Genomic DNA, 70,722 nt, shown 5'->3' on the forward strand with positions numbered 1-70,722 from the left:
CCAAGGAGTGTGGTCTGCACCTGATCTCCAGGAATGCCTATGTCGGTGCCCTGTCTTGATAGAGTGATGGGCCAGCCGAGCAGTGAGGGCGTGGGGGCCCAAGGCAGGGACCATCAGAAGGAGCAGCACCGTCTACTCCATTCAGTGCATCTGTGAGCCTTTGCAGCACTGCTACAGAGTCGGGATGGGCTGAACCAGTCCCAGTAGCATCCTGCCTTCCTGGAAGGCACTGTCTTGTGGCTCAACCGTCTTCATCATCATCATCTCGAATACTGTTTTTTTCTTTTCCAGCTGTGGCACATGGCTTGTGGAATCTTCGTTCTCTGACCAGGGATTGAGTCCAGGTCCTCAGCAGTGAAAGCACGGAGTCCTCATTACTGGACTGCAGGATCGTCCCATCACTAACATGAGCACTGACTGATGGCCTGTTCTAAGCTTTTTCCACAGAATAACATGTCCTTTACAAACCCCCATGGAGTGGCTAGTACTGTTTCCCCATTTCACAGATGAGGAAAATTGAGGCACAGCAAGGTTACGTGAATAGTTCTGGGTCACACAGCTAGGATTAGAATTGGGCTCCAAAGTCAGAGCTCTTTACCATTATCAGTGTCTCTATCCTCCGGGCCTGACACTTTGCAACCTGTGAGACGTTCCACAGTCCTTGTCCCCTGGGTTCTCTTCAGGAAACTGACAGGGGACTACATTTCACAGATGAGGTGCAGAGGAAGGGAAGGAATCCCATTTTTTAGCCTCTATTATGTCACCGGTCACTTGATACATAGATAGTATCTCATGACCCTGGGAAGTAGGTTTATGGTTATTATTCCCACTTTTACAGATGAGGTTCAGTGACTTGTCATGATCACACAGAATAAATTGTAGAGGCCTTGGGCTCAGGACAGGCTCCGATGTCTGGGCTGGTCCTGTCATCCCACAGTTCCTTTGGTGTCCCCTTCTGAGGACACGTTTGGACACCACAGTGAGAATGGGAGGCACAGAGGCAGCACGCTCTGCGTCTAGGTTCTAACCCAGTCCAGGTCTGGCGCTTGGCACCACCTGGAATCCAGCTAAGTGTCACCTCTGCTTCCGGGGCAGCTCTGGGCTTGATGAGGAGGGCCAGAGGAAGGGGAAGAGCACAGATGGGAAACTAGGGTGTCGACTTCAAAAGGAGAAGTGGAATTTCCTGGTGGTCTGGTATTTAGGATTCTGGGCTTTCGTTACCATGGCCCAGGTTCAATCCCTGGTCAGGGAACTGAGATCCCATAAGTCATGAGGCTCCAACCAAAAAAAAAAAATACCCCAACTTTGCATTATCCCCAGTGACCTCCTTGGGGAATCTGTGCTCACAGTCTCCCAACTTTAGGTCCTGTGAGTCTACAGAGTCTAATTCCTAGATTGGGGAGGGACCTTTCTACCAGGGGACACAGCCAAATCCCATTAAATTTAGAGGTACATCTGCCACGTGGTCACTTACATCTCCTCCTGCCAATAGACCAGCAGGCAACAAAAGGACATGCCATACTGTTGCAGGAAGGGGGACTCCTTCCAGGACCCAAGAGTGGGCTCTTGTGTAACATTTGGAATGAGTTGTCCAAGGAGAGACACGAGCTGACAAAGTGATAGACTGTATTGGGAAGGGGCGCCCAGTCTTGGGTTTATGATGATGGGGTTTGTTTCCAGATTGCTGTGGCCAATCACTCTGATTCAGCATCCTTCCTGGTGGTGCACACATGGCTCAGCCAAGATGGATGCCAGTAAGAAGGATCCTAGGAGGTGGTAGAATGCATGGCATCTCCTTCTGACCTTTCCTGAACTCTTCCGGTTGGTGGTGGCTTGTTAGTTCCGTCTTCCTTTCTAGGACTTCTGTTGTAAAATAACTCACGCAAATGGTCACTATGGTGTCTGGCTAGGGTAGGCGATTTCGGTCAGTGTGCTTCCCCTAACAATATGGATGGGCAGAGGGTAACAGACTATGTTCAGAACAGGAAGTAGGACCAGGGCTATGTAATGGGGGACAGCAGGAATATGCTTAGCGTTCAGGTGATCACTTGGAATATCTCCAGCTACCCATGCTGAGGTGATTTTTTTTTAATTGTATTTATTTATTTTTATTTGTTATTTTGGCTGTGCTAAGTCTTCATTGCTGTGCGGGGGCTTTCTCTACTTTCAGAGAGCAGGGGCTATTTACCTGTTGAGGTTTGTGGGCTTCTTATCGCAGTGGCTTCCATTTTTGCAGAGCACAGGCTCTAGGCGTGCAGGCTTCAGTGGTGGCTGCACATGGACTCAGCAGCTGTGGCTCTCGAACTTAGGTGCTCAGAGGCATGTGGGATCTTCCCGGACCAGCGATCAAACTGGTGTCCCCTGCATTGCCAGGTAGATTCTTAACCACTAGACCACCAGGGAAGCCCCCATGCTAAATTTTATTTGTAAGTGAGCAAGTACCATTGTCATGGGCTCATAAAGCATGCTAACTAGGGACTCAGACCCTTCAGGAGCGAGGGCCAGGCTCAATCCCCCAGACAAAGTGCAGAGACCAGCAGAACCACTAGCTGAAGCCAGGAGCAGAAGGGAGGGGCTGGGCTAGAATGAGTGGGTGTAGAAGAGAGAGCTGAGAGAGATCAGCTGTGTCTAGAGCTAATCCTCCTTTCCTAAGTTTATCCAGAAATTATGATCAAGCAGAATCCTGAGGAAGTTGTACTGGGATGAAGAGAACTTAATAGGAGAAGCCAGTAAATCTGAACAGCGCCAAAGTGGACTGTAGAACATTGTTGGTGCCCCACCCAGATTCTTTTGCCAACAGCACACCCTTCTCCCATGTCCCCTCCTCTGGAGAACTGCCCAGCACCTCTCCTGCTGGAAGAATTTGGCCAGTGGTGAAAGTAACTTCGTGATACAGTTTTGGCCCCAGAACTTTCTCTAGATCAAATGTGGTCAGTTGAGATCACATTTTTGCTCAGCTTTTTATCACCGACATACCTTGATAACCCTATTTGTCTGAGAACATTTCCCCAGTCGCTTGGTCCAGAATTTCCATCATGGACTATATCAAACTCAAAAGCTTCTGCACAGCAGAAGGACCAATTAACAAAATGAAAAGACAGCCTGTGGAAAGGAAGGAAAAAGTTTGAAAATCATATATCAACGGGGATTAATATCTAAAAATGTAAAGAACTTAGTGTAGCAAGAAAAAATAAAATAAAGAGGAGGGCACTTCCCTGGTGGTGCAGTGGATATGAGTCCGCCTGTCAGTGCAGGGGACTTGGGTTCATCCCTTGTCCAGGAAGATTCCACATGCTGAGGAGCAACTATGCTCTCACAACCATAAATCAATACTCACCATTTAAAAAATACAGTAAGAATCATCTCATCCAGGTGAGAAAATGGAGTTTTGAAGAGCTGATGTTACACAATGCCCCAAAGATAGAGACGATGCTGAAAGCTCAACTTCTCTGTACACCAGTCCTGAATAAAGTCTCAGAGGCAGAGTTTTGGGTAAAGTAGAAAAGGAGCACTTTATTGCTTTTACAGGCAAAGGGGAACACAGTGGCTTCATGCCCTCAAAAACATCTGTCCCCCATCTGGGGAAGATAGTGAAACGTTTTATAGCAATTGTTCAGAGAGGGCATGATCAACTTGTAACATTCTTCTTCTTTTTTCTTTTATTTTTTATGATATTGAATTAGCCATACATGAAGAGCATGAACATTCTTCTGATGGGTTGGTGGGGAGGTAAGTAGGGGTCCATGGTCTCAAACTTCAGGTCCAACTAGTCAGGTGTCTACATGCTTGTGGGCAGCATACCGTTGTTAACCATCAAATTCTCCAACCTAGAAGGGATTTTGGTATCTGCAAAATAGCTCAAAGATATTGTGTGCATCCCTTGATGGGGAATCAAGCTCTTACCCCAAGGCTACTCTTACTTTTCTTGGCTTCTCCCTGGTTTTGCATCCCTGCCCTCCCCTAGTGAACAACTGCTTGAATCTGCCCATTAGAACCCAGGGAAGGCCATGGAGCCTGAATGAACGTAGTTTCCTATCATCAAAGAAATGCAGGAGGAGACTTCCCTCATGGTCCAGTGGCTGGGACCACATGGTCCCAAGCAGGGGCCCGGGTTTGATCCCTTGTCAGGGAATAGATCCCACATGCTTCAACCCAGTGCAGCAAATAAATAAATATTTTAAACAACAAAAAAGGGAGGACACAAAGACCTTGTGTCCAGGAGCCCCACAGGGCCCTGCACCGAGGTAAGGCCAGATCTCCACAGAGTCTCATTCTAGATTTCAGTGGAAAAAAGAATCCCCTGGGTTACTCTTACAAATATAGATTCTTGATTCCCACTCAGACATTCCATAGGTTCTAAGGAGCCCCTGGTGGTAATGAACCCACCTCCCAATGCATGAGACTTAAGAGATGTGGATTTGATCCCTGGGTCAGGAAGGTCCCCTGGAGGAAGGCACAGCAACCCACTCCAGTATTCTTGCCTGGAGAATCCCATGGACAGAGGAGTCCAGTAGGTTGCAGTCCATAGGGTCAAAAAGAGTTGGACAGGATTGAAGCGACTTACCAAACATGCCCCAAGCACTAATGCCAAAGAAGCTGAAGCTGACTGTTCTATAAACACCCACAAGATTTTCTAGGATTAACACCAAGAAAGAAAAAAACAAAACAAAACCAGATGTAAAGATGTCCTTTTCATCATGGGGTATTGGAATGCAAAATAGGAAGTCAAAAGATATCTGGAGTAACAGGCAAGTTTGGCCTTGGAGTACAAAATGAAGCAGGGCAAAAGCTAACACACGTTTGTTGAGACAACACACTGGTCATAGCACACACAGTCTTTCAACAACACAAGAGGCAACTCTACACATGGACATCACCAGATGGTCAATACTGAAATCAGATCGAGTGTATTCTTCTCAGCCAAAAATGGAGAAGCTTTATACAATCAGTAAAAAGAAGTCCTAGAGCTGAGTGTGGCTCAGATCATTGGCTCCTTATTGCAAAATTCAGGCTTAAAATAAAGAAGCTAGGGGAAACCACTAGGCCATTCAGCTGTGACCTGAATCAAATCCCTTATGATTATACAGTGAAAGTGAAAGTCACTCAACAGGTTCGACTCTTTGTGACCCCATAGACTATACAGTTCAAAGAATAATACTGGAATGGGTAGTGTTTCTCTTCTTCAGGGATTTCTCAACACAGGGATCAAACCCAGGTCTCCCGCATTGCAGGCAAATACGTTACCAACTGAGCTATCAGTGATTATACAGTGGAGGTGACGAATAGATTCAGGGAATTAAGATCTGGTAGACAGACTGCCTGAAGAACTATGGACAGAGGTTTGTAACATTGTACAAGAGGCCGTGACCAAAACCATCCCAAAGGAAAAGAAATGCAAGAAGGCAAAATGCTTCTCTGAGGAGGCTTTACAAATAGCTGAGGAAAGAAAAGAGGTGAAAAGCAAGGGAGAAGAGAAGGAAAGATACACCCAACTGAGTGCAGAGTTCCAGAGAACAGTAAGAAGAGATAAGGAGGCCTTCTCAAATGAACAATGCAAAGAGATCAGAAAACAATAGAATGGGAAAGACTATAGAGATCTCTTCAAGAAAACTGGAGAGATCAGGGGAACATTTCATGCAAAGATGGGCACGAGAAAGGACAGAAACAATAAGGACCTAATAGAAGCAGAAGAGATAAAGACCAGGTGGCTAGAATATACAGACGAACTACAAAAAAGGTCTTAATATCCCGGGTAACCACGACGGTGTGGTCACTAACCTAGAGCCAGACATCCTGGAGCCTGAAGTCCAGTGGGCCTTAGGAAGCATGCCTATGAACAAAGCTAGCAGAGGCGACAGAATTCTAGCTGGAGCTATTTAACATCCTAAAAGATGATGCTGTTAAAGTGCTGTACTCAATATGTCAGCAAATTTGGAAAACACAGCAGTGGCCCCAGGACTGGAAAGGGTCAGTTTTCATTCCCATCCCAAAGAAGGGCAGTGCCAAAGAATTTTCAGATTATAGCTCAATTGCAATCATTTCATGTGCTAGCAAAATTATGCTCAAAATCCCTCAAGCTAGGCTTCAGCGGTATATGAACTGAGAACTTCCAGATGTATAAGCTGGGTTTAGAAAAGGCAGAGGAACCAGAGATCCAATTGCCAACATTAGCTGGATCATAGAGAAAGTAAGGGAATTCCAGAAAAAACATCTATTTCTGCTTCATTGATTACTGGAAAGCCTTTGACTGTGTGGATCACAGCAAACCATGGAAAATTCTTAGAGATGGGAATACCAGACCAACTTACCTGTTTCCTGAGCAACCTGTATGAGGCTCAATAAGGAACAACCGACTGGTTCAAAATTGGGAAAGGAGCACAGCAAGGCTATATGCTGTTACTCTGTTTATGGAACTTTATGCAGAGTACATCATGCAAAATGCAGGCTGGATGACCCACAAGCTGGAATCAATATTGTCAGGAGAACTATCACAAACCTCAGAGAAGCAGATAATACCATCCTACTGGCAGAGAATGAAGAGGAACTAAAGAGACTCTTCGGAGAAGGCAATGGCACCCCACTCCAGTACTCTTGCCTGGAAAATCCCATGGACGGAAGAGCCTGCAAGGCTGCAGTCCATGGGGTTCCTGAGGGTCAGACATGACTCAAGTGACTTAGCAGCAGCAGCAGCAAAAAGCCTCTTGATGAGGCTGAAAGAGGAGAGCAAAAAAGCTGGCTTAAAACTCAACATTCAAAGCACTAAGATCATGGCATCCAGTCTCATCACTTGATGGCAAGTAGAAAGGGAAAAAGTGGCAGCAGTGACAGATTTTATCTTCTTGGGCTCCAAAATCACTGCAGAAGGTGACTGCAGCCATGAAATTAAAAGATGCTTGTTCCTTGGAGGAAAACTATGACAAATCTAGACAACATATTAAAAAGCAAAGACATCGCTTTGTGACTAAAATCCTTATAGTTAAAGCTATAGTTTTTCCAGTAAGTAAGCCTGTATACATGTAACAGCTGGACTGACCCTTGCTTCACCAAATCAAGTGGAATTCAGATCATTCTAATGGAAGAGAGAGCTTTAGGCAGCTGAGATCTAAGCCCTCAGGCTTCCTAATTTCCTTGTATGACCAGTTAAGAGTTTAGGGGGCTGCCCTGGGCTTCCCAGATGGTGCTAGTGGTAAAGAACCCGCCTGCCAATGCAGGAGATATAAGAGATGTGGATTCCATCCTTGGGTGGGGAAGATCCCCTGGAGGAGGGCATGGCAACCCACTCCAGTATTCTTGCCTGCAAAATCCTATAGACAGAGGAGCCTGATGGTCTACAGTCCATAGGGTCACAAAGGGTCTGACATGACTGAAGAGACTTAGCACCCAGGCACTCTGGGCCTGGGGTGGGGTGAAGGTAAGCACATTCCAGGAAGGGAATGAAGGCAGAAGGCCTAGTAGCAGCTGCTGGAAGAATTACATGAGGATTCAGAGTTTTCCATGGAGCTCTGGAAGAAGAATATTTGGAAGAATTCGGAAGAATACAGGTAATTGGAAGAATACAGTATTGTGCAGGAGGCCATGGTCTTAAAAATCCTAGATTTTTGAAAGAATAATCTCAAACGCTCATGTCTAAATGGACAAAAGCCTGAGGCTCCCAGCTCACTCTGGATAAGGTCAGGAATTTTGCATCATAACTGCTTAGCATGGGGCTTCCCTGGTGGCTCAGACAGTCAAGACCCGGCCTGGGATTCGGGAGACCTGAGTTCGATCCCTAGGTTGGGAAGATCCCTCGGAGGAAGAAACAGCAACCCACTCCAGTATTCTTGACTGGAGAATCCCCACTGGCAGAGGAGCCTGGAGGGCTACAGCCCATGGGGTCTCAAAGACTTGGACACGACTGAGCAACTAAGCACAGCACAGCACAGCTGCCTAGCATAGGGTTGGACACACAAGAGGTGCTTAATGTCCATTTATGTGATGTAGCAGTGTGGTCCTCAACCAAATTTTACAGAAGATTTTTAAGATCATTTCTTTATAACTGTGTGGGGTTTCTTTGCAAAGGTAGTCCAGTCATTTGTCTGGTTGTGTATTCAAATGGGTCAAAAAGGGAACTTCCTTGGTGGTTGAGTGGTTAAGGACCTGTCTGCCGATGCAGGGGACATGGGTTCACTCCCTGCCCCGGGAAGATCCCACATGCTGAAGGGCAGCTAAGCCTGTGTGACCCAACCGCTGAAGCCCATGAGCCCTAGAGCCTGTGCTCCACAACGAGAGAAGCCACCGCAATGAGAAACCAGAGGACCACGAGGAAGAGTGGTCCAACTCGGGAAAACCCACATGCAGCAACAAAGAGCCAGCACGGTCAGAAAGAAACTCACCACACGGACGATTCAAATGCCTTTAAAAAAGAGAGAAACTTTTGCAATGTTCAAAGCCCCTGCTGCAGGAACGCACTTAAAGCATCCATCCCAGCTCCCAATCAGGAGGGGGCATGCGTGTGTGCTGATTTGCTTCAGTCCATGCTAAATTGTTACAGTAGAGGCCGACTCTTTGTGACCCTATGGACTGCAGGCCACCAGGCTCCTCTGTCCATGGGATTCTCCAGGCAAAAATACTGGAGTGGATTGCCCTGCCCTCCTCCATGGAATTTTCCCCACCCAGAGATGGAACATAAGCGCCCTCCGTCTCCTGCATTGGCAGGTGGGTTCTGTACCACTAGTGCCATCTGGGAAGCCCCATTAGAAGGGCACAACTCTAAAAAGAAATGTGATCGTATCTATGTGATGAATTTGGAGAGGTCTGGGGAAACGTGTATACTGGCAACACCCACTGACAGTAGCAACTCAGCTAGTGTTGCCATCAGACCCTCCAGGGACACTGGACAATGAGCTCTACTGAAGGGTTCTGTGACCATTAGAAGCCACACCCATGGTTGGGTGTGTTACTTCCAGAACTTTCATCAACCAGACCCTGGAAACTTCTGTGGAGCCTTGTTTTCAGTGATTACAATTGCAAGGGTGGCTGTCAACCTCTTACAGAGGCATTTTGTGTTCACCTGCCCACCATATTTCAGTGTAAATTAATCTCCTCTCTGCTTTTTAAAAAAACTATTTATTTGGCTGCTTTGGGTCTTAATTGAGACAGGCAGGCTATTTCATTGCAATGCACCGGCTTCTCTCTAGCTAAAGCACATGGGCTCAGTAGTTGGAGGGCAAACTTAGTTGCCCTGTGGCATGTGGGATCTTAGTTCCCCAATCCAACCACTTCACCTGCATCGGAAGGCCGATTCTTAACCAATGGACCACCGGGGAAGGCCCTCCTCTCTGCTTTCTGAGTAGTGTCCCATGTGACCAACAAAGGAGCTGCCCCAGTGCATGTCTTAAGGAGGGCGCTTGCCCAGATAATCCTCTACGTGACAGCTGTCCCTTCACTAGGAGCCACAGAAAGCTGTGTTTGTCATTACAGCTGTTTACAGCCATTGCCAGGGAGTGCTAGTGGTCAAGAATCTGACTGCCAGTGCAGGGGATGTAAAAGATGTGGATTTTATCCCTGGATTGGGAAGATCCTCTGGAGGAGGACATGGCAACTCATCCCACTGTTCTTGCCTGGAGAATCCCATGGACAGAGGAGCCTGGCGGGCTACAGGCCATAGTGTTGCAAAGACTCGGACCTGAGTGACGTGACTTAGCACACACTCACAGGCATTCTAGTTCTTTTCCTTCCAGGCAGAATGTGAAAAGAGGTCCTAACTCTGCCCACTTTGAAATTAGGGGAGGCTGTGGAGTAGTCAATACTATGTGAGCACAACTGTGCTGTGTCACTTCTGGGCAGAAGCTATAGAAGCCAGGCCATGTTTCACCAAGTCCTTCTCCCTCTATTCATCGGTGATTGGGTGGTGATTATGGAAGCTCATATCCAGATGGAGCTTCTTCCCTTGGCCTTAATCCCTGGGTAACTAGAATGGGCAGACCTCTCCCCAGTGACCAACCCTAGACACACAACATGAGCCCGAATCAGACCTTAGTTGCTGTAAGCCACCCAAACTTGGGTGTTCTTTGTTACTATAGCATAACTTCACCTGCTCTGACTGATACAGAAGCTATGACCTTCTACACAAATGCAGGAAAGATCTGGATCTTCCGGAAGAGTACCCACTGCTGAAAAGGAACCTCAAGATCAATGGGCTGCTCCCACTCCTAAATTCAGTGAGCTCAATCCAAGGTTGTGGATAGTTCTTCGAGCCGGCAGGAGCCCTCCATCCCTTTCCAGCAGCTCCCCACTGAAGACTGAATGGTGCTCCTGTTTCTGAATGTGGTCTGCAGCCCTAGTCCCTCATATATGAAACCCCACCAGTGACTGCCATAAACCATCTTTCCGATGGTTCTTAGACAAAATGTGTAAATAAAGTGGACAGAAGACAGAAATTTTTGTGCAGATGAAGAGACGTGTGGGTGCTGTAAACTCGGGGTTCACTTATGGCAGAGAAGGTCTGACTGTTGTTTTTATATTTTATTGTCAACGTGGGTGGATCATAGTATTTCCAACTCATATTTTAAGTAGATCTCCTCAGTCATTTCGGTCGTTCTGACTCTTTGTGACCGTATGGCCTGAGGCTGCCAGGCTCCTCATTGCATTGGATTCTCTAGGCAGGAATACTGGAATGGGTTGTCATGCCCTCCTCCAGCAGATCTTCCCCAACCAGGGGTTGAACTCCTGTCTCCTGCATTACAGGGAGATTCTTTACCAATGAGCCACTGGGGAAACCTGTTTTAAGTATACAGGTATAAGTATACTTTTAAGTATACTGCTTAAAACCTGTTTTAAGCAGACAAATAATGTCTGCTCATGGTAAAACTGTCAAACTGCAGAGTAGGTTATAAAGTGAAAAGCAAAAGTTCTCCTCTATCTCTGTATGCAGTCACACTCAGCTATCTCTCTATCCAGCCAGTGAGGGGTGCAGGCACACCATCCGGCCCTGAGGTGCTCTCTAGAGTGTGAGAAATGGCCTTGACCTTCAGTAGGCTTATGTCCGAGTCTAAGTTAATGAGGTGGGGCCAGTAGTGCTTCTGCTAGGACTGAAGCAAGCTGGAGGGGACTGTGTGGATCTAGCGAGTACTTGTCTCATCCCAAAGTGGAAGCCACAGTTCTGCACCAGCTGTTTCTTGTTCAAGGAAACAAAGAATGCAGACTCAGTGTTGCTGGATTCCAAGTGAAAGAAATGTGTGGTTCCTCTGCCAAACTTAACACACAGAGGATGGACATGATCAACTGGCAGATGCTATAGTTCTGAAGGTGGGCTCTGAGGCCTTGGGAATCCTAGCTTTAAAAAAAAAATTATTTTATGAACTCATTATTTTTCTTTATAATTTAATATTCCTTTCTAAACTTTATTCATTTATTGATGTATTATATATTTTTGGCTGTGCTGGGTCTTTATTGCTGCATGCTGGCTTTCTCCACTTGTGGCGCGGGGTACTCTTTGTGGGGGTGTGCAGGCTTCTTGTTGGCGTAGCTTCTTTTGGTAGGGTGCACAGGCCCTAGGTTCTGGGCTCGGTAGTTGTGGCGCTCGGGCTTTGTTTCTCTGCATCTTCCCAGACCAGGGTTCAAACCCGGATCTCTTGCATTAGCAAGCGAATTCTTTACCACTAGACAGACCCCCAGAGAAGCTCTGAATCCTAGCTTTATCACTCAGTCATTCCCAGTTTCCTCATCTATAAAATGCGATCATAAACAGGATTCTTAGGAGGATCAAATGAGATGCTGAAAGCACGTAAGATATAAGCTTTATGAAGCACTCTTCATAAAGCTTATATCTAGGGGAAGAGTCAAATGAATCTCATCTGGGAATGACACACATGAAGGGTTTTTGGGACACAAACCTGAAAGATGAAGTTAACTGGGTGCAGCGGTGGGAAGGGTGGAAGGGAAGAACCTAATCGCTAGAGGGACTGGCTCCAGAAAAAAACCTGGGGAATCATGCAAGCCAAACTAAAGCAATGAGGCGGAAGAGGAAACAATCTTCCGGGAGTCAAGGATTTCCTAAATACACTGTGAGCTAGAAGGAGCCTCTCAGTTCAGCCTGAGGCCAGTCCCTGCAAATTTAGGACTTCACATCACACCAGCCAGCCTGCGTTCAATTCCCTGCCAGAAAAACCACATTCACCAAATCTTCCGCAGGGCCCTGGAACCAGAGGGGTTGAAAGCGAATAGTTTTGCAGGCAGAGGAGGAAGAAGGCAGGTAAGAAGGTGCAGTGGTAGGAAGCAGGGCCGTTTGCCTTGGCAGCTGAGGTGTCTAGCAGGGAGAGGGAGGGGAGCGCGGCGAGGGGGCGGGGATGCCTCCAAGACTGGTTGGGAATTGACAGCGCCCACAACTTCAGGTTGAGGAATCTGATCTGGTTGTCGGACCTTAGTCAAACGATGAATGGGCGCCCCCTAGCAGCAGTAATCGGTAGTGGACACCAAAGTACTCAGATGAGGGGCGGGGGGAGGAGGGGGTGCCGCTCAAGATGGGGTAGACGGCCTGGCACAGTTTTCTTCTCACAGGCGCGCTAACTCCTTCCTACATGACGGACACCTGGGATCCCAAAACAGCTGGGCTGGAAGGGCCCTCGAGAAAGGAACTACCAACACGTGCGCTGTGTCAGGCCCTGAAGGTGGGCATTTTCGTGAACATTGTCATAACACTCTGCTTCGAGGTAGGTATCTTTATCCCCATTTTTCAGATGAGAAAAATCGAGGTTTGGTGACTTCCCAAGGAGAGGTGGGGATGTTGTATGACTCCAGAGCCTTTTCCCTGGAGCTCTCCCAACTTGGAAGCTACCGATTCTCTGAGGTTTGGGGGAACAAGCATCAGGTGTGAGGCGCCGAAGCTTTCCAAGGGACAACAGCGTGACAGTAGTTTCGGCAAGAACCACGCCTCCCTTGTCGCCACAACACTGATTACTGTTGCTTTCCTTTAAGAGCCTTCCCCTGAAAGATGAAGTCCTCGTCACACGGGGAGGCGGACATTATAGATTCCTGGATCTCTCGGACGTCTTTTCTCCCTCACCCGCATTGATCTCCACTGGCGACAGAAATTCTTCCCCTCCACTAGCGAGTGAAGGCATGAGACTACATTTCCCAGCAGGTCGTCAGAAGCGGGTGGCGAGGAGAGAAGGAAACAGACTCTCCGTTTCTGTCCGCTCTCAATATGGACTGTCGGCGGTGATGCACGTTTCAATAGCGCACGTCCTTCCTCTGTTGAGCTGAGGGGACCACTTCCCCCAGCAGGCACTCGAGCAGAGGATGTGCTAGGCCGCCATGGTTATTGACGTCCTTTCTCCTATTTTCACAGGCAGTAGCCTTAGTGCATGAACTACAAGTCCCAGGAAACCGTCTCTTCTTTCGTCCAGCGGCCATCTTTGCTGGTAGACCCCGCCCTTTCCCCCCCTTCTATTGTCTCGTCAAAGATAATAGAAGGGAGCCGGGAAGACTGCAACTCCCGTCAAGCTTTGCGCCAACAGGAGGGGAATTTCGATATTACAGGCGGGCGAGGTGCCAAGGTAGTATAGTGAGGCGATCGGGAGGTTGCCTGCCATTTTTATGGTAGTCCCCATATCCTCTTGGTCCTGCCTTCTAGAACTCTAGAAGGCTAGGTGGGAACATCGCACCTCGTAAGATGGACTACTAAGCAGGTGTCCACCCCCTCCTCCGCCATCTTGTTTGTAGTCGTCATTCGCACGCCTGTACGCTCTGCAACCGGGAACCTTGGGGCAGCCAGACTATAACTCCCAGCATCCTCCACTCCCGGCTTGGCACGTCCTCCGTCATCTTGTTTGTAGTTCCCACTGACCGCACCATCCCATTGATCCCACGGTAGCACCAGCGCCCGCGGGACTACTACTTCCGTCGTGCCCTGCGCATGTTAGTCCTGAAAAGTGGTGGTGTTGGGGGATGGAGGGAGGCAGGGGGCGGGGTTCCTTTTGGAGAAGGAGAAAGTAAAGAGGAGGAGGAGGAGGAGGAGGAGGAGGAGGAGGAGGGGAGAGGGAGGGGAGGGGAGAGGGAGGGAGGGGAGGGGAGGGGGAGGAGAGGAAGGAACTCAGGAGGGATGAGAGAGGCGGCCAGGGCCCCGGGCCGAAGCAGTGCGGGGCCGGGGGTCCAGCGGGACTGAGACACGCCGATTGCCCCCACACCCGTTTCCTGTCCCCTCCATCCTTTCCTTCCATCCTCCAGCTTGAGGACGGAGATTTATTCAAATTTTATGTAAATCTCTATCTCCCGAGGGTCGCGCGCTGAGGGGAGGGGAAGAGGGCGGGGCCGCGCGAAGGCTGCGGGGTCAGGGGCCCAGCAGCTTCCTTCGACCCCTTGGAACCGAAGGGCTCTTAAACTGGCCAAGGACCTTTGGGAGTGGGCTTCGGAAAGGGGCCAGTTAAACGGCCGGGGGCGCTGGGGAGAGGCGAGGTGGGGCGTGGTGAGGGGAACTAGGACTCGAACCCCCGGACTGCGTGGGGCCCAGGCAGAAGCTGTGCACCCTGCGCCCGAGGAGCCCCCGTTGGCCTGGGGAGACTGAGGGACTGAGTCCCCCAGAGCAGTACCTCCCCCCTGGAAGGGCCGCGCCGCAACCCGTGGGAGGGCCTCGCCCCTGGCGCCCGCCATGGCCACTAGCCGCCGTCCCGGCCTCGGCCGGAAGGAGGGGCCGAGCGCCCTCGGTGGGCGGTGGACCCGGGCGTTGAGCGTTCCGCGCCCAGCGCTGTCAGACTACCCCCGCCGCCGATGGTGGCCGACCAGCCGGGAGCTGCCGAGAAGGGCGAGTTGGCTCCCGGACACGTATGAGGTGAGTTCATGCAGCTCCTCCTCACCCCCAGACCTGGGCAGCTCCCAGTCGCATTCATCCTCAGCTCGGCCTCTCTCCACCTTGCCCGCCCCCAGCCTCACCCTCTCTTAGCTCCAAACTCCTCGTCTCCAGCCCTCTTTCCTGTAAGATCTCAACCCTGGGGAACTGGCCTTTCTTCCTAGACCTGGCTTCTCCTTGCAGACCCCTATCCCCGCCTGCAGTTGCAGCCCCAAAGGGCCCTCCCCTGGAGCGCTGGAGGGCTCCTTTCCCCCCATGGATGGGTCTGGAAAGGGGGAAGGTGCGGTGAGACTCTGGATATGAAGAGAGCCTCCCGGCCTGCTGAATCTGTGTGGGATCTTGGAGGATTTGGTTTGCCTGGGAAGAGGAACCCAAGGGATTCCAGACAATTAGGGATGGAAAGCAGTTTGGGAAGCTGGGAGGCAGGGGGCGGTGCACGTAGCCCATCTTGAGTTCTATGGAGATGTCAGGCTGGATTCTAGATTCCCAGGGAATCTGGGAGATTGCCCAGGTTGACCTGAGAGACCCATAAGGAGGCTGTGTTGGAGCAGAGGGAGCTCTGTGGGGAACAGAGTTGAAATTTGGGGCCACGGAGGGCTTCTGAAGCAGCGTCTGAAAGAAGGTCTGTGAGCACTGGGAAGTTGGGCAGCCCGGTGGATCTTTAGGGGTTAGATTGGGTGAGCAGGTTCCCATGAAGGTGAGGAGGAAATCTAGGCTTTAGAGGAGAGGAGTTGGGTGTTAGTAGCTTTTGAGAGAAAAGAGAGAGGTCTGGAGTTGGCAATCAGGAATCTGTGGGGATCTGGGAGGTGAATTTGGGGTGTTTCAGCTTGGGGAGAGCCGGGGATGGAGCACATTTGGAGAACAGGGGAAGAGTTGGGACCTGTCTCAGGTGACTCCACAGACAAGGAGCCCTGGTTGTCCTGGGAGCTTCACTGTGGGGATGTCGGTGGAAAGTCCCTTGTCCCCCTGGGTGTCCCTTCATCCTCCCTGGGTCAGGCGCGGGAGTCTGGAAGAAGTGTTAGAGTGGGAGTGAGGTCAGGAAGCTAGTTCTCAGGGCTCCCAGAGGAGCCAGGTGAGCTGCTTCAGAAAGAGGATGGCCTTGCCTAGAGGGAGGGGGCATACTCCTGACTCCCCGCAGTAGGGGCACCTCCTTGTTCCTTGTCTCCCTGGGTAGGAAGTCAAGCTCTGGCTGCCTAGAAGTAGGGGGAAAGTGCCAGGAGTCTCGTCAGCCAGGGTCCCCGTGGGCCCCCCTGACCTTGCCACTATCCACCCACAGCCCTCGGTGTTGCTGACACCTCCAGTGTCTTCGAGCAGCCCGGTGCCGGGGGCCGGAGTGCGCCGACGACGAACCCGCTGCTGCCCCTGCCGGGCCTGTGTGCAACCTGAGTGCGGGGACTGCCACTTCTGCCGAGACATGATTCTGGGGGGACCCGGGCGCATGAAGCAGTAATGCCTGCCATGAGTTCTGCCACCGCTCCAGGGGGGCACCCTTCCCCAGCTGACGTCAGCACCTATCTGGGGGGCTGGAGGTGACTCCAACAAGGGTCATGTAAAGTTGCCATAGATTTGCTCATGCGTTTACTGGCTGGTTCACATATCCGCCAGACCCATTTCTGTCCTCAGCTTCAAGCTTGAGCCAATGTTAGGGTCCACAGAGGAATCCCTCTCACACCCTACTTCGGGCCTTTCTCAACTTTCAGAGGCAGAGACCCACAGAAAGCTCGGGCCCCCTTGGACCCCCTGCCCAGAGCCAGGAATGGGTCTTTGCCTTCTTTGGCCTCCCAATGGCACCCCACTCCAGTACTTTGCCTGGGAAATCCCATGGATGGAGGAGCCTGGTAGGCTGCAGTCCATGGGGTCGCTAAGAGTCGGACACGACTGAGCGACTTCCCTTTCACTTTTCACTTTCATGCATTGGAGAAGGAAATGGCAACCCATTCCAGTGTTCATGCCTGGAGAATCCCAGGGACAGGGGAGCCTGGTGGCTGCCGTCTGTGGGATCACACAGAGTCAGACACGACTGAAGTGACTTAGCAGCAGCAGCAGCACCTGTGAGAGTGGTCTCGGATTTGAAGCTAGTCTTACCCACTGTGTGACCTTGAGCAAATCACTGTGACCCTCAAGGTACCTCCTCCGTGAAATGCTTCCTTTGTTGAGTTGTAAAGGTCAAACAGCATGGATAAGAAGGTACTTGCTGCCAGGCGCAGCACACAGTAGGTATCCAGGAACCATGGGGTTGTGCCGGCCTTCCTCATCCTTAGTGCTCCCCAGGGCTCCCAAGAGTGGGCCTTTCCCAGTAGCCTTGGGACCAGCTGCATCCTGTGCTCCCCTTGTGACCCCACCGCCTCTGCTGGACGTCATGCGCCGCCTCCAGGCCCAGCTGAACCGGCACGCGCTGCGCCTGCTGCCGCGCTTGGAGGTCGCAGCGCGTTAGGTCCCGGCTCTGCGCGCTGGGGTGGAGGCCCTGGTGGCTGCGCTGGGGGCCGAGAGCCGCGGCCGCCGCCATCGCCGCCGCCACGGCCTCCGCGGGCGTCTTCCGGGCCAAGCTGCTGGGGTTCCGTGTGTGCGGCCTCTACCTCGAGTGGGTGAGCCGACCTGGGCCAGCTGGCGCCGGGGGCCCAGCCTGAACGCCGGGCGCGCGGCCCAGCTCACGGCGCCCTCCCTGGCCGTCTCCATCTCTCCCCATCTCTGTCAGCGTCTCATTGTCCTCCGACCGTTTCCGTCTGTCTGTTTTCTTTGGACGCTTCTCCGTCTCGTTTTCTCTCTGGGTCCTTCTTGTCTCCCTCTACGACCTCCCGTATCGGACATGTCCTTGCTTCCCCCGAGTTTCTCCACCGCTTGCGTCTGCCTCTCTGAGCATCTCTCTGTCTTCCCGTCTCCTGTTTCCTCTTGGCCCGCTGTAGCTTGTGCATATCTCCACCTCATCTCAAGGAAGGGCCACCTGTCACTCTGTTTGCCTCTGTCCTTCTCTCTGTCGTGTCCTGGCCAGGAACATGCCTGTTGGCCCTGTGGTGGAAGGGCTACTCCAGACAAATTTCAGCCACCTTCCCCCAGGGTCACTCCACCTGCTGCTCCCCCAGTCCCCCATCCCACCCCTTATGGCCCTGCCCCCTCTCCCTGTGATGCCCTCCACCCCTTCCCCTCCCTCTGCCCTAATCCACACCTTCTCTTCTCCTTAAGTCAGGTTTATGGAAACAAAACAAACAAACAAAATACTCACCCCTTTGAAGAGTTTTATTTACAAGAATAAATTAATTTTCTGTAAATTTGAACAAGAACATTGAATTTCCCAATATATACAGACGTTGAAAATAGGGAAACACATTTAAGGAGAAAAAGATCCTGGGGTATGGCCTGGTCCCCCCAGCCATCCGCAAAAGCCACACTATAAATAGGAGCTTCAGGAGAGCCCCAGGCCAGGGATGCCATCTGTCATCCCGAAGTGGATATGTCCTGAGCAAGAAACAGATGTGACTCGGGTCCTTAGCTTTTCAAGACTCACACATCCATTGAATAGGAGTAAGCACTGTAAGATGGGAGTTGGAGTAGTGGACACAGTCAGAGAGGTAGTCTAGAGCAGGAAGTGACCTCCAGAAAAAAGGGAGGCCTGGTTGCTCAGAAAGTCCATATCTTCATACAGGAAGTGAGGTGGATAGAGACAAGAAGGGAGTCCCTGGACCTCCCCTAAATGACAGGAAGGGGACCAACTGTACTCCCCCTGTAGAATGGGAAGTGAAAGTGAAAAGCGTTCGTCACTCAGTCACGTCCGACTGTTTGTGACCCCATGGACTGTAAGTGAAGCCTCTTCAAAGAGGTGTTATTTCTTTCCACCCAGGAAGTGAGCCACCAGTACCACTGGAATGGGATTTCATGAGATGCTGTCCATGGAGTCCCACCCAGATCTGGAAGGGAGGCCACAGGACCTGGGCAGGGAGGCCCAGGCATAAGGACTAGAGGCCTGGTCCCCAGGAAATGTTCCGAGATACGTGGTACACAAGCCCTGCTAGACAACATGTGTCTCCTTTCTAGCCAAGAAGCAATGCAGAAAAGAATCCCTGGTGAGAAAAACAAAACAGGAAAGAATCAGCTGTGAAAGGGAAAGGGTTGCAGCCCTAACAGGAAGTCCCACCTCCTCTATTGAGAGTATTTAGCCTTGAGCTCACCCAAGAAAGTCACAGCTCGGTCTGTCCAAAAGCTGTAGTCCCGGATTATTACATACCCTCGACACTTCTTGCGGTAGGCCGAGTCCCCTAAGGGGACAGGACCGAGGGGGGTGTTTGCTGCGGGGCTGGGCAGGCCCAGAGAAGTCATGATGGCAGCCAAGTTGCCCGCTAGGCCTTTGGCCTTGAGTCTTGCTTCCCAAAGCTGATCCTCCACGATGGAATCGCCATGGTGGAGGATATGCTGGTCAACCATCGCAATCCGGAAGTGCTGGCTGAAGGACCAGAAGGCCTCCTGGGTGAGGCTCAGACGTACTCCATCTTCCAGGCCATGCCAGATCTCGAAGGGCATGTCGGTTGAAGGCAGGGTTTTGAGCGAGAGTGTGGGGAATGAGAAGCCGGGATTACTAAAGGGACGGCCTTGGTCTTGGAGCTGCGCAAGAGACAGAGACAGATGAGAGTGAGGGGACCCAAACACTGCCCTAGGGTGCCCCTGAATTCACATCTGCCTTCCACGAGACTGGCCTCTTCCTAGGGGGAGTTGCCATTCCCTGCCTCAGGGAGTTGATGAAATGTTCTAGCACAAGAGCCCCAGTTCTCTTAGGCTTCAACTCAGCCTCCTCCACATACAACATGTGCAACTTTGAATCACAGCTTCAGTAATTCCCACATGGCGCTGTAATAGTGAAGATGATAAGATGTAACAGACATAAAGCACTTAGCACTTGGCATATGCCTAGGGCGTTAATATCGTTCGCTAATGACATCTTTATATTAATATCATGAACACTATGATGATGTTACTTATTACACTATTTGCAAGCTAAATATATTATTGACAATGTGGTTAAAGCTGTATTTCCTTTTTATTCACATTCTTCGGGGTTAATATTTGTTCACTTGTAAATCATAATATGCAATTATTAATATTAGATTAAGTTATACTATTATTGAGTTAATGCCTTCTCCATTAAATTTCTCATCTCCACAAACCTAGACCCACAGAATTTTAGTGCACACTGATCAATTCACTCCTAGAGCCCATGCTTTGGACAATAGAAGCCACCGCAATGAGAAGCCCAAACACCCCAAAGCAGAGGAGCCCCTGCTCCCAAAATTACAGAAAGCCTGTGACAGCCACAAGGACCCAGCACAGCCCCAGAGAAAGAAACTAGGTTCGGTAACTTCACGTGGACCTAGAATATAGTACAGTGGAAGAGTCACAAATTCCAGGGCCTGCAGGTGCCAGGTGGATCCCATCACCTGGAGAAGAAGCAGATGGGGTGTGGCTGCGGCACAGTGACTGGAGGCCAACAGGACCCCTGTGCCTGTTTCTGACAGGTTTTCAGGTTCAAAATTTGAATAAGCATCGCACGGCCTAAACAAGACATCTGTGGATGAGACCCAGCCAGCAGGCTGCTACTTTGAACTTCCAGACAGTTTTGCGACCTCAGGTAAATTATTCCCACCTCTAAAGCTCAGTTTCCTGGCCTTTCCCTCATGGTGCACTGGTTAAGACTCTGCCCTGCAATGCAGGGGGTGGGGGTTCAATCCCTGGTTGAAGAGCTAAGATCTCACATGCCTCCCAGGCAAAAAACCCAAAGGATAAAACAGAAGCAGTATGGTAACAAACTGAGTAAGTAATTTACAAATGGCACACCTCAAAAAATCAAAAAGAGGGCTTCCCTGGTGTCTTGGTGGATAAGAATCCTCTTCCCAATGCAGGAGACACGGGTTCCTGATCCAGGAAGATGCCACATGTCCTAGATCAACTAAGCCCATGCACCACAACTACTGAGCCTATGCCAAGGAGTGGCAACTACTGAGCCCACATGCCCCAAGTACTGAAGCCTTGTGAGCCCTAGAGCCTGTGCTCAGCAAGGAGGGAAGCCGCCGCAATGAGAAGCCTGCACACCACAACTAGAGAGGAGCCACTGCTTGGAAAAACTAGAGAAGCGCTCAGTGCTGAGTCACTTCAATTGTGTCGGACTCTCTGGGACCCCGTGGACCATGGCCCGCCAGGCTCCTCTGTCCATGGGATTCTCCAGGCAAGAATACTGGAGTGGGTTGCCATTTCCTTCTGCAGTGATAAAGTGTGAAGTGAGTGAAGTCGCTCAGTCCTGTCCTACTCTTTGTGACCCCGTGCACTGTAGCCTAACAGTCTCCTCTGTCCATGGGATTTTCCAGGCAAGAGTACTGGAATAGGTTGGCATTTCCTTCTCCAAAACTAGAGGTGAGCCAAAACGAAATAACAAAGATCCAGCACAGCCAAAAAGAAATAAATACAATGATAAAAATATAAAAAAGTTTTAAAAAATCTAAAAAAGCCCCCTCAGTTCTCTTATCTGTAAAAATGGGTCATAATTCTGCCTCTTAGAGCTATCTGAGGAGCGGAGCCAGTAAGATAATGAGGCTGAATCTCCCAGCATGGCATAGGCTCAGAAAAGCAAGGGCAGAGGTGGTCTTGGACAGACTCATGAGCCTGTAAAAGACTTCCCCTAGGGGCTTCTGACAGTCCTGAGAGGTCAGCCAAGGCACGACCATTTGGCAGATGAGGAAGCTAAGACAGAGTGAAGGAATGACCTGCCCAAGGTCACCCAGCCATGAGTGACATCATTCCTGTGGGCGTGTCTCTAGCTGGCAGAGCCCCTGTACCCCAGGACCCATGGAGGAACCTCCTTCCAGCCTTGTTCTGCCTCCCTTCCCCAGGGCTGGGCCAGGAGGGTGACAGCCACCTCCCCCTCACCCCCTGCCCATGCCCCGTCACTCACGTAAGTCTGCAGCAGGGTGGAAGTCTGCATCTGCATGTCGAGCGCCAGGTTATAGGCTTGATTGACAGACTCAGCTGTGGACATGGGGGCTCCCAAACTGAGAGGGGGCAGCAGCAGGAGCAGCAGGCAGAAGGGGGCTGGCAGGGAGAAATCAGAGGTCAGCACCGGGTCCCTGACCTCCCCTGCCGATTCACTCATTCATCATAACAGCCCCTCATATGGATACAGCCCTTGAGCCTTACAGTGGTCATGTGTGTGCCACTCAGGGAAGAATCACCCTGTAAGCAGATTATTTCAAGCCCAGAATATTCCCCTGGGACTTCTCCGCTGGTCCAGTGACTAAAGACTCTGAGCTCCCAAGCAGGAGACTCGGGTTCAGTCCCTGGTCAGGGAACAAATCCCACAGGCCACAACTGAGAATTTGCATGCCACCACAACTAAGAACCAGCACAGCCAAAGAAGATAAATTTTTATTTTTTTCTTTCTAAATGCAATTTTATATAAATAACTATTAAAAAGAAAGAAAAAAATCCCCCTGACCTCCAGACCCAAGTATTCAACTTCCCGCTTGATGTTTTCCCTTGGAGGTTAATGAGCATCTCAAGTCAAAATAGCCACTGCTCAGCTCTAGCTGCCCTGTTCTCCTCCTTCCCTGGTCCTCCCCATCTCAGAAAAGTGCATGTCCATTCTTCCAGGTGCTCATGTCAAAGTCACGGGGTCCTCTTGGATTCCTCATTCTCTCCTCCCTGTGTTCAACCCACACAAAATCCTGTAGCTCTGTCCTGAAAAGGTGGCCATGAGGTCTGTGGGGTTTTGTGTTTGTTTCTGGTCATACTGTGAAGCTTACAGGATCTCAACTCCCTGACCAGGGATTGAACCTGGGCAGTGAACGCCCGGAATCCTAAGCACCAGACCACCAGGGAACTCCCTGGGTCTGTGTTTCTGCATCCGAGCGTACCTAGACTCTGAAAGCTCACTGAGCTGTATACTTAGGACTTGTGCTCATTGCCCAGTTCCTATCTGATATTTTCAATACAAAATTTTAAAGCATGGATTTCTCTGCTGGGTCAGCGGTAAAGAATTCATCTGACAATGCAGGAGACACATGCTTGATCCCTGGTCTGGGAAGATCCCATTCACCATGGAGCAACCGTTAAACCCTTCATACTACTGAGCCTGTGCCCTAGAGTCCAGGAGCCACAAATACTGAAGCCTGTGTGCCTAGAGCCTGCAACAGGAGAAACCACTGCAGTGAGATGTCCATGCACTTCAGCTCGACAGTATCCACCACTCACTGCAACTAGGGAAAGCTTGAGCACAGCAACGAAGACCCAGCACTGCCATAAAGAAGTAAAAGATGAATCTAGAAGCTATTTCTCTCCCCGCTGCTGTCTCTGCCTCCACCCATGTCTCCCTGTGCCACTTGGAAGCTCTTCAAGTCCAGCTAGATCCCTCCTTTGTCTAAAACTTCCCATGGCTCCCACCTAACACAGTGATTATTAAAGTCCTCACAGTGGGCTACAAGGCCTGGCCCCTCTTTTCTGCAGCATCCCCTACTCAGACTTTGCTCTTGCTGAGCCTTGCCAGCACCATCTTCCAAATCCACCCAGGGCTTCTTCTGATTCTTCAGGGCTCAACTCAAAACCCCTATGGGGACGTCCCTGGGGGACCAAGGCCTAGGACTCTGCACTGCCAATGCAGGGCACTCAGGTTCAATCCCTGGTCAGGGAACTAGATCCCACCTGCCCCAACTAAGCCCTGGTGTAGCCAAATTAAAAAAGAAAACAAAAAAAGTAAGATCACCAGCAGTGATGTAGATGTGAGGCAGACCAGGATGGCTTCCTTAGCTTCCCTGTCTACATTCCCGAACTCCCAGAAGTTCAGAACTTAAGGGAAGGCCTTAGGTGAAGCCCTGTTCATTCATTCATTCAACAAACTTGCATCACTGTATTCAAATTCTGTCATTTCTGTGTGGGTGCTCAGTGGTATCCGACTCTTTGTGACCCCATGGACTGTAGCCCGCCAGGCTCCTCTGTCCATGGAAGTTTCCAGGCAAGAATATTGGAGTGGGTTGCCATTTCCTTCTCCAGGGGTTCTTCCCAACCCAGGGATCAAACCCATGTCTCTTGTCTTCTGTTTGGCAGGCAGATCTTTAGCACTAGCACTACTTGGGCAGTCGCACTGGCGTGATAATTTACTTATGATCACATGGACTGTCTGTCTGCAGAAAGAAATCCCATTATTTGTCTGTTTCTTCACTGCCGTGTCCCCAGGGCTTGGGTTTCCCTGAGAGCTCAGTGATAAAGAATCTGCCTGCCAATGCGGGAAACGTGGGTCTGATCCCTGAATGGGGATGTTCACCTGCAGAAGGAAATGGCAGCCCACTCCAGTATTCTTGGCTGGGAATACCATGGAGAGAGGGCCCTGGAGGGCTACAGTCCATGGGGTCCCAAAAGAGCTGGACACGACTTACCAACTAAACAGCAACAATAACCCCAATACTTAGATTCCTGTGAGTGTGTGCTTAGTCACTTCAGTTGTGTCCAACTCTTGGCTACCCCATGGACTGTAGCCCAGCAGAGGCCTCTGTTCATGAGACTCCAGGCAAGAATACTGGAGTGACTTGCCATGCCCTCCTCCAGGGGATCTTTCCAACTCACAGCTCAAACCCAGGTCTTGTTTCCCGCTTTGCAGGCAGGTTCTTTATCACTAGAGCCACGTGGGAGCCCACTTAGACTACTGCTGCTGCTGCTGCTAAGTCTCATCAGTCGTCTCCGACTCTGTGCGACCCCAGAGACGGCAGCCCAACAGGCTCCTCCGTCCCTGGGATTCTCCTACCAAACACCTAGTAGGCAATCCAGAAGTATGTCTTGAATGATGAATGAAGTCTTCTATGTGTAAGGTTTTTGAGGTTCCCAGCAGATGCAAGAGTAGCCAGGTACCTGAGTCAGATGGACCAGAGGGCACTTGCAGTACCCCCTCCCTCCGGGCCTCAGGACCCTGGCGCCCTGTCTCCCTCACTCACCCAACAGATGATAACCCCTGGTCTCTCCTGGATCCTTCCTCTCTGCAGTCTCTCGGTGGTTCTGCGACACCTGTCCTCTTGTCCCTCAGGTGGCTTTATACTTAGGTCTGAGCCCTCGGGGCACCCATGACTGAGGGAAATTCATACCTTGGGGGTTGTGGGGGCAGATGCAGAAGCCTGTGAGGCAGGGGACAACTAGGGAAGGGGGCATTGAAGTGACACCCTAGTCCGCTACAGCCCCCCAAATCTGACTTTAACTCTGGTTCCTGGGAGAAAGGGAGCCAGTCAGGAAGGGGATTATCGGGGTATGGGGGAGACAAGGAGGCCGCCCTGCTCCCTGGCAATCTGCACGTCCTGGGATCTAGTTTCCTGCAAGGAGGTGGCCCCCTGCTCTACCCCATCGGGACCCAGGCATTGGGCCCTGGCTCTGGAGGAGTTTGGAAAAGGGTCAGAGGGGTCGTTTGTAAATAACCTCACCCACACCCTTAGACCCGGGAGCTTGTGTACCGCGCAGGGCCCTGTGGGGCTCCCTGTCTCAAGGCCTTTATGTCCTTCATTTCTTTTTTTTTTTTTTTGAAGAGTTTTTTAAAATGTATTTTTAATATAAATTTATTTACTTATTTTGTCTATGCTGGATCTTTGTGTCTGTGTGCGCTTTTTGTCTAGTTGCGGCGAGTGGGGCTACTCTTCGTTGCAGGGCACAGGCCTCTCATTTTGGCGGCTTCTCTTGTTCCTCTAGAGCACGGGCTCTAGAGTGAGGGCTCAGTAGTTATTGCACACAGACTTAGTTACTCTGAGTCGTGTGGGATCGTCCCGGATGAAGAAGTGAACCCATGTCTCCCACATTGGCAGGTGGATTCTTTACCACTGAGCCACCAGGGAAGCACCCACCCACCATCCATTTCTTTGATATTGCAGGTAGCAGCCTTCATTCAGCCTCCGTGATCTTCCCGGACTTGATATGGGCAGCTGTTAATTAGCTGTTAATTAAGGACTGGAGGGATTGCAAAACCAGGGAGAAATAAAATCAAGAGCAGCTTTGGGGCAAGGTGCTCATTCCTGAACATGTGATACATACAAGAATATCTTTGAAGCATTTTTCAGGTACTGAAACCCCCTCTGGTGGGACAAGCTGTGGTATGCTGCCCTCAAACATGCAGACCCCAGACCAGTTGGACCTGAAGGTTGAATATGTTAATTTCTACCTGACACCACCAAACATAGGAAAATGTTCATGAGCCGATCCCATCCATTTTACTAGAAAACTTCTCAGTATCTTCCCCAGAGGGGACATGGTTATGAGAGCATAAGCCCGCTGTATCTCCCTTTGCCTGGGAAAGCAATAAAGCTCTCCTTTTCGACATCAGCCCCATCTTTGTCCCTGAGGTTTGATCTGGCACCAGTGTCCAGAGAAGCTGAGCTTTGGGCATCACCATGTACATGTCTTGGGCTTCCCTGGTGGCTCAGATGGTAAAGAATCTGCCTGCAATGTAGGAGACTCAGGTTCGATCCCTGGGTGGGGAAGATCCCCTGGAGAAGAGAATGGCTACCCACTCCAGTATTCTTGCCTGGAAATTCCAAGGACAGAGGAGCCTGATGGGTGACAGTCCGTGGGATCTCAGAGTCAGACATGACCGAGTGACTAACACTATCCTGTACTCTATGCACAGGTTGGCACGTGGACCCACACCAGATGTGTGTATTCACTTTCATACGTTTTCACAGTCAAGGAAGTATTGATTCTAGCCATGTGCTTGTCCCTGTTCCAGGTAGAATGGGATAGAGCAGGGAACAAGTCAGACACAAATCCCTGCCCTTGTGGAGCTGACACCCTAGTGGACATGCCCACTACTGTGTACACCACACACCCTGCCAGGGAGCGTCAAACCAGGAGTGCACATGCGTCCGTGCTTATGAACACACAGTCATGTCCAGAGCCCCCACCATAAGGCAGAGCTACATCTGTTCCTTCATTCACCCATGTAGACCCTTAGTCAGCAGCTGTCGGTGGAGCCCCTCCTCTGAGTTGGCACTGGGGTGAATGATAAGGGCCACACAGTCCAGTGGTCCCCCAACAACCAACATGTGAGCTCATAAAAAGAAAAAAATTTTCCTAAAGCGACAAGGGGCTGAGAGGAAGCCAAAACAGGTTGATGTCATTAATGAGATTTAGATAAGGAGTCTGAGGCCCAGAGAGGGACAGCTACTTACCTGGAGTCACACAACAAGGCCAGGACAGATCATAGGCTCCTGCCCCCTCAGTTTGGGACTGACCCTAGGGTATCCTCAATCTGAACTGTGAGCGGAAGGAGGGAAGAGGTTGAGGGAAGAGATCAGTTCTGAGGTGGGAGATCCTAAATTGTGTCTCTGAGCCTGGGCCCTGTCAAGGCTGCCAGGGAGGGCCTGTGTTGGGCAGGCTGTGTGTCAGAGGATTAGACTAGGACCATTGAGTGGGTGCACTGAGGCAGGGGCCAGGCCAGGTAGTGGAGGAGGAGGAAGAAGAAGAGGGCAGGAGGGAAGGAGGGAACCAGACTCTCGATCTCGTGCTGTTCACACGTGGGCAGTGTACCTTGGGCCAAGCCTCACCCCAGAGGGCAGGCTCACCCTGACCCAACCCCACCATCTCTTCCTCCTCTTGCAGACTTCACTTTCTCTCTGGACTCTTCAGGGGCCCTTTACAACTGAAGCAATCCACCCCTATCCCAGGCCCAGTTCCGTTTTTCCAAGGCATTTGTCTGGGCAGATGTCAGAAGCTCTGCCTCCTGGTCCTGCCCCGCCTCATAGGCCACATATTTCCATCTCTGTTTCAGTCTCACCGGAAGCTGATGCCTGGGAAATCCTAGCAATTTAAGACTTCCCTGGGTAGGGAAGATCCCCTGCAGGAGGGCATGGCAACCCGTCCCAGGATTCTTGCCTGGAGAACCCCGTGGACAGTGGAGCCTGGGGGTCTACAGTCCATAGGGTCGCAGAGAGTCTGACACGACTGAGCGACTAACACTCACTTTTCTTTCACATTTGGATAAAAACCCTCCCTTTGTCCATCTCTAGCTTAGGCAAGTTACTTAAACCTCTCTGAGCCTGAGTTTGTTTCCTCATCTGAAGACCAGAAAACTTGTCTTGGCGTCTTAGGGTCTGAATGACTTCATCCACCACGTGCCTCGACCTCTGCTATGAGACCCCCTCCGGAGCCCCTCAAGAGTTGCTGCTGTGGTTTGTAACGCCTCCAGTTCAGCTCAGTCACTCAGTTGTATCCAACTCTTTGTGACCCCATGGATTGCAGCACATCAGGCTTCCCTGTCCATCACCACCTCCCAGAGCTTGCTCAAATTCATGTCCATTGACTGGTGATGCCATCCAACCAATGACAAAAGGCTCAGTGTCCCACTATCTCAGGCTTGGAGCCCAATCCCCACCAGCCACACTAATGCTAATGCCAAGCAGGGTCCTGTGGGACTCCAGAGTGCAGAGGCCATTTTGTCCACCATTCCTTGTAGGGGGGCGTCTGGCCTCCATGACCTTCTCTGAGTTCCAAAGGGCAGAGGAGGTAAGTGAAAGTCCCTCAGTCGTGTCCGACTCTTTCGACCCCATGGTGTACGTACAGTCCATGGAATTCTGCAGGCCAGAATACTGGAGTGGGTAGCCTTTCCCTTCTCCAGGGAATCTTCGCAACCCAGGGATCGAAACCAGATCTCCCACATTGCACAAGGATTCTTTACCAGCTGAGCCATCAGGGAAGCCCAAGAATACTGGAGTGGATAGCCCATCCTTTCTCCAGGGAATCTTCCTGAACCGGGAATTGAAACAGGGTCTCCTGCATTGCAGGCAGATTCTTTACCAACTAGCTATGAGGGAAGCCCAAAGGGCAGAACAGCTGTTAATCAAAGCAGAAGCAGCAGGTGAGGCAGAGGCTTATTAAGATGGGAGACAGACCTTCTAGGACCCTGCACACACCCTAATCTTGTTCCCATCCTGTGGAAACTGCAGGAGAATAAATACAAGTCTGTTACTGCCTCAATCCTTATCACAGACTCCTGCCTGACTATGTACCCTTTCCCTACTCAGCAGCGAGGGAGTGGGGCACAGTTCTGGAGGCACTAGCCTACTGTGCCTGGCAGAGTTATAAAGCCGCGCTTCTTTCTCCTCCATCACTCTGTCTCCATATTTCTGTTTGGCATTGGTGCAGAGAGCTGAGATTTTGGCAACAGTGTTCCCAAGAGATGTGTTCTGTCTGTCCACCAGGACACTCAATCACGACCCTATGTCATCCAGCAGGTTCCATCAGGAGGCCCATTCAGAACAAATAAACAGGAATTCAAGCCAGAGCTTCTGACTCAATGTTAAGCACTATTCGAGAAAATCTTCACTCCTACCTCTCCAGGCAAAGAGAAAAGCCAGTGCAAAGGCCCTGAGGTTGGGAATATCCTTGTCAGGTGTCAGGGACAAACAAAGCCGCTAGACAGAGCAAAGAGATGGGTTGTTGGTGACATATGACAGGATAGAAAAGAGCAAGGGTCACCTTGCCACCTCCCACCATTCCCTTACCTTTCCTTGACTGCCCACTGCCCTCAGGACAACCCCCCAAGTCTGTAGTCTAGCTTCTAAGGCCTTTAGTCCCCTAGTCCCTGTTCAGCCTTGAACCTTCCTTCTTGCTTTTCCCTAGCTTCTGCATCTCCCATGTGTCCTACTTTGCATGTCTGCTCAGCACTGCCCTCTCTTGAGACTCTACCTGCAGAGAGAGTAAACCTGCTCCTCCTTCACTTGACAATCCTTCTCATACTTAACCTTCAACTTGGGTTTCACCTCTCAGGGAAGCTTTCTCTGTCTCCTCTGCCCCATCAGGGCTCCCAGAGCTTCCAACATCCCCTCGTCCACTCACCGATCACCGCACACTGTCGTTCTCCATCTCTTGGTCTCTCTCTCCCAGTGACAGGAGGCCAGGTGTTCTCCATAGCCCCAGCATCTGGCCACCGGAAAAGGAGACACCTCCACGAGCAATGGGTGAAGGAAGGCAGGAACATACTGGTTCCAACTGGTGGGCTCAGCAAACCAAGCCAAGGAGTGTGGTCTGCACCTGATCTCCAGGAATGCCTATGTCGGTGCCTTGTCTTGATAGAGTGATGGGCCAGCCGAGCAGTGAGGGCGTGGGGGCCCAAGGCAGGGACCATCAGAAGGAGCAGCACCGTCTACTCCATTCAGTGCATCTGTGAGCCTTTGCAGCACTGCTACAGAGTTGGGATGGGCTGAACCAGTCCCAGTAGCATCCTGCCTTCCCGGAAGGCACTGTCTTATGGCTCAACCGTCTTCATCATCATCATCTCGAATACTGTTTTTTTTCTTTTCCAGCTGTGCCACATGGCTTGTGGAATCTTTGTTCTCTGACCAGGGATTGAGTCCAGGTCCTCAGCAGTGAAAGCATGGAGTCCTCATTACTGGACCATAGGGAAGTCCCATCACTAACATTGAGCACTGACTGATGGCCTGTCCTAAGCTCTTTCCATAGAATAACATGTCCTTTACAAACCCCATGGAGTGGCTAGTACTGTTTCCCCATTTCACAGATGAGGAAAATTGAGGCACAGCAAGGTTCCATGATTAGTTCTGGGTCACACAGCTAGGATTAGAATTGCGCTCCAAAGTCAGAGCTCTTTACCATTATCAGTGTCTCTAGCCTCCGGGCCTGACACTTTGCAACCTGTGAGACTTTGCACAGTCCTTGTCCCCTGGGTTCTCTTCAGGAAACTGACAGGGGACTATATTTCACAGATGAGGTGCAGAGGAAGGAAAGGAATCCCATTTTTTAGCCTCTATTATGTCACCGGTCACTTGATACATAGATAGTATCTCGTTTAATCCTTGTAATGACCCTTGGAGTAGGTCTTATGGTTATTATTCCCACTTTTACAGATGGGGTTCAGTGACTTGTCAGGATCACACAGAATAAATTGTAGAGGCCATAGGCTCAGGACAGGCTCCGATCTCTGGGCTGGTCCCTGTCATCCCATAGATCCTTTGGTGTCCCCTTCTGAGGACACGTTTGGACACCACAGTGAGAATGGGAGGCACAGAGGCAGCACCGCTCTGCGTCTAGGTTCTAACCTAGTCCCAATCTGGTGCTTGGCACCCCCTGGAATCCAGCTAAGCGTCACCTCTGCTTCCAGGGCAGCTCTGGGCTTGATGAGGAGGGCCAGAGGAAGGGGAAGAGCAGAGATGGGAAACTGGGGTGTTGACTTCAAAATGAGAAGTGGAAGTTTCCTGGTGGTCTAGCAGTTCGGATTCTGAGCTTTTGTTACTGTGGCCCAGGTTCAATCCCTGGTCAGGGAACTGAGATCCCATAAGTCACGAGGCTCCAACCTAAAAAAAAAAAAAAAAACACCCCTGCTTTGCATTATCCCCAGTGACCTCCTTGGGGAATCTGTGCTCAGTCTCCCAACTTTAGGTCCTGTGAGTCTACAGAGTCTAAGTCCTAAATTAGTTCAGTTTAGTTCAGTCGCTCAGTCGTGTCTGACTCTTTGTGACCCCATGAATCGCAGCACGCCAGGCCTCCCTGTCCATCACCAGTTCCCGGACTTCACGCAGACTCACGTCCATCAAGTCAGTGATGCCATCCAGCCATCTCATCCTCTGTCGTCCCCTTCTCCTCCTGCCCCCAATCCCTCCCAGCATCAGAGTCTTTTCCAATGAGTCAACACTTCGCATGAGGTGGCCAAAGTACTGGAGTTTCAGCTTCTGCATCATTCCTTCCAAAGAAATCCCAGGGCTGATCTCCTTCAGAATGGACTGGTTGGATCTCCTTGCAGTCCAAGGGACTCTCAAGAGTCTTCTCCCACACCACAGTTCAAAAGCATCAATTCTTCGGCGCTCAGCCTTCTTCACAGTCCAACTCTCACGTCCATACATGACCACAGGAAAAACTATAGCCTTGACTAGACAAACCTTTGTTGGCAAAGTAATGTCTCTGCTTTTGAATATGCTATCTAGGTTGGTCATAGCTTTCCTTCCAAGGAGTAAGCGTCTTTTAATTTCATGGCTGCAGTCACAATCTGCAGTGATTTTGGAGCCCAAAAAATAAAGTCTGACACTGTTTCCCCATCTATTTCCCGTGAAATGGTGGGACCAGATGCCATGATCTTCGTTTTCTGAATGTTGAGCTTTAAGCCAACTTTTTAACTCTCCACTTTCACTTTCATCAAGAGGCTTCTTACTTCCTCTTCACTTTCTGCCATAAAAGTGGTGTCATCTGCATATTTGAGGTTATTGAGATTTCTCCTGGCAATCTTGATTCCAGCTTGTGTTTCTTCCAGTCCAGCGTTTCTCATGATGTACTCTGCATATAAGTTAAATAAGCAGGTTGACTATATACAGCCTTGACGTATCCTTTTCCTATTTGGAAACAGTCTGTTGTTTCATGTCCAGTTCTAACTGTTGCTTCCTGACCTGCATACAAATTTCTCAAGAGGCAGATCAAGTGGTCTGGTATTCCCATCTCTTTCAGAATTTTCCACAGTTTATTGTGATCCACACAGTCAAAGGCTTTGGCATAGTCAACAAAGCAGAAATAGATGTTTTTCTGGAACTCTCTTGCTTTTTCCATGATCCAGCGGATGTTGGCAATTTGATCTCTGGTTCCTCTGCCTTTTCTAAAACCAGCTTAAACATCAGGAAGTTCATGGTTCACATATTGCTGAAGCCTGGCTTGGAGAATTTTGAGCATTACTTTACTAGCGTGTGAGATGAGTGCAATTGTGTGGTAGTTTGAGCATTCTTTGGCATTGCCTTTCTTTGGGATTGGAATGAAAACTGACCTTTTCCAGTCCTGTGGCCACTTCTGAGTTTTCCAAATTTGCTGGCATATTGAGTGCAGCACTTTCACAGCATCATCTTTCAGGATTTGGAATAGCTCAACTGGAATTCCATCACCTCCACTAGCCAAAACAGGTTGATGTGATTAACTGAGGGTAGAGGAGATTTAGATAAGGAGTCTGAGGCCCAGAGAGGGGCAGCTATTTACCTGGAGTCACACAGCAAGGCCAGGACAGATTGTAGGCTCCTGCCCCCTCAGTTTGGGACTGACCCTAGGGTGTCCCCAAACTGAATTGTGAGCGAAGGAGGGAAGAGGTTGAGGAAGAGATAAGTTCTGAGGTGGGAGATCCTAAATTGTGTCTCTGAGCCTGGGCCCTGTCAAGGCTGCCAGGGTGGGCCTGTGTTGGGCAGGCTGTGATGTCAGAGGATTAGACTAGGCCCCTTGAGTGGGTGCACTGAGGCAGGGGCCAGGCCAGGTAGTGGAGGAGGAGGAGGAGGAAGAACAAGAGGAGGGCAGGAGGGGAAGAGGGAGCCAGACACGTGATCTCATGCTGTTCATACGTCGCAGCCTACCTTGGGCCGAGCCTCACCCCAGAGGGCAGGCTCACCCTGACCCAACCCTACCATCTCGTCCTCCTCTTGGAGACTTCACATTCTCTCTGGACCCTTCAGGGGCCCTTCAAAACTGGAGCAATCCACCCCTATCCCAGGCTAGTTCCATTTTTCCAAGGCATTTGTCTGGGCAGATGTCAGAAGCTCTGCCACCTGGTCCTGCCCTGCCTCGTAGCCCACATATCTCCATCTCTGTTTCAGTCTCACCGGAAGCTGATCCCTGGGAAATCCTAGCAATTTAAGAGTCAGCAGTCCCTGAGTGGGGAAGATCCCCTTCAGGAGGGCATGGCAACCTGTCCCAGTATTCTTGCCTGGAGAACTCCATGGACTGTGGAGCCGGGAGCACTGCAGTCCATGGGGTCGCAAAGAGTCTAACATGACTGAGCGACTAGCACTCTCTTTTCTTTCCCACTTGGGTAAAAATCCTCCTTTTGTCCATCTCGAGCTTAGGCAAGTTACTTAGACCTCTCTGAGCCTGAGTTTGTTTCCTCATCTGAAGACCAGGAAAATTGTCTTGGCATCTTAGGGTCTCACTGACTTCACCCACCAAGTGCCTCGAACTCTGCTATGAGACCCCCTCCAGAGCGCCTCAAGAGTTGCTGCAGTGGTTCCTAACGCCTCCAGTTCAGCTCAGTCACTCAATCGTGTCCAACTCTTTGTGACCCTATGGACTGCAGCACCCCAGGCTTCCCTGTCCATCACCACCTCCCAGAGCTTGCTCAAATTCATGTCCATTGAGTTGGTGATGCCATCCAACCACCTCATCCTCTATCGTCCCCTTCTCCTCCAGCCTTCAATCTTTCTCAGCATCAGGGTCGTTTCCAATGAGTCAGTTCTTCCTATCCGGTGGCCAGAGTATTGAAGTTTCAGCTTCCACATCAGTCCTTCCAATGAATATGCAGGACTGATATCCTTTAGGTTTGACTGGTTTGAACTCCTTGCCTACACCATAATGCCTCCAACCAATGGCAAAAGCCTCAGCATCCCACTATCTCAGGCTTGGAGCCCAATCCCAACCAACCACACTAATGCTAATGCCAACCAGGGCCCTGTGGGACTCCAGGGTGCAGAGACCTTTCGTCCATATTCCTTGTAGGCGGGCCTCTAGCCTCCACGACCTTCTCTGAGTTCCAATGTGCAGAGTAAGTAATTAAGTGAAAGTCGCTCAGTCATGTCCGACTCTTTTCAACCCAATGGAGTATACACAGTCCATGGAATTCTCCAGGCCAGAATACTGGAGTGGGTAGCCTTTCCCTTCTCCAGGGAATCTTCACAACCCAGGGATCGAAACCAGATCTCCCACATTGCACGAGGATTCTTTACCAGCTGAGCCATCAGGGAAGCCAAAGAATACTGGAGGGGATGTCCTATCCTTTCTCCAGGGGATCTTCCCAACCCGGGAATTGAAACAGGGTCTCCTGCATTGCAGGCGGATTCTTTACCAACTGAGCTATGAGGGAAGCCCAAAGGGCAGAACAGCTGTTAATCAAAGCAGAAGCAGCAGGTGAGGCAGAGGCTTATTAAGATGAGAGACAGAGCTTCTAGGACCCTGCACACTCCCTGATCTTGTCCCCATCCTGTGGAAACTGCAGGAGAACAAATACAAGACTGTTACCACCTTGATCCTTATCACAGACTCCTGCCTGACTGTGTACCCTTTCCCTACTCACCAGCGAGGGGTGGGGCACAGTTCTTGAGGCACTAGCCTACTGTGCCTGGCACAGCTATAAAGCCGCGCTTCTTTCTCCTCCATCACTCTGTCTCCATATTTCTGTTGGGCATTGGTGCAGAGAGAGCTGAGATTTTGGCAACAGTGTTCCCAAGAGATGTGTTCTGTCTGTCCACCAGGATGCTCAATCACGACCCTATGTCATCCAGCAGGTTCCATCAGGAGGCCCATTCAGAACAAATAAACAGGAATTCAAGCCAGAGCCTCTGACACCAATATTAGCCCTTTTCGAGCAAATCTTCACTCCTACCCCTCCCGGCAAAGAGAAAAGCCAGTGCAAAGGCATCCTTCCTGGTGTTGCTCGCATGGCTCAGCCAAGATCGATGCAAGTAAGAAGGATTCTGGGAGGTGGTAGAATGCATGGCATCTTCTTCTGACCTTTCCTGAACTCTTCCTGTTGGTGGTGGCTTGTGAGTTCCATCTTCCTTTCTAGGACTTCTTATTGTAAAATAATTCAGGCAAACGTTTACAATGGTGTCTGGGTAGGGTAGGCGATTTCGGTCACTGTGCTTCCCCTAACAATATGGATGGGCAGAGGGTAACAGACTATGGTCAGAACAGAAAGTAGGACCAGGCTATGTAATGGGGGACAGCAGGAGTATGCTCAACATTAGGTGATTGCTTGAAATATCTCCAGCTACCCATGCTGAGGTATGTTGTTCTTTTTTTTTTTAATTGTATTTATTTATTATTATTTGTTACTTTTGGCTGTGCTAGGTCTTCATTGCTGTGGGGGGGCTTTCTCTAGTTTCAGACAGCGGGGGCTATTTTCCTGTTGAGGTTTGTGGGCTTCTCATCACGGTGGCTTCCCTTGTTGCAGAGCACAGGCTCTAGGCATGCAGGCTTCAGTGGTGGCTGCACATGGACTCAGTAGCTGTGGCTCTCAGACTTAGGTGCTCCAAGTCATGTGGGATCTTCCCGGACGAGGGATTGAACTGGTGTCCCCTGCATTGCCAGGTAGATTCTAAACCACTAGACCACCAGGGAAGCCCCCATGCTAAGTTTTATTTGTAAGTGAGCAAGTACCATTGTCACAGGCTCATAAAGCATGCTAACTAGGGACTCAGACCCTTCAGGAGTGAGGGCCAGGCTCAATCCCCCAAAGTGCAGAGACCAGCAGAACCACTAGCTGAAGCCAGGAGCAGAAGGGAGGGGCTGGGCTAGAATGAGTGGGTGTAGAGGAGAGAGCTGAGAGATATCAGCTGTGTCTCTAGAACTAATCCTCCTTTCCTAAGTTTACCCAGAAATTATGATCAAGCAGAATCCTGGGGAAGTTGTACTGGGATGAAGAGAACTTAGTAGGAGAAGCCAGTAGATCTGAACAGCGCCAAAGTGGACTGTAGGATATTGTTGGTGCCCCACCCAGATTCTTTTGCAAACAGCACACCCATCCCCCATGTCCCCTCCTCTGGAGAACTGCCCAACACCTCTCCTCCTGGAAGAATTTGGCCAGTTGTGAAATTTACTTGGTGATACAATTTTGGCTCCAGAACTTTCTCTAGATCAAATGTGGTCAGTTGAGACCACATTCTTGCTCAGCTTTTTATCACCGATGTACCTTGATAACCCTATTCTTCTGAGAACATTTCCCCAGTCGCTTGATCCAGAATTTCCATCATGGACTACATCAAACTCAAAAGCTTCTGCACAGCAGAAGGACCAATTAACAAAATGAAAAAGCCTATGTAAAGGAAGGAAAAACTTTGAAAATCATATATCAACGGGGATTAATATCTAAAAATGTAAAGAACTTAGTGTAGACAATAAAAAATTAAATAAAGAGGAGAGGACTTCCCAGGCAGATATGAATGTGCCTGCCAGTGCAGGGGACTTGGGTTCATCCCTAGTCCAGGAAGATTCCACATGCTGAGGAGCAACTACGCTCTCACAGCCATAAATCAATACTCACCATTTAAAAAATACAGTAAGAATCATCTCATCCAGGTGAGAAAATGAAGTTTTGAAGAGGTGATGTTACACAATGCCCCAAAGATAGAGACGATGCTGAAAGCTCACCTTCTTTGTACAGCAGTGCCGAAAAAAATCTCACAAAGTTTTGGGTAAAGTAGAAAAGGAGCGCTTTATTGCTTTGCCAGGCAAAGGGGGACACAGTGGCTTCATGCCCTCAAAAACACCTGTCCCCCATTTGGGGAAGATAGTGAAACGTCTTATAGCAATTGTCCAGAGAGGGCATGATCAACTCATAACATTCTTCTTTTTTTCTTTTATTTTTCATGATATTGTATTAGTAATACATAAATAGAGTCAACATTCTTCTGATGGGTTGGTGGGGAGGTAAGTCGGGGTTCATGGTCTCAAATCAGGTCCAACTGGTCAGGTGTCTACATGCTTGTGGGCAGCATACCGTTGTTAACCATCAAATTCTCCCACCCAGAGGGGGTTTTGGTATCTGCAAAATAGCTCAAAGATATTGTGTGCATCCCTTGATGGGGAATCAGGCTCTTACTCCAAGGCTACTCTTACTTTTCTTGGCTTCTCCCTGGTTTTGCATCCCTGCCCTTCCCCAATGAACAACTGCTTGAATCTGCCCATTAGAACTCAGGGAAGGCCATGGAGCCTGAATGAACGTTGTTTCCTATAATCAAAGAAATGCAGGAGGAGACTTCCCTCATGGTCCAGTGGCTGGGACCACATGGTCCCAAGCAGGGGGCCCGGGTTTGATCCCTTGTCAGGGAATAGATCCCACATGCTTCAACCCAGTGCAGCCAAATAAATAAATATCTTAAACAACAAAAAAGGGAGGACATAAAGACCTTGTGTCCAGGAGCCCCACAGGGCCCTGCACCGAGGTAAGGCCAGATCTCCACAGAGTCTCATTCTAGATTTCAGTGGAAAAAAGAATCCCCTGGGTTACTCTTACAAATATAGATTCTTGATTCCCACTCAGACATTCCATAGGTTCTAAGGAGCCCCTAGTGGTAATGAACCCACCTCCCAGTGCAGGAGACTTAAGAGATGTGGATTTGATCCCTGGGTCAGGAAGGTCCCCTGGAGGAAGGCACAGCAACCCACTCCAGTATTCTTGCCTGGAGAATCCCATGGACAGAGGAGTCCAGTAGGTTGCAGTCCATAGGGTCAAAAAGAGTTGGACATGACTGAAGCGACTTACCAAACATGCCCCAACCACTAATGCTGAAGAAGCTGAAGTTGACTGTTCTATAAACACCCCCAGGATTTTCTAGGAGTGACACCAAGAAAGAAAAAAAAAAAAAACAGATGTAAAGATGTCCTTTTCATCGTGGGGTATTGGAATGCAAAATAGGAAGTCAAAAGATATCTGGAGTAACAGGCAAGTTTGGCCTTGGAGTACAAAATGAAGCAGGGCAACAGCTAACACACGTTTGTTGAGACAACACACTGGTCATAGCACACACAGTCTTTCAACAACACAAGAGGCAACTCTACACATGGACATCACCAGATGGTCAATACTGAAATCAGATCGAGTGTATTCTTCTCAGCCAAAAATGGAGAAGCTCTATACACTCAGTAAAACAAAGTCCTGGGGCTGACTGTGGCTCAGATCATTGGCTCCTTCTTGCAAACTTCAGGCTTAAATTAAAGAAACTAGGGGAAACCACTAGGCCATTCAGCTGTGACCTAAATCAAATCCCTTATGATGATACAGTGAAAGTGAAAGTCGCTCAAAGTATTCGACTCTTTGTCACCCCATAGTCTATGAGATCAGTCAGATCAGTCGCTCAGTCATGTCCGACTCTTTGCGACCCCATGAATCGCAGCACGCCAGGCCTCCCTGTCCATCACCAACTCCTGGAGTTCACTCAGACTCATGTCCATCGAGTCAGTGATGCCATCCAGCCATCTCATCCTCTGTCGTCCCCTTCTCCTCCTGCCCCCAATCCCTCCCAGCATCAGAGTGTTTTCCAATGAGTCAACTCTTCCCATGAGGTGGCCAAAGTACTGGAGTTTCAGCTTCAGCATCATTCCTTCCAAAGTAATCCCAGGGCTGATCTCCTTCAGAATGGACTGGTTGGATCTCCTTGCAGTCCAAGGGACTCTCAAGAGTCTATACCGTCCAAGGAATAATACTGGAATGGTTAGTGTTTCTCTTCTCCAGGGATTTCTCAACCCAGGGATCGAACCCAGGTCTCCCAGATTGTGGGCAGATAGTTTACCAACTGAGTGCTCAGTGATTATACAGTGGAGGTGACGAATAGATTCAAGGAATTAGATCCGGTAGACAGACTGCCTGAAGAACTATGGACAGAGGTTTGTAACATTGTACAAGAGGCCGTGACCAAAACCATCCCAAAGAAAAAGAAATGCAAGAAGGCAAAATGCTTCTCTGAGGAGGCTTTACAAATAGCTGAGGAAAGAAAAGAGGTGAAAAGCAAGGGAGAAGAGAAGGAAAGATACACCCAACTGAGTGCAGAGTTCCAGAGAACAGTAAGAAGAGATAAGGAGGCCTTCTCAAATGAACAATGCAAAGAGATCAGAAAACAATAGAATGGGAAAGACTATAGAGATCTCTTCAAGAAAACTGGAGAGATCAGGGGAACATTTCATGCAAAGATGGGCATGAGAAAGGACAGAAACAGTAAGGACCTAATAGAAGCAGAAGAGATAAAGACCAGGTGGCTAGAATATACAGACGAACTACAAAAAAGGTCTTAATATCCCGGGTAACCACGATGGTGTGGTCACTAACCTAGAGCCAGACATCCTGGAGCCTGAAGTCAAGTGGGCCTTAGGAAGCATGCCTATGAACAAAGCTAGCAGAGGCGACAGAATTCTAGCTGGAGCTATTTAACATCCTAAAAGATGATGCTGTTAAAGTGCTGTACTCAATATGTCAGCAAATATGGAAAACTCAGCAGTGGCCCCAGGACTGGAAAGGGTCAGTTTTCATTCCCATCCCAAAGAAGGGCAGTGCCAAAGAATTTTCAGATTATAGCTCAATTGCAATCATTTCATGTGCTAGCAAAGTTATGCTCAAAATCCCTCAAGCTAGGCTTCAGCAGTATATGAACTAAGAACTTCCAGATGTATAAGCTGGGTTTAGAGAAGACAGAGGAACCAGAGATCCAATTGCCAACATTAGCTGGATCATAGAGAAAGCAAGGGAATTCCAGAAAAAAACATCTATTTCGGCTTCATTGATTACTGGAAAGCCTTTGACTGTGTGGATCACAGCAAACCATGGAAAATTCTTAGAGATGGGAATACCAGACCAACTTACCTGTTTCCTGAGCAACCTGTATGAGGCTCAATAAGGAACAACCGACTGGTTCAAAATTGGGAAAGGACCACAATAAGCCTATATACTGTTACTCTGTTTATGGAACTTTATGCAGAGTACATCATGCAAAATGCAGGGTGGATGACCCACAAGCTGGAATCAATGTTTCCAGGAGAACTATCACAAACCTCAGAGAAGCAGATAATACCACCCTACTGGCAGAGAATGAAGAGGAACTAAAGAAACTCTTTGGAGAAGGCAATGGCACCCCACTCCAGTACTCTTGCCTGGAAAATCCCATGGACGAAGGAGCCTGCAAGGCTGCAGTCCGTGGGGTTGCTGAGGGCTGTACATGACTGAAGTGACTTTGCAGCAGCAGCAGCAAAGAGCCTCTTGATGAAGGTGAAAGAGGAGAGCAAAAAAGCTGGCTTAAAACTCAACATTCAAAACACTAAGATCATGGCATCCGTTCCCATCACTTGATGGCAAGTAGAAAGGGAAAAAGTGAGAGCAGTGACAGATTTTATCTTCTTGGGCTCCAAAATCACTGCAGAAGGTGACTGCAGCCATGAAATTAAAAGATGCTTGTTCCTTGGAGGAAAACTATGACAAATCTAGACAACATATTAAAAAGCGTAGACATCACTTTGTGACTAAAGTCCCTATAGTTAAAGCTATAGTTTTTCCAGTAAGTAAGCCTGTATACATGTAACAGCTGGACTGACCCTTGCTTCACCAAATCAAGTGGAATTCAGATCATTCTAATGGAAGAGAGAACTTTAGGCAGCTGAGACCTAAGTCCTCAGGGCTTCCTAATTTCCTTGTATGACCAGTTAAGAGTTTAGGGGGCTGCCCTGGGCTTCCCAGATGGTGCTAGTGGTAAAGAACTCGCCTGCCCATGCAGGAGATATAAGAGATGTGGATTCCATCCTTGGGTGGGGAAGATCCCCTGGAGGAGGGCATGGCAACCCACTCCAGTATTCTTGCCTGGAAAATCCTATAGACAGAGGAGCCTGGTGGGCTACAGTCCATAGGGTCACAAAGGGTCTGACACGACTGAAGTGTCTTAGCACCCAGGCACTCTGGGCCTGGGGTGGGGTGAAGGTAAGCACATTCCAGGAAGGGAAGGAAGGCAGGAGGCCTAGTAGCAGCTGCTGGAAGAATTACATGAGGATTCAGAGTTTTCCATGGAGCTCTGAAAGAAGAATATTTGGAAGAATTTGGAAGAATACAGTCTTGTGCAAGAGGCCACGGTCTTACAGAGCCTAGATTTTTGGAAGACTAAATCTCAAATGCTCATCGCTAAATGGACAAAAGCCTGAGGCTCCCAGCTCACTCTGGATTAGGTCAAGAATTTTGCATCATAGGTACCTAGCATGGGGCTTCCCTGGTGGCTCAGACAGTCAAGACCCGGCCTGGGAATCTGGAGACCTGAGTTTGATCCCTAGTTTGGGATTATCCCCCGGACGAGGAAACAGCAACCCACTCCAGTAGTCTTGACTGGAGAATCCCCACCAGCAGAGGAGCCTGGAGGGCTATAGTCCATTGGGTCTCAAAGACTTGGACACAACTGAGCAACTAAGCACAGCACAGCACAGCACAGCTGCCTAGGATAGGGATGGACACACAAGAGGTGCTTAATATCCATTTATTTGATGTAGCAGTGTGGTCCTCAACCAAATTTTACAGAAGATTTTTAAGATCATTTCTTTATAACTGTGTGGGGTTTCTTTGCAAAGGTAGTCCAGTCATTTGTCTGGTTGTATATTCAAATGGGTCAAAAAGGGAACTTCCTTGGTGGTTGAGTGGTTAAGGACCTGTTTGCCGATGCAGGGGACATGGGTTCACTCCCTGCCCCGGGAAGATCCCACATGCTGAAGGGCAACTAAGCCTGTGTGACCCAACCGCTGAAGCCCATGAGCCCTAGAGCCTGTGCTCCACAACGAAAGAAGCCACCGCAATGAGAAACCAGAGGACCACGAGGAAGAGTGGTCCAACTCGGGAAAACCCACATGCAGCAACAAAGAGCCAGCACGGTCAGAAAGAAACTCACCACACGGACGATTCAAATGCCTTTAAAAAAGAGAGAAACTTTTGCAATGTTCAAAGCCCCTGCTGCAGGAACGCACTTAAAGCATCCATCCCAGCTCCCAATCAGGAGGGGGCATGCGTGTGTGCTGATTTGCTTCAGTCCATGCTAAATTGTTACAGTAGAGGCCGACTCTTTGTGACCCTATGGACTGCAGGCCACCAGGCTCCTCTGTCCATGGGATTCTCCAGGCAAAAATACTGGAGTGGATTGCCCTGCCCTCCTCCATGGAATTTTCCCCACCCAGAGATGGAACCTGAGTGCCCTCTATCTCCTGCATTGGCAGGTGGGTTCTTTACCACTAGTGCCATCTGGGAAGCCCCATTAGAAGGGCACAACTCTAAAAAGAAATGTGATCGTATATATGTGATAAATTGGAGAGGTCTGGGAAACGTGTATACTGGCAACACCCACTGACAGTAGAAACTCAGCTAGTGTTGCCATCAGACCCTCCAGGGACACTGGACAATGAGCTCTACTGAAGGGTTCTATGACCATTAGAAGCCACACCCATGGTTGGGTGTGTTACTTCCAGAACTTTCATCAACCAGACCCTGGCAACTTCTGTGGAGCCTTGTTTTCAGTGATTACTAATTGCAGGGGTGACTGTCAACCTCTTACAGGGGCATTTTCTATTCACTTGACCACCATGCTGCTGCTGCTGCTGCTAAGTGGCTTCAGTCGTGTCCGACTCTGTGGGACCCCATAAATGGCAGCCCACCAGGCTCCCCTGTCCCTTGGATTCTCCAGGCAAGAACACTGGAGTGGGTTGCCATTTCCTTATCCACTGCATGAAAGTGAAAAGTGAAAGTGTAGTTGCTCAGTACTGTCCAACTCTTCGCGACCCCATGGACTGCAGCCTACCAGGCTCCTCCATCCATGGGATTTTCCAGGCAAGAGTACTGGAGTGGGTTGCCATGCCCACCATATTTCAGTGTAAATTAATGTCCTCTCTGCTTTTTATAAAAAAAAATATTTATTCATTTGGCTGCTTTGGGTCTTAGTTGTGACATGCAGGCTCTTTCATTGCAATGCACGGGCTTCTCTCTAGCTAAAGCGAATGGGCTGAGGAGTTGGAGCAAGAACTTAGTTGCCCTGTGGCATGTGGGATCTTAGTTCCCCAATCCAGCCACATCACGTGCATTGGAAGGCCAATTCTTAACCGATGGACCACTGGGGAAGGCCCTCCTCTCTGCTTTCTGAGTAGTGTCCCATGTGACCAACAAAGGAGCTGCCCCAGTGCATGTCTTAAGGAGGGCGCTTGCCCAGATAATCCTCTACGTGACAGCTGTCCCTTCACTAGGAGCCACAGAAAGCTGTGTCTGTCATTAGGGCTATTTAAAGGCATTGCCAGGGAGTGCTAGTGGTCAAGAATCCGAATACCAATGCAGAGGATGTAAGAGATGTGGATTTGATCCCTGGGTCACGAAGATCCCCTGGAGGAGGACATGGCAACCCATTCCACTGTTCTTGCCTGGAGAATCCCATGGACAGAGGAGTCTGGCGGGCTACAGTCCATAGGGTTGCAAAGACTCGGACATGACTGAACTGACTTAGCACACACTCACAGGCATTCTAGTTCTTTTCCTTCCAGGCAGAAAGTAGAAAGAGGTCCTGACTCTGCCCACTTTGAAATTAGGGGAGGCTATGGATTAGTCAATACTATGTGAACACAACTGTCCTGAGTCACTTCTGGGCAGAAGCTATAGAAGCCAGGCCATGTTTCACCAAGTCCTTCTCCCTTTATTCATCAGTGATTGGATGGTGATTATGGAAGCTCATATCCAGATGGAGCCTCTTCCCCTGGCCTTAATCCCTGGGTAACTAGAATGGGCAGATCTCTCCCCACTGACCAACCCTAGACACACAACATGAGCCCAAATCAGACCTTAGTTGCTGTAAGCCACCCAAACTTGGGTGTTCTTTGTTACTGCAGCATAACTTCACCTGCTCTGACTTATACAGAAGCTATGACCTTCTACACAAATGCAGGAAAGATCTGGATCTTCCGGAAAGAGTACCCACTACTGAAAAGGAACCTCAAGATCAATGGGCTGCTCCCACTCCTGAATTCAGTGAGCTCAGTCCAAGGTTGTGGATAGTTCTGAGAGCTGGCAGGAGCCCTCCATCCCTTTCCAGTAGCTTCCCCCCTGGAGACTGAATGGTGCTCCTCTTTCTGAATGTGGTCTGCAGCCCCAGCCCCTCATATAGGAAACCACTACCACCGAGGGCCATGAACCATCTTTCTGATGGTTCTCAGACAAAATGTGTAAATAAGGTGGACAGAAGACAGAAATTTTTTGTGCAAATGAAAAGGGACTTGTGGATGCTGTAAACCCGGAGTTGACTTATGGCTGAGAAGGTCTGACTGTTGTTTTTATATTTTAATGTCAACGTGGGAAGATTATAGTATTTGCAACTCATATTTTAAGTAGACCTCCTCAGTCGTTTCAGTCGTGTCCAACTCCTTGCGACCATATGGACTGTAGCCTGCCAGGCTCCTCAGTCCTTGGGACTGTCTAGACAGAAATACTGGAGTGGGTTGTCATGCCCTCCTCCAGCAGATCTTCCCCAACCAGGGGCTGAACTCCTGTCTCCTGCATTACAGGCAGATTCTTTACCGCTGAGCCACTGGGGAAACCTGTTTTAAGTATATACAAATAATGTCTGCTCATGGTAAAACTGTCAATCTGCAGAGTAGGTTATAAAGTGAAAAGCAAAAGTTCTCCTCTTTCTCTGTATGCAGTCACACTCAGCCATCTCTCTATCCAGCCAGCGAGGAGTGCAGGCACACCATCCAGCCCTGAGGTGCTCTCTAGAGTGTGAGAAATGGCCTTGACCTTCAGTAGGCTTATGTCCGGGTCTCAGTTAATGAGGTGGGGCCAGTAGTGCTTCTGCTAGGACTGAAGCAAGCTGGAGGGGACTGTGTGGATCTAGCGAGTACTTGTCTCATCCCAAAGGGGCAGCCACAGTTCTGCACCAGCTGTTTCTTGTTCAAGGAAACAAAGAATGAAGACTCAGTGTTGCTGGATTCCAAGTGAAAGAAATGTGTGGTTCCTCTGCCAAACAACACACAGAGGATGGACATGATCAACTGGCAGATGCTATAGTTGTGAAGGTGGCCTCTGAGGCCTTGGGAATCGTAGCTTTTTAAAAAAAATTATTTTATGATACTAATTATTTTTCTTTATAATTTAATATTCCTTTCTAAACTTTATTCATTTATTGATGTATTATATATTTTTGGCCGTGATGGGTCTTTATTGCTGCACGCTGGCTTTCTCCACTTGTGGCGCAGGGTACTCTTTGTGGGGGTGTGCAGGCTTCTTGTTGGCATAGCTTCTTTTGGTAGGGTGCACAGGCCCTAGATCCTGGGCTTGGTAGTTGTGGCGCTCGGGCTTTGTTTCTCTGCGTTATGTGGGATCTTCCCAGACCAGGGTTCAAACCCGGATCTCTTGCATTAGCAGGCGAATTCTTTACCCCTAGACAGACCCCCAGAGAAGCTCTGAATCCTAGCTTTATCACTCAGTCATTCCCAGTTTCCTCATCTATAAAATGAGATTGTAACAGGATTCTTAGGAGGATCAAATGAGATGCTGAAAGCACATAAGAGACAAGACTTCATAAAGCTTGTATCTAGGGGAAGAGTCAAATGAATCTCATCTGGGAATGACACACATGAAGGGTTTTTGGGACACAAACCTGAAAGATGAAGTTAACTGGGTGCAGCGGTGGGAAGGGTGGAAGGAAAGAGCCTAATCGGTAGAGGGACTAGCTCCAGAAAAATCCCTGGGGAATCATGTAGCCAAACTAAAGCAGTGAGGTGGAAGAGGAAACAATCTTCCGGGAGTCAAGGCTTTCCTAAATACACTGTGAGCTAGTAGGAGCCTGAGGCCAGTCCCTGAAAATTTAGGACTTCACATCTCACCAGCCAGCTTGCATTCAATTCCCTGCCAGAAAACCACACTCACCAAATCTTCCGCAGGGCCCTCGAACCACAGGGGTCGAAAGTGAATAGTTTTTCAGGCAGAGGAGGAAGATTAAGAAGGCAGCTAAGAAGGTACAGTGGTAGGAAGCAGACCCATTTGCCTTGGCAGCTGAGGTGTCTAGCGCGGAGGGGGAGAAGGCCCGGAGAGGCGGCGGGGGTGCCTCCAAGACTCATTGGGCAATTGGCAGCGCCAACAACTTCAGATTGAGGAATCTAGGCAGCTTGTTGGCCCTCAGTCAAACGAAGAATGGGCGCCCCCTAGCAGCAGTAATCGGTAGTGGACACGGAAGGATCCAGATGAGGGGCCCGGGCAGAGGGGGTGCGGCTCAAGATAGGGTAGACAGCCGGGCATAGTTTTCTTCTCACAGGAGCTAACTCCTTCCGGCATGATGGACACCTGGGATCCCAAAACAGCTGGGCTGGAAGGGCCCTCGAGAAAGGAACTGCCAACATGTGCCCTGTGTCAGGCCCTGAAGGTGGGCATTTTCGTGAACATTGTCATAACACTCTGCTTCGAGGTAGGTATCGTTATCCCCATTTTTCAGATGAGAAAAATCGAGGTTTGGTGACTTCCTAAGGAGGGGTGGGGATGTTGTATGACTCCAGAGCCTTTTCCCTGGAGCTCTCCCGACTTGGAAGCTACCGATTCTCTGAGGTTTGGGGGAACAAGCATCAGGTGTGAGGCGCCGAAGCTTTCCAAGGGACAACAGCGTGACAGTAGTTTCGGCAAGAACCACGCCTCCCTTGTCGCCACACACTGATTACTGTTGCTTTCCTTTAAGAGCCTTCCCCTGAAAGATGAAGTCCTCGCCACACGGGGAGGCAGACATTATAGATTCCTGGATCTCTCGGACGTCTTTTCTCCCTCACCCTCATTGATCCCCACTGGCGACAGAAATTCTTCCCCTCCACTAGCGAGTGAAGGCACGAGACTACATTTCCCTGGAGGTCGTCAGAAGCGGGTGGCGAGGAGAGAAGGAAACAGACTCTCCGTTTCTGTCGGCTCTCAATTTGGACTGTTGGCGGTGATGCACATTTCAACAGCCCATGTCTTTTCTCTGTTGAGCAAAGGAAGGGACTACGTCGCCCAGCAGGCACTGGCGCGGAGGATGTGCTAGGCTGCCATCTTTATTGTAGTCCTTTCCCCGTTTCCACAAGGAGTAGCCTTAGCGAATGAACTACAAGTTCCAGGTCACCGTTGCCCCTTTCCTCCAGTGGCCATCTTTGCTGGTAGACCCCGCCCCTTTCCCCCTTCCATTGTCTGGTCAAGATAATAAAAGGGAGCCGGGAAGACTGCAACTCCCGTCAAGCTTTGCGCCAACAGGAGAGTAATTTCGATATTACTGGCGAGCGAGGTGACAAGGTGGTATAGTGAGGCAACCGCGAGAAGCTAGGTTGCCTGCCATTTTTATGGTAGTCTCCTTATCCTCTTGATCCTACCATTCTTAAAGAACTCTAGAACGCTTAGTTCAGTTCAGTCGCTCAGTCGTGTCCGACTCTGCGACCCCATGAATCGCAGCACGCCAGGCCTCCCTGTCCATCACCAACTCCCGGAGTTCACTCAGACTCACGTCCATCGAGTCAATGATGCCATCCAGCCATCCCATCCTCTGTCGTCCCCTTCTCCTCCTGCCCCTAATCCCTCCCAGCATCAGAGTCTTTTCCAGTGAGTCAACTCTTCGCATGAGGTGGCCAAAGTACTGGAGTTTCATCTTCAGCATTATTCCTTGCAAAGAACCCCATCGCACTTTGGAAGATGGACTACTAGTCAGGTGTCCGTCCTTCTTCCGCCATCTTGTTTGTAGTCAACGTTCCCACGCCTCTACGCTCTGCAACCTGGAGCCTTGGGGCAACCGGACTATGAATCCCGGCATCCGCCACTCCCGGCTTTTCACGTCCTCCGCCTACTTGTTTGTAGTTCCCACGGACCCCAGCATCCCTTTGATCCCAGCGCCCAGCGCCCGCAGGACTACTACTTCCATCGTGCCCTGCGCATGTTAGTCCTGGAAAGAGGAGGAGGTGGGGGAAGGAGAGGGTAGGGGGCGCGGTTCCTCTGAGAGAAGGAGAGAGTAAAGAGGAGGAGGAGGAGGGGAGGAGGCGGGAGGGAAGGGGAGGGGGAGCAGGGAGGGGAGGGGAGGGGAGTGGCAAGGAGGAGAGGGTAGAGGGAAGAGAGGTGGAGGAGCTCAGGAGGGATGGGAGAGGCGGCCAGGGCCCGGGGCCGAAGCAGCGCGGGGCCGGGGACCAGGGTGGCTGAGGCAGGCCCATTTTCCCCTCACCCTTTTCCTGTCCCCTTCCAACCTTTCCTTCCACCCTCCAGCTTGAGGAAGGGAATTTTATTCAAATTTTATTTAAATCTCTATCTCCCGAGAGTCGCTTGCTGGGAGGAGGGGGAGAGGACGGGGGCGCGCGCAGGCTAGGTGCGGGAAGGGAGCGAGGCCCAGCAGCTCCCTTCACCCCTTCTGCTCGCCCCGTAGCAGTAGCGCAGGGGCTGGTTCAGGTGAGGGGAGCAGGTTACAGAAATCCCCGACCCTCCCCGGGAACCGGCGGAGGGCGGGGCTTGAGCCCCTGAAACAGTGCGGGGGTCCCAGGTCTACCCTGCGCATCGGGAAGGGGCAAGTTAAAGCGCCAGGGGCGCTGGGCAGAGGCGAGGAGGGGCAGGGTGGAAGGAGGTGAGCAGACACCCGAACTGAGTGGGGCCCAGGCAAAAGCTGTGCACCCTGCGCCCGAGGAGCCCCCGTTGGCCTGTGGGACTGAGGGACTGAGCCCCCCAGAGCAGGACCTCCCCCTGCAAGGGCCGCGCCGCAGCCCATGGGAGGGCCTCGCCCCCGGCGCCCCCCATCTCCACTCGCCGCCGTCCCGGCCTCCGCCGGAGGGAGGGACCGAGCGCCTTCGGGGGGCCGTGGACCCCGGCGTTCTGAGCATTCCGCGCCGGCGCCGCCCGCCGCCGATGGCCGCCGACCCGCCGGGAGTTGCTGAGAAGGGAGAGATGGCTCCCGGGACACGTGTGAGGTGGGTTCATGCAGCTCCTCCTCACCCCTAGACCTGGGCAGCTCCCAGTCCCATTCATCCTCAGCCCGGCCTCTCTACCTTGCCCGCCCCCAGCCTCACACTCTCTTTGCTCCAAACTCCTCATCTCCAGCCCTCTTTCCTGTTAGCCCTCAACCCTGGGAACTGGTCTTCCTTCCTAGACCTAACTTCCCCTTGCAGACCCCCATCCCCGCCTGCAGTTGCAGCCCTCCAAGGCCCCTCCCCTGGAGCGCTGGAGGGCTCCTTTCCCCGCTGTGGATGGGTTTGGAAAGGGGGAAGCTGGGGTAAGACTCTGGATATGAAGAGAACCTCCCGGCCTGCTGAATCTGTGTGGGATCTTGGAGGATCTGGTTTGCCTGGGAAGAGAAGCCCAAGGGATTCCAGACAATTAGGGATGGAAAGCAGCTTGGAAAACTGGGAGGCGGGGGGCGGTGCACACGAGCCCATCTTGAGTTCTATGGAGATGTCAGGCTGGATTCTAGATTCCCAGGGAATCTGGGAGATTGCCCAGGTTGACCTGAGAGACCCATAAGGAGGCTGTGTTGGAGCAGAGGGAGCTCTGTGGGGAACAGAGTTGAAATTTGGGGCCACGGAGGGCTTCTGAAGCAGCATCTGAAAGAAGGTCTGTGAGCACTGGGAAGTTGGGCAGCCCGGTGGATCTTTAGGGGTTAGATTGGGTGAGTAGGTTCCCATGAAGGTGAGGAGGAAATCTAGGCTTTAGAGGAGAGGAGTTGGGTGTTAGTAGCTTTTGAGAGAAAAGAGAGAGGTCTGGAGTTGGCAATCAGGAATCTGTGGGGATCTGGGAGGTGAATTTGGGGTGTTTCAGCTTGGGGAGAGCTGGGGATGGAGCACATTTGGAGAACAGGGGAAGAGTTGGGACCTGTCTCAGGTGACTCCACAGACAAGGAGCCCTGGTTGTCCTGGGAGCTTCGCTGTGGGGATGTTGGTGGAAAGGTCCTTGTCCCTCTCGGTGTCCCTTCATCCTCCCTGGGTCAGGCGCGGGAGTCTGGAAGAAGTGTTAGAGTAGGAGTGAGGTCAGGAAGCTAGTTCTCAGGGCTCCCGGAGGAGCCAGGTGAGCTGCTTCAGGAAGAGGGTGACCTTGCCTAGAGGGAGGGGTGTTCCCCTGGCCACCCGCAGGAGGGGCACCTCCTTGTTCCTTGTCTCCCTGGGTAGGAAGGCAAGCTCTGGCTGCCTAGGAGTCGGGGAAAAGCTGCCAGGAGTCTCGCCGGCCAGGGTTCCGGTGGGCACCCCTGACCTAGCCACCCTCCACCCACAGCCCTCGGCGTTGCTGACGCCCCCAGTGTCGTCAAGAAGCAGGGGGCTGGGGGCCGGGGGCCAGGGGCCGGTGCCCGGTGCCCGGTGCCGGCGGACCCCGAACCCACTGCCACCGCTGCTGAGCCTCTCTGCGAACTGAGTGCGGGGACTGCTACTTCTGCCGAGACATGAATTCCGGGGGGCCCGGGCTCTTGAAGCAGTAGTGCCCCCTTCGGCAGTGCACTGCCTTGAATTCTGCCCCCGCTGCAGGGGGGCATCCTTCCCCACCTGACCTTAGCACCTATCTGGGTGCTGAGGGTGACTCCATCGAGGATCATGTAAAGTTGCCATAGATTCGCTCATGCGTTCACTGGCTGGTTCACATATCCACCAGACCCATTTCTGCCCTCAGCTTCAAGCTGGGGCCAATGTTAGGGTCCACAGAAGAATCCCTCCCACACCCTACCTTCAGGCCTTTCCCAACTTTCAAAGGCTAAGACCCACAGAAAGCTCCGTCCCCCTTGGACTCCCTCCCCAGAACCAAGAATGGGTCTTTGCCTTCTTTGGCCTCCTTTCCACCTGTGAGAGTGGTCTCGGATTTGAAGATGGTCTTACCCACTGTGTGACCTTGAGCAAATCACTGTAAACCTCAAGGTACCTTCTTCGTGAAATGTTTCCTTTGTTGAGTTGTAAAGGTCAAACAGCATGGATAAGAAGGTACCTGCTGCCAGGCGCAGCACACAGTAGGTATCCAAGAACCATGGGGTTGTGCCGGCCTTCCTCATCCTTAGTGCTCCCCAGGGCTCCCAAGAGTGGGCCTTTCCCAGTAGCCTTGGGACCAGCTCGCAGTCCCCTCCCGGCCGTCTCCATCTCTCCCTATCTCTGTCAGCGTCTCTCTGTCCTCCGACTGTTTCCGTCTTTCTGTTTCCTTTGGGCACTTCTCCGTCTCGTTTTCTCTCTGGGTCCTTCTTGTCTCCCTCTATGACCTCCCGTATCTGACATGTCCTTGCTTCCCCCGCGTTTTTCCACCGCTTGCGTCTGCCTCTCTGAGCATCTCTTTGTCTTCCCATCCCCTTTTCCTCTTGGCCCACTGTAGCCTGTGCATATCTCCACCTCATCTCAAGGAAGAGCCACCTGTCACTCTGTTTGCCTCTGTCCTTCTCTCTGTTGTGTCCTGGCCAGGAACATGCCTGTTGGCCCTGTGGTGGAAGGGCTACTCCAGACAAATTTCAGCCACCTTCGCCCAGGGTCACTCCACCTGCTGCTCTCCCCGTCCCCCATCCCACCCCTTGTGGCCCTGCCCCCTCTCCCTGTGATGCCCTCCACCCCTTCCCCTCCCTCTGCCCTAATCCACACCTTGCCTTCTCCTCAAGTCAGGTTTATGGAGACAAAAAAAAAAAAAAAAAACCTCACCCCTTTGAAGAGTTTTATTTACGAGAATAAATTAATTTTTTGTAAATAAAATGTTGAACAAGAACATTGAATTTCCCAGTATATACAGTCGTTGAAAATAGGGAAACACATTTAAGGAGAAAAAGATCCTGGGGTATGACCTGGTCCCCCCAGCCATCCGCAAAAGCCACACTATATATAGGAGCTTCAGGAGAGCCCCAGGCCAGGGATGCCATCTGTCATCCCGAAGTGGATATGTCCTGAGCAAGAAACAGATGTGACTCGGGTCCTTAGCTTTTCAAGACTCACACATCCATTGAATAGGAGTAAGCACTGTAAGATGGGAAGTTGGAGCAGTGGACACAGTCAGAGAGGTAGTCTAGAGCAGGAAGTGACCTCCAGAAAAAAGGGAGGCCTGGTTGCTCAGAAAGTCCATATCTTCATACAGGAAGTGAGGTCGATAGAGACAAGAAGGCAGTCCCTGGACCTCCCCTAAATGACAGGAAGGGGACCAACTGTATTCCCTCTGTAGAGTGGGAAGTGAAAGTGAAAAGCGTTCATCATTCAGTCACATCCGACTCTTTGTGACCCCATGGACTGTAAGTGAAGCCTCTTCAAAGAGGTATTATTTCTTTCCACCCAGGAAGTGAGCCACCAGTACTGCTGGAATGGGATTTCATGAGATGCTGTCCATGGAGTCCCACCCACATCTGGAAGGGAGGCCACAGGACCTGAGCAGGGAGGCACAGGCATAAGGACAGAGGCCTGGTCCCCAGGAAATGTTCCCAGATATGTGGTACACAAGCCCTGCTAGACAACATGTGTCTCCTTTCTAGCCAAGAAGCAAGGCAGAAAAAAAATCCCTGGTGAGAAAAAAAAAAAAAAACAGGAAAGAATCAGCTGTGAAAGGGAAAGGGTTGCAGCCCTAACAGGAAGTCCCACCTCCTCTATTGAGAGTATTTGGCCTTGAGCTCACCCAAGAAAGTCACAGCTCGGTCTGTCCAAAAGCTGTAGTCCCGGATTATTACATACCCTCGACACTTCATCTGGAAGGCCGTGTCCCCTAAGGGGACAGTACCGAGGCGGGTGTTTGCTGGGGGGGTGGGGGGGGGTGGGGGTGGGCAGGCCCAGGGCAGTCATGATACCATCCAAGTTGCCCGCTAGGCCTTTGGCCTTGAGTCTTGCTTCCCAAAGCTGATCCTCCACGATGGAATTGCCGTAGCTGAGGTCATGCTGGTCAACCATCGAAAGCCAGAGGTGCTGGCTGAAGGACCGGAAGGCCTCCTGGGTGAGGCTCAGACGTACTTCATCTTCCAGGGCATGCCAGATCTCGAAGGGCATGTGGTTTGGAGGCAGAGTTCTGAGCGAGAGTTCAGAGATTGAGAAGTCAGGATCACTAAAGGGACTGCCTTGGTGCTGGAGCTGCATGAGAGACAGAGACAGATGAGAGTGAGGGGACCCAAACGCTGCCCTAGGGTGCCCCTGAATTCACATCTGCCTTCCACTAGACTGGCCTCTTCCTAGGGGGAGTCACCATTCCCTGCCTCGGGGAGTTGATGAAATGTTCTAGCACAGATTCCAGTTCTCTTAGGCTTCAACTCAGCCTCCTCCACATACAACTTGTGTGACTTTGAATCACAGTTTCAGTAATTCCCACATGGCGCTGTAATGGTGAAGATGATAAGATGTAATAGACATAAAGCGCTTAACACTTGGCATATGACTAGGGTGTTAATATCATTCACTAGTGACATCTTTGTATTAATATCATGAACACTATGATGATGTTACTTATTACCGTATTTGCAAGCTAAATATATTATTGACAATATGGTTAAAGCTGTATTTCCTTTTTATTCACATTCTTCAGGGCTTAATATTTGTTCACTTGTAAATAATCATTAATATGCAATTATTAATATTGGATTAAATTATAATATTATTCAGTTAATGCCTTCTCCATTAAATTTCTCACCTCCACAAACCTAGACCCACAGAATTTTAGTGCACACTGATAAATTCTGTACTTGATAGATCACCTAGTCCTACATCCCCATTTTACAAATGGGGAAACTCAGGGTCCTCAAAGCTACCCAGAGGTTAGTGGCAGATATGAGACTAGAAAATAGAGGCAGGAACTTCCCTGGTGGTTCAGTGGTTAAGAATCTGCCTGCCAAAGCAGGGGACGTGCTTTGATCCCTGCTCCAGAAAGATCCCCCATGCCCTGGGGCCACTAAGCCTGGGGACCACAACTCCTGAGCCCTGACTCCTAGAGCCCGTGCTTCATGACAGTAGAAGCCACCACAATGAGAAGCCCAAGCACCGCAAAGCAGAGGAGCCCCTGCTCCCAAAATTACAGAAAGCCTGTGACAGCCCCAAAGACCCAGCACAGCCCCAGAGAAAGAAACTAGGTTTTACAGAAGAAAACAAGAAACTAGGTTCGGTAACTTCACATGGACCTAGAATATAGTACAGTGGAAGAGTCACAAATTCCAGGGCTTGCAGGGGCCAGGTGGATCCCGTCACCTGGAGAAAAAGCAGATGGGGTGCGGCTGGGGCACAGTGACTGGAGGCCAACAGGACCCCTGTGCCTGTTTTTGACAGGTTTTCAGGTTCAAAATTTGAACAAGCATCACACGGCCTAAACAAAACATCTGTGGGTAAGACCCAGCCAGCAGGCTGCTGCTTTGAACTTCCAGACAGTTTTGTGACCTCAGGTAAATTATTCACCCTCTAGAGCTCAGATTCTGGCCTTTCCCTCATGGTCCAGTGGTTAAGACTCTGCCCTGCAATGCAGGGGGTGTGGGTTCAATCCCTGGTTGAAGAGCTAAGATCTCACATGCCTCCCAGCCAAAAAAATCAAAGGATAAAACAGAAGCAGTATGGTAACAAACTCAGTAAGGACTTTACAAATGGTCCACATCAAAAAATCAGAAAGAGGCCTTCCCTGGTGGCTCAGTGGATAAGAATCTTCCTACACAACGCAGGAAACACGGGTTCCTGATCCTGGAAGATGCCACATGTCCTAGATCAATTAAGCCCGTGCGCCACAACTACTGAGCCTGTGCTCTAGAGCCAGGGAGTGGCAACTACTGAGCCCACATGCCCGAAGTACTGAAGCTTTGCAAGCCCTAGAGCCTGTGCTCAGCAACGAAGGAAGCCGCCGCAATGAGAAGCCTGCACACCACAACTAGAGAGGAGCCGCCACCCGGGAAAACTAGAGAAGCGTTCAGTGCTGAGTCATTCCGTTCGTGTCTGACTCTTTTCGACCCCATGAACCATGGCCCGCCAGGCTCCTCTGTCCATGGGATTCTCCAGGCAAGAATATTGGAGTGGGTTGCCATTTCCTTTTTTTTTTTTTTTTAACATCTTCAGGATGTTTTATTTTTCATTTTTGATTTTAACTACATTTTATTTTCAACCAGGTCAAAGGACAATTTAGAAAATTTCCTATCCTAAACACATAGCAAAGGAAGACTAGAAAGGTTCCTGATGCCATTGTTTTGAAGTTAGCCTATCAGTCACTGTGACTGAAACATAACCCTGATGGCTTGCACAAGCGTAATAAAATGCTTCCCACTATAGGATGTAATAGAGTCTCAGTTCAGTTCAGTTCAGTCACTCGGTTGTGTACAAGTGAGTGAAGTCGCTCAGTCCTGTCCGACTCTTTGCGACCCCATGGACTGTAGCGTAACAGGCTCTTCTGTCCATGGGATTTTCCAGGCAAGAGTACTGGAATAGGTTGGCATTTCCTTCTCCAAAACTAGAGGTGAGCCGAACTAACAAAGATCCAGCACAGCCAAAAATAAATACAATTATAAAAATATAAAAAAGTTTTTTTTTTTTTTAGATCAGGTAGATATATATATATAAATATATAGATATATGTGTGTGTGTCTCAAAAATATAGCAGTGTCAAAACATGTGAGCTAAAATGACTGTTTTTTTTTTTTAATTCTTTCTTTTTCTTTCTAAATTTTTAAAAGAAAATCCATCCTGAACCCTCCTCCCTCCTCCCTCCCCATACCATCCCTCTGGGTGTCCCAGTGCACCAGTCCCAAGCATCCAGCATCGTGCATTGAACCTGGACTGGCATCTCGTTTCATACATGACATTTCACATGTTTCAATGCCATTCTCCCAAATCTTGCCACCCTCTCCCTCTCCCACAGAGTCCATAAGCCTGTTCTATACATCAGTGTCTCTTTTGCTGTCTCGTATACAGGGTTATCATTACCATCTTTCTAAATTCCATATATATGTGTTAGTATACTGTATTGGTGTTTGTCCTTCTGGCTTACTTCACTCTGTATAATAGGCTCCAGTTTCATCCACCTCATTAGAACTGATTCAAATGTATTCTTTTTAATGGCTGAGTAATACTCCATAAAAAAGTTTTTAAAAATCTAAAAAAGCCCTCTCAGTTCTCTTATCTGTAAAAATGGGTCATAATTCTGCCTCTTAGAGCTATCTGAGGAGCCAGTAAGATAATGAGGCTGAATCTCCCAGCATGGCGTAGGCTCACGAACACAAGGGCAGAAGTGGTCATGGACAGACTCATGAGCCTGTAAAAGACTTCCCCTAGGGGCTTCTGACAGTCCTGAGAGGTCAGCCAAGGCACGACAAACATCCCATTTTGCAGATGAGGAAGCTAAGACAGGGAGAGAAGGAATGACCTGCCCAAGGTCACCCAGCCATGTGTGACATCATTCCTGTGGGCGTGTCTCTAGCTGGCAGAGCCCCTGTACCCCAGGACCCATGGAGGAACCTCCTTCCAGCCTTGTTCTGCCTCCCTTCCCCAGGGCTGGGCCAGGAGGGTGACAGCTGCCTCCCCTCACCCCTGCTCATGCCCCATCACTCACGTAAGTCTGCAGCAGGGTGGAAGTGTGCCTCTGCATGTCGAGCGCCAGGTTATAGGCTTGATTGACAGACTCAACTGTGGACATGGGGGCTCCCAAACTGAGAGGGGGCAGCAGCAGGGCCAGCAGGCAGAAGGGGGCTGGCAGGAAGAAATCAGAGGTCAGCACCAAGTCCCTGACCTCCCCTGCTGATTCACTCATTCATCATAACAGCCCCTCATATGGATACAGCCCTTGAGGCTTACAGTGGTCATGTGTGTGCCACTCAGGGCAGAATCACCCTGTAAGCAGATTATTTCTAGCCCAGAATATTCCCCTGGGACTTCTCCGATGGTCCAGTGACTAAAGACTCTGAGCTCCCAAGCAGGAGACTCGGGTTCAATCCCTGGTCAGGGAACTAATCCCACAGGTCACAATTGAGCATTTGCATGCTGCCATGACTAAGAACCAGCACAACCAAAGAAGATAAATGTTTATTTTTTCTTTCTAAATGCAATTTTATATAAATAACTATTAAAAAGAAAGAAAAAATTCCCCTGACCTCCAGACTCAAGTATTCAACTTCCCACTTCACATTTTCCCTGGGGGTTAATGAGCATCTCAAATCAAAATAAACACTGCTCAGCTCTAGCTGCCCTATTCTCCTCCTTCCCTGGTCCTCCCCATCTCAGAAAAGTGCATGTCCATTCTTGCAAGTGCTCCCGTCAAAGTCACGGGATCCTCCTGGATTCCTTATTCTCTCCTTCTTCCTATGTTCAACACACACTAAATCCTGTGGCTCTGTCCTGAAAAGGTGGCCACAAGGTCTGTGTGTTTTTGTGTTTGTTTCTGGTCATACTGTGAAGCTTGCAGGATCTCAGCTCCCTGACCAGGGATTGAACCTGGGCAGTGAAAACCCAGAATCCTAAGCACCAGACCACCAGGGAACTCCCTGGGTCTGTGTTTCGGCATCCGAGCACTCGTGACAAGTTACCTAGACTCAGTGAAAGCTCACTGAGCTGTATACTTAGGACTTGTGCTCATCACCCAGTTCCTATCTGATATTTTCAATACAAAATTTTAAAGCATGGATTTCCCTGCTGGATCAGCGGTAAAGTGTCCACCTGCCAATGCAGAAGACACATGCTTGATCCCTGGTCTGGGAAGATCCCACACACACCATGGAGCAACCGTTAAGCCCTTCACAATACTGAGCCTGTGCCCTAGAAACCGGGAGCCACAAGTACTGAAGCCTGTGTGCCTGGAGCCTGCAACAGGAGCAACCACTGCAATGAGAAGTCCACGCATCTCAGCTCAACAGTATCCCCCACTCACTGCAACTAGAGAAAGCTTGAGCACAGCAACAAAGACCCAGCACAGCCATAAAGAAGTAAAAGATGTATCTAGAAGCTATTTCTCTCCCCGCTGCTGTCTCTGCCTCCAACCTGTGCCACCTGGAAGCTCTTCAAGTCCAGCTAGATCCCTCCTTTGTCCAAACCTTCCCATGGCTCCCACCTAACACAGTGATTATGAAAGTCCTCACAGTGGGCTACAAGCCCTGGCCCCTCTTTTCCACAGCATCCGCCACTCAGACTTTGCCCTTCCTGAGCCTTGCCAGCACCATCTTCCAAATCCACCCAGGGCTTCTCCTTCTGATTCTTCAGGGCTCAACTCAAAAGCTCCTCTGGGGACATCCCTGGGGGACCAAGGCCTAAGACTCCGCACTGCCAATGCAGGGCACTCAGGTTCAATCCCTGGTCAGGGAACTAGATCCCACCTGCCCCAACTAAGCCCTGGTGTAGCCAAATTAAAAAAGAAAACAAAAAAAGTAAGGTCACCAGCAGTGATGGAGATGAGAGGCAGACCAGGATGGCTTCCTTAGCTTCCCTGTCTACATTCCCGAACTCCCAGAAGTTCAGAACTTAAGGGAAGGCCTGAGGTGAAGCCCTGTTCATTCATTCCTTCAACAAACTTGGATCACTGTATTCAAATTCTGTCACATCTGTGTGGGTGCTCAGTCGTGTCCAAGTCTTTGCGACCCCATGGACTGTAGCCCGCCAGGCTCCTCTGTCCATGGAAGTTTCCAGGCAAGAATATTGGAGTGGGTTGCCATTTCCTTCTCCAGGGGTTATTCCAACCCAGGGATCGAATCCATGTCTCATGTCTTCTACATTGCCAGGGAGATTCTTTACCACTAGCGCTACCTGGGAAGTCACAGTGGCATGATAATTATGATCACATGGACTGTCTGTCTGCAGAAAAAAATCTCATTTTTTGTCTGTTACTTCACTGCCATGTCCCCAGTGCTTGGGTTTCCCTGACAGCTCAGTGGTAAAGAATCTGCTAATGCGGGAAACCTGGGTCTGATCCCTGAGTAGGGAATTTCACCTGGAGAAAGAAATGGCAACCCACTCCAGTATTCTTCTCTGGGAATACCATGGACAGAGGGCCCTGGAGGGCTACAGTACATGGGGTCCCAAAAGAGCTGGACATGACTTAGCAACTAAACAGCAACAATAACCCCAATACTTAGACTCCTGTGAGTGTGTGCTTAGTCACTTCAGTTGTGTCCAACTCTTGCCTATCCCGTGGACTGTAGCCCAGCAGGAGCCTCTGTTCATGAGATTCTCCAGGTAAGAATACTGGAGTGGCTTGCTATGCCCTCCTCCAGGGGATCTTTCCAACTCACAGATCAAACCCAGGTCTTGTTTCCCGCTTTGCAGGCAGGTTCTTTATCACTAGCGCCACCTGGGAAGCCCACTTAGACTACTGCTGCTGCTGCTGCTGCTAAGTCGCGTCAGTCCTGTCCGACTCTGTGCGACCCCAGAGACGGCAGCCCAACAGGCTCCTCTGTCCCTGGGATTCTCCTACATAACACCTAATAGGCAGTCCAGAAGTATGTCTTGAATGATGAATGAAGTCTTCTGTGTGTAAGGTTTTGGAGGTTCCCAGCAGATACAAGAGCAGCCAGGTACCTGACTCAGATGGACCAGAGGGCACAGGCAGTACCCCCTCCCTCCTGGCCTCAGGACCCTGGCGCCCTGTCTCCCTCACTTACCCAACAGATGATAACCCATGGTCTCTCCTGGATCCTTCCTCTCTGCAGTCTCTCGGTGGTTCTGCGACACCTGTCCTCTTGTCCCTCAGGTGGCTTTATACTTGGGTCTGAGCCAAGTATATACTCGGGCCACCCATGAGTGAGGGAAATTCATACCTTGGGGTTGTGGGGGCAGGTACAGAAGCCCCTGAGGCAGGGGACAACTAGGGAAGGGGGCATTGAAGAGACACCCTAGTCCCCTACAGCCCCCCAAATCTGACTTTAATCTGGTTCCTGGGAGAAAGGGAGCCAGTCAGGAAGGGGATTATCGGGGGATGGGGGAGACAAGGAGGCCGCCCTGCTCCCTGGCAATCTGCACATCCTGGGATCCAGTTTCCTGCGAGGAGGCGGCCCCCTGCTCTGACCCATCAGGACCCAGGCATTGGGCCCTGGCTCTGGAGGAGTTTGGAAAAGGGACAGGGGGGTGGTGTGTAAGCAACATCACCCACACCCTTAGACCCGGGGGCTTGTGATCCCACGCAGGGCTCTGTGGGGCTCCTTGTCTGAAGGCCTTTATGTCCTTCATTTCTTTTTTTTTTTTGAAGAGCTTTTAATATTTTATTGATAATATAAATTTATTTATTTATTTTGTCTGTGCTGGATCTTTGTGGCTGTGTGCGCTTTTTCTCTAGTTGCGGCGAGTGGGGCTACTCTTCGTTGCAGGGCACAGGCCTCTCATTTTGGTGGCTTCTCTTGTTCCTCTAGAGCACGGGCTCTAGAGTGAGGGCTCAGTAGTTGTGGCACACAAACTTAGTTGCTCTGAGTCGTGTGGGATCTTCCCAGATGAAGAAGTAAACCCGTGTCTCCCACATTGGCAGGTGGATTCTTTACCACTGAGCCACCAGGGAAGCACCCACCCACCATCCATTTCTTTGATATTGCAGGTAGCAGCCTTCATTCAGCCTCCATGATCTTCCCGGACTTGATATGGGCAGCTGTTAATTAGCTGTTAATTAAGGACGGGAGGGATTGCAAAACCAGGGAGAAATAAAATCAAGAGCAGCCTTGGTGCAAGGTGCTCATTCCTGAACATGAGATACACAAGAATATCTTTGAGGCATTTGTCAGGTACAGATACCCCCTCTGGGTGGGAGAAATTTTTGTTTGCTTCCCTCAAACATGTAGACCCCTGACCAGTTGGACCTGAAGGTTGAATACGTTAATTTCTACCTGACACCACCGAATATCAGGAAAATGTTCACGAGCTGATCCCATCCTCTTTTACTAGAAAACTTCTCAGTATCTTCCCCAGGGGGGACATGGTTATGAGAGCATAAGCCCGCTGTATCCCCCTTTGCCTGGGAAAGCAATAAAGCTCTCCTTTGGGAAAGCAATAAAGCTCTCCTTTTCGACTTCAGCCCCATCTTTGTCCCTGAGGTTTGATCTGGCACCAGTGTCCAGAGAAGCTGAGCTTTGGGCATCACCATGTACATGTCTTGGGCTTCCCTGGTGGCTCAGATGGTAAAGAATCTGCCTGCAATGTAGGAGACTCAGGTTCGATCCCTGGGTGGGGAAGATCCCCTGGAGAAGAGAATGGCTACCCACTCCAGTATTCTTGCCTGGAAATTCCAAGGACAGAGGAGCCTGATGGGTGACAGTCCGTGGGATCTCAGAGTCAGACGAGACCGAGTGACTAACACTATACTGTACTCTATGCACAGGTTGGCACGTGGACCCACACCAGATGTGTGTATTCACTTTCATACGTTTTCACAGTCAAGGAAGTATTGACTCTAGCCATGTGCTTGTCCCTGTTCCAGGTAGAGTGAATAGAGCAGGGAACAAGTCAGACACAAATCCCTGCCCTTGTGGAGCTGACACCCTAGTGGACATGCCCACTACTCTGTTACAGCACACACCCTGCCAGGGAGCGTCAGACACAGGAGTGCACATGCGTCCGCGCTTATGAACACACAGTCATGTCCAGAGCCCCCATCATAAGGCAGAGCTACATCTGTTCCTTCATTCTCCCGTGTAGACCCTTAGTCAGCAGCTGTCGGTGGAGCCCCTCTTCTGAGTTGGCACTGGGGTGAATAATAAGGGCCACACAGTCCAGTGGTCCCCCAACAACCAACATGTGAGCTCATAAAAAAAAATTTCCTAAAGCAACAAGGGGCTGAGAGGAAGCCAAAACAGGTTGATGTGATTAACTGAGGGTAGAGGAGATTTAGATTAAAAAACTGAGGTCCAGAGAGGGGCAGCTACTTACCTGGAGTCACATAGCAAGGCCAGGACAGATCATAGGCTCCTACCCCACCAGTTTGGGACTGACTTTAGGGTGTCCCCAATCTTAACTGTGAGCTGCCTTGAGTGAAGAGATAAGTTCTGAGGTGGGAGATCCTAAATTGGGTCTCAGCCTGGGCCCTGTCAAGGCTGCCAGGGAGGGCCTGTGTTGGGCAGGCTGTGATGTCAGAGGATTAGACTAGGCCCATTGAGTGGGTGCACTGGGGCGTGGGCCAGGCCAAGTAGTGGAGGAGGAGGAGGAAGAAGAAGAGGAGGGCAGGAGGGGAGGAGGGAGCCAGACTCACGGTCTTGTGCTGTTCACATGTGAGCAGCATACCTTTGGCCGAGCCTCACCCCAGAGGGCAGGCTCACCCTGACCCAACCCCAACATCTCCTCCTCCTCTTGGGACTTCATTTCTCTCTAGACCCTTCAGGGGCCCTTCACAACTGAAGCAATCCACCCCTATCCCAGGCCCAGTTCCATTTTTCCAAGGCATTTGTCTTGGCAGATGTCAGAAGCTCTGCCGCCTCATCCTGCCCTGCCTCATAGCCCACATATCTCCATCTCTGTTTCAGCCTCACCGGAAGATGATGCCTGGGAAATCCTAGCAATTTCAGAGTCCGCAGTCCCTGAGTGGGGAAGATCCCCTTCAGGAGGGCATGGCAACCCGTCCCAGTATTCTTGCCTGGAGAACTCCGTGGACAGTGGAGCCGGGAGGGCTACAGTCCATGGGGTCACAAAGAGTCTGATACGACTGAGCGACTAGCACTCACTTTTCTTTCCCACTTGGGTAAAAATCCTCCCTTTGTCCATCTCTAGCTTAGGCAAGTTACTTAAACCTCTCTGAGCCTGAGTTTGTTTCCTCATCTGAAGACAAGAAAAATTGTCTTGGCATCTTAGGGTCTCACTGACTTCACCCACCAAGTGCCCCGACCTCTGCTATGAGACCCCCTCCAGAGCGCCTCAAGAGTTGCTGCAGTGGTTCGTAATGCCTCCAGTTCAGGTCAGTCACTCAGCTGTGTCCGACTCTTTGTGACCCTATGGACTGCAGCACCCCAGGCTTCCCTGTCCATCACCACCTCCCAGAGCTTGCTCAAATTCATGTCCATTGAGTTGGTGATGCCATCCAACCATCTCATCCTGTATCATCCCCTTCTCCTCCTGCCTTCAATCTTTCTCAGCATCACAGTCTTTTCCAATGAATCAGTTCTTACCATCAGGTGGCCAAAGTATTGGAGTTTCAGCTTCAGCATCAGTCCTTCCAATGAATATTCAGGACTGATATCCTTTAGGTTTGACTGGTTTGAGCTCCTTGCCTTCACCGTAATGCCTCCAACCAATGGCAAAAGCCTCAGTGTCCCGCTGTCTCAGGCTTGGAGCCCAATCCCAACCAACCACACTAATGCTAATACCAAGCAAGGCCCTGTGGGACTCCAGGGTGCAGAGGCTTTTTTGTCCACCTTTCCTTGTAGGCAGGCCTGCAGCCTCCACGACCTTCTCTGAGTTCCAATGTGCAGAGTAAGTAAGTAAGTGAAAGTCGCTCAGTCGTGTCCGACTCTTTTCAACCCCATGGAGTATACACAGTCCATGGAATTCTCCAGGCCAGAATACTGGAGTGGGTAGCCTTTCCCTTCTCCAGGGAATCTTCACAACCCAGGGATCGAAACCAGGTCTCCCACATTGCACGAGTATTCTTTACCAGCTGAGCCATCAGGGAAGCCCAAGAATACTGGAGTGGATAGCCCATCCTTTCTCCAGGGAATCTTCCCGAACCGGGAATTGAAACAGGGTCTCCTGCATTGCAGGTGGATTCTTAACCAACTGAGCTATGAGGGAAGCCCAAAGGGCAGAACAGCTGTTAATCAAAGCAGAAGCAGCAGGTGAGGCAGAGGCTTATTAAGATGAGAGACAGAGCTTCTAGGACCCTGCACACACCCTGATCTTGTTCCCATCCTGTGGAAACTGCAGGAGAACAAATACAAGACTGTTACTGCCTTGATCCTTATCACAGACACCTGCCTGACTATGTACCCTTTCCCTACTCACCAGGGAGGAGGTGGAGCACAGTTCTTGAGTCACTAACCTGCTGTGTGTGGCACAACTATAAAGCCGCACTTTCTTCCTCCTCCATCACTCTGTCTCCATATTTCTGTTTGGCTTTGGTGCACAGAGAGCTGAGATTTTGAAAACAGTGCTCCCAAGTGATCTGTTCTGTCTGTCCACCAGGATGCTCAATCGTGACCCTATGTCATCCAGCAGGTTCCATCATGAGGCCCATTCAGAACAAATAAACAGGAATTCAAGCCAGAGCCTCTGACTCCAATCTTAAGCCCTTTTTGAGCAAATCTTCACTCCTACCTCTTCAGGCAAAGAGAAATGCCAGTGCAAAGCATCCTTCCTGGTGGTGCACGCGTGGCTCAGCCAAGATGGATGCCAGTAAGAAGGATCCTGGGAGGTGGTAGAATACATGGCATCTCCTTCTGACCTTTCCTGAACTCTTCCGGGTGGTGGTTGCTTGTTAGTTCCATCTTCCTTTCTAGGACTTCCTATTGTAAAATAACTCACGCAAATGGTCACTATGGTGTCTGGGTAGGGTAGGCGATTTCAGTTGGTGTGCTTCCCCTAACAATATGGATGGGCAGAGGGTAACAGACTATGGTCAAAACAGGAAGTAGGACCAGGGCTGTGTAATGGGGGACAGCAGGAATACGTTTAGCATTCAGGTGATCCCCAGTCACTTGATGCAGAATTTCCATCATGGACTACATCAAACTCAAAAGCTTCTGCACAGCAGAAGGACCAATGAACAAAATGAAAAGACAGCCTATGGAAAGGAAGGAGAAAGTTTGAAACTCATATATCAACTGGGATTAATATATAAAAATGTAAAGAACTTAGTGTACCAAGAAAAAATAAAATAAAGAGGAGGGGACTTCCCTGGTGGTGCAGTGGAGAAGAATCTGCCTGTCAGTGCAGGGGACTTGGGTTCATCCCTAGTCCAGGAAGATTCCACATGCTGAGGAGCAACTGTGCTCTCACAGCCATAAATCAATACTCACCATTTAAAAAATACAGTAAGAATCATCTCATCCAGGTGAGAAAATGGAGTTTCTAAGAAGTGATGTTACACAATGCTCCAAAACTAGAGACGAAAGCTCAATTTGTAACCAGTGCCAAATAAAATCTGAGACAGAGTTTTGGGTAAAGTAGAAAAGTGCTTTATTGCTTTGCCAGGCAAAGTGGGTTCATGCCCTTAAAAACATCTGTCCCCCGTTTGGGGAAGATAGTTATAAGTTTTATAGCAATTGTTCAGAGAGGGCATGATCAACTCATAACATTCTTCTTTTTTCTTTTATTTTTTATGACACTGTATTAGCCGTACATAAATAGAGTGAACATTCTTCTGATGGGTTGGTGGGGAGGTAAGTCGGGGTTCATGGTCTCAAATCAGGTCCAACTGGTCAGGTGTCTACATGCTTGTGGGCAGCATACCGTTGTTAACCATCAAATTCTCCCGCCCAGAGGGGGTTTTGGTATCTGCAAAATAGCTCAAAGATATTGTGTGCATCCCTTGATGGGGAATCAGGCTCTTACTCCAAGGCTACTCTTACTTTTCTTGGCTTCTCCCTAGTTTTGCATCCCTGCCCTTCCCCAGTGAACAACTGCTTGAATCTGCCCATTAGAACTCAGGGAAGGCCATGGAGCCTGAATGAACGTTGTTTCCTATAATCAAAGAAATGCAGGAGGAGACTTCCCTCATGGTCCAGTGGCTGGGACCACATGGTCCCAAGCAGGGGCCCGGGTTTGATCCCTTGTCAGGGAATAGATCCCACATGCTTCAACCCAGTGCAGCCAAATAAATAAATATCTTAAACAACAAAAAAGGGAGGACACAAAGACCTTGTGTCCAGGAGCCCCACAGGGCCCTGCACCGAGGTAAGGCCAGATCTCCACAGAGTCTCATTCTAGATTTCAGTGGAAAAAAGAATCCCCTGGGTTACTCTTACAAATATAGATTCTTGATTCCCACTCAGACATTCCATAGGTCCTAAGGAGCCGCTAGTGGTAATGAACCCACCTCCCAGTGCAGGAGACTTAACAGATGTGGATTTGATCCCTGGGTTGGGAAGATCCCCTGGAGGAAGGCACAGCAACCCACTCCAGTATTCTTGCCTGGAGAATCCCATGGACAGAGGAGTCCAGTAGGTTGCAGTCCATAGGGTCAAAAAGAGTTGGACACGACTGAAGCGACTTACTAAACATGCGCCAACCACTAATGCCGAAGAAGCTGAAGTTGACTGTTCTATAGACACCCACAGGATTTTCTAGGACTGACACCAAAGGAAAAAAAAAAAAACAAAACCAGATGTAAAGATGTCCTTTCCATCATGGGGTATTGAAATGCAAAATAGGAAGTCAAAAGATATCTGGAGTAACAGGCAAGTTTGGCCTTGGAGTACAAAATGAAGCAGGGCAACAGCTAACAGACTTTTGTCAGGACACTGGTCATAGCAAACACTCTCTTCCAACAACACAAGAGACAACTCTACACATGGACATCACCAGAGGGTCAACACTGAAATCAGATCGAGTGTAATCTTCTCAGCCAAAAATGGAGAAGCTCTCTATACAGTTAGTAAAAACAAGTCCTGGAGCTGACTGTGGCTCAGATGATTGGCTCCTTGTTGCAAACTTCAGGCTTAAATTAAAGAAAGTAGGGGAAACCATTAGGAAATTCAAATGTGACCTAAATCAAATCCCTTATGATTATACAGTGAAAGTGAAAGTTGCTCAATGTGTTCGACTCTATGAGACCCCATAGACTATAAGGTCCATGGAATAATACTGGAATAGGTAGCTTTTCCCTTCTCCAGGGTATCTTCTCATCGCAGGGATCGAACCCAGGTTTCCAGCATTGCAGGTGGATTCTTTACCAGCTGAGCCACAAGGGAAACCAAGAATATTGGAGTGGGTAGCCTATCCCTACTCCAGTAGATCTTCCCGACCCAGGAATCGAACCAGGGTCTCCTGTATTGCAGACAGATTCTTTACTAACTGAGCTCTCAGTGATTATACAGTGGAGGTGACGAATAGATTCAAGGAATTAGATCCGGTAGACAGACTGCCTGAAGAACTATGGACAGAGGTTTGTAACATTGTACAAGAGGCCGTGACCAAAACCATCCCAAAGAAAAAGAAATGCAAGAAGGCAAAATGCTTCTCTGAGGAGGCTTTACAAATAGCTGAGGAAAGAAAAGAGGTGAAAAGCAAGGGAGAAGAGAAGGAAAGATATATCCGACTAACGGCAGAGTTCCAGAGAACACTAAAGAGAGATAAGAAGGCCTTCTCAAATGAACAATGCAAAGAAATCAGAAAACAATAGAATGGGAAAGACTATAGAGATCTCTTCAAGAAAACTGGAGAGATCAGGGGAACATTTCATGCAAAGATGGGCACGAGAAAGGACAGAAACAGTAAGGACCTAACAGAAGCAGAAGAGATAAAGACCAGATGGCTAGAATATACAGACAAACTACAAAAAAGGTCTTAATGACCTGGGTAACCAGGATGGTGTGGTCACTAACCTAGAGCCAGACATCCTGGAGCCTGAAGTCAAGTGGGCCTTAGGAAGCATGCCTATGAACAAAGCTAGTAGAGGTGACAGAATTCTAGCTGGAGCTATTTAACATCCTAAAAGATGATGCTGTTAAAGTGCTGTACTCAATATGTCAGCAAATTTGGAAAACTCAGCAATGGCCTCAGGACTGGAAAAGGTCAGTTTTCATTCCCATCCCAAAGAAGGGCAGTGCCAAAGAATTTTCAGATTATAGCACAATTACACTCATTTCATATGCTAGCAAAGTTATGCTCAAAATCCCTCAAGCTAGGCTTCAGCGGTATATGAACTGAGAACTTCCAGATGTATAAGCCGGGTTTAGAAAAGGCAGAGGAACCAGAGATCCAATTGCCAACATTAGCTGGATCATAGAGAAAGCAAAGGAATTCCAGAAAAAACATCTATTTCTGCTTCATTGATTACTGGAAAGCCTTTGACTGTGTGGATCACAGCAAACCATGGAAAATTCTTAGAGATGGGAATACCAGACCAACTTACCTGTTTCCTGAGCAACCTGTATGAGGCTGTTCCTTATTGATAAGGAACAACCGACTGGTTCAAAATTGGAAAAGGACCACAACAAGGCCATATACTGTTACTCTGTTTATGTAACTTTATGCAGAGTACATCATGCAAAATGCAGGCTGGATGACCCACAAGCTGGAATCAATATTGCCAGGAGAACTATCACAAACCTCAGAGAAGCAGATAAAACCACCCTACTGGCAGAAAAAGGAAGAGGAACTAAAGAGACTCTTCAGAGAAGGCAATGGCACCCCACTCTAATACTCTTGCCTGGAAAATCCCATGGACGGAGGAGCCTGGAAGGTCACAGTCCATGGGGTCACTGAGGGTCAGGCACGACTGAAGTGACTTAGCAGCAGCAGCAGCAGCAAAGAGCCTCTTGATGAGGGTGAAAGAGGAAAAAAAACTGGCTTAAAACTCAACATTCAAAACACTAAGATCACGGCATCCAGTCTCATCACTTGTAGAAAGGGAAAAAGTGGGAGCAGTGACAAATTTTATCTTCTTGGGCTCCAAAATCACTGGGGATGGTGGTGACTGCAGCCATGAAATTAAAAGATGCTTGTTCCTTGGAAGGAAAACTATGACAAACCTAGACAGCATATTAAAAAGGAAAGACATCACTTTGCTGACTAAAGTCCCTATAGTCAAAGCTATGGTTTTTCCAGTAGTTCTATATACATGTAAGAGCTGGACTGACCCTTGCTTCACCAAATCAAGTGGAATTCAGATCATCTTAATGGAAGAGAGAGCTTTAGGCAGCTGAGACCTAAGCCCTCAGGGCTTCCTAATATCTGTGTATGACCAGTTAAGAGTTTAGGGGGCTGCCCTGGGCTTCCCAGATGGCGCTAGTGGTAAAGAACCCGCCTGCCAATGCAGGAGATATGAGATGTGGATTCCATCCTTGGGAGGAGAAGATCCCCTGGAGGAGGGCATGGCAACCCACTCCAGTATTCTTGCCTGGAAAATCCTATAGACAGAGGAGCCTGGTGGGCTACAGTCCATAGGGTCGCAAAGGGTCTGACACGACTGAAGTGACTTAGCACCCAGGCACTCTGGGCCTGGGGTGGGGTGAAGGTAAGCACATTCCAGGAAGGGAAGGAAGGCAGGAGGCCTAGTAGCAGCTGCTGGAAGAATTACATGAGGATTCAGAGTTTTCCATGGAGCTCTGAAAGAAGAATATTTGGAAGAATTTGGAAGAATACAGGTAATTGGAAGAATACAGTATTGTGCAGGAGGCCACGGTCTTACAGAGTCTAGATTTTTGGAAGACTAAATCTCAAATGCTCATCGCTAAATGGACAAAAGCCTGAGGCTCCCAGCTCACTCTGGATTAGGTCAAGAATTTTGCATCATAGCTGCCTAGCATGGGGCTTCCCTGGTGGCTCAGACAGTAAAGACCTGGCCTGCGATTCGGGAGACCTGGGTTTGATCCCTAGGTTGGGAAGATGCCCCAGAGGAGGAAACAGCAACCCACTCCAGTATTCTTGACTGGAGAATCTCCACCGGCAGAGGAGCCTGGCGGGCTACAGTCCATGGGGTCTCAAAGACTTGGACATGACTGAGCAACTAAGCACAGCACAGCACAGCTGCCTAGCATAGGGTTGGACACACAAGAGGTGTGTAATGTCCATTTATGTGATGTAGTGGTGGTGGTCCTCAACCAAATTTTACAGAAGATTTTTAAGATCATTTCTTAATAACTGTGTGGAGTTTCTTTGCAAAGGTAATCCAGTCATTTGTCTGGTTCAATATTTGAAAGGGTCAAAAAGGGAACTTCCTTGGTGGTCAAGTGGTTAAGAAGCTCTCTGCCGATGCAGGGGACATGGGTTCAATCCCTGCCCCAGGAAGATCCCACATGCTAAAGGGCTACTGAGCCTGAGTGACCCAACTGCTGAAGCCCATGAGCCCTAGAGCCTGTGCTCCACAACTTTTGCAATGTTCAAAGCTCCTGCTGCAGAAATACACAGTATCCATCCCAGCTCCCAATCAGAAGGGGGCATGCGTGTGTGCTGAGTTGCTTCAGTCCATGCTAAGTTGTTTCAGTAGAGGCAGACTCGTTGTGACCCTATAGACTGCAGGCCACCAGGATCCTCTGTCCATGGGATTCTCCAGGCAAAAATACTGGAGTGGATTGCCCTGCCCTTCTCCAGGGAATTTTCCACACCCAGAGATGGAACATGAGCGCCCTCCGTCTCCTGGATTGGCAGGTGGGTTCTTTACCACTAGTGCCATCTGGGAAGCCCCATTAGAAGGGCACAACTCTAAAAAGAAATGTGATCGTATCTATGTGATGAATTTGGAGAGGTCTGGGAAACGTGCATACTGGCAACACCCACTGACAGTAGAAACTCAGCTACTGTTGCCATCAGACTCTCCAGGGACACTGGACAATGAGCTCTACTGAAGGGTTCTGTGACCATTAGAAGCCACACCCACGATTGGGTGTGTTACTTCCGGAACTTTCATTAACCAGACCCTGGAAACTTCTGTGGAGCCTTGTTTTCAGCGATTACTAATTGCAGGGGTG

The 70,722-nt window shown here is 49.8% G+C and overlaps 2 protein-coding genes across 12 annotated transcripts; one reads left to right on the plus strand and one right to left on the minus strand.

Annotated features, from left to right (window-relative positions):
- The first annotated feature begins 1,651 nt into the window (after positions 1 to 1,651).
- On the plus strand, positions 1,652 to 47,528 carry LOC133238508 (uncharacterized). 11 transcript variants are annotated; one of them, XR_009733537.1, is made up of 6 exons: positions 1,652 to 3,729; positions 12,172 to 12,232; positions 12,538 to 12,689; positions 12,955 to 14,806; positions 20,326 to 20,438; positions 46,588 to 47,528. XR_009733537.1 is itself a non-coding variant. In XM_061401705.1 (3 exons), exons 1-3 carry the CDS (start codon positions 14,627 to 14,629, stop codon positions 47,335 to 47,337), a joined length of 624 nt encoding a protein of 207 aa, XP_061257689.1. In that variant the 5' UTR covers positions 13,997 to 14,626; the 3' UTR covers positions 47,338 to 47,528. The 11 variants fall into 11 exon arrangements, 2 of the variants coding, with proteins under 2 accessions (XP_061257689.1, XP_061257687.1); XR_009733541.1 differs by lacking the exon at positions 46,588 to 47,528 and adding an exon at positions 29,053 to 29,278; XR_009733540.1 differs by lacking the exon at positions 46,588 to 47,528 and adding an exon at positions 25,875 to 26,146.
- A 5,294-nt stretch (positions 47,529 to 52,822) lies between these two features.
- Positions 52,823 to 57,121, minus strand: LOC133238524 (cardiotrophin-2-like). The gene is given in 3 exon segments (XM_061401748.1): positions 52,823 to 52,998; positions 53,000 to 53,314; positions 56,754 to 57,121. Coding segments are annotated over 3 exon segments (672 nt in total). The 5' UTR covers positions 56,952 to 57,121; the 3' UTR covers positions 52,823 to 52,839.
- Positions 57,122 to 70,722: the final 13,601 nt, after the last annotated feature.

This window comes from Bos javanicus, chromosome 25, assembly GCF_032452875.1.
Source record: "Bos javanicus breed banteng chromosome 25, ARS-OSU_banteng_1.0, whole genome shotgun sequence".
NCBI classification, from domain to species: Eukaryota; Metazoa; Chordata; class Mammalia; order Artiodactyla; family Bovidae; genus Bos; species Bos javanicus.

What these genes read in the sequence shown, in the direction of transcription:
- LOC133238508 (XM_061401703.1), top strand. Translation starts at nt 14,627, where the DNA reads ATGGCCACTAGCCGCCGTCCCGGCCTCGGCCGGAAGGAGGGGCCGAGC. An exon ending in GGCTCCCGGACACGTATGAG is followed by an intron (nt 14,807 to 46,587) that starts GTGAGTTCATGC and finishes TTCTTCTCACAG; the next exon opens with GAGCTAACTCCTTCCGGCAT. An exon ending in TCATAACACTCTGCTTCGAG is followed by an intron (nt 46,738 to 47,001) that starts GTAGGTATCGTT and finishes CTTTCCTTTAAG; the next exon opens with AGCCTTCCCCTGAAAGATGA.